The sequence below is a fragment of the Mauremys mutica genome, chromosome 10 (genome assembly GCF_020497125.1).
Source record: "Mauremys mutica isolate MM-2020 ecotype Southern chromosome 10, ASM2049712v1, whole genome shotgun sequence".
Taxonomy (NCBI): Eukaryota; Metazoa; Chordata; order Testudines; family Geoemydidae; genus Mauremys; species Mauremys mutica.
The window spans coordinates 12,548,369-12,620,457 of NC_059081.1; the positions used below are offsets into that span (position 1 = coordinate 12,548,369).

Genomic DNA, 72,089 nt, shown 5'->3' on the forward strand with positions numbered 1-72,089 from the left:
GCTTAACTTCATCATTCAGTGATATTTGCTTTGCATTCCATGCTGCTAGCACTTACAAAATTATAAAACAACAAAATATTTGGAATTAAATTCAGCAGGCTTAGAACACTGAATCACTAAGGGCTTGTCTACATGAGGTGTTACCGTGCAGCAAGACAAAGTGGGACACTACAGTGCACTAGCTTGCTGCATGCTAACATCCAGTGTGGACACTGCTATCGTGCAGTAGAAGTCCTGGAGCATTCTTTGACTTACTATACGTTACAACAGCTCCTGGAACTCTTAGGGTATGGCTATACTGCAAGTAAACGCCTGCAGCTGGCCTGTGTCAGCTGACTTGGGCTTGTGGGCCTCCAATTACCATGCTGTTTAGGCTCAGTTTGGAACCTGGGCTCTGGGACCCTCCTCCCTAGCGGGATCCCAGAGTCTGGACTCCAGCCTGAGCCTGAATGTCTACACTGCAATTAAACAGCCCAGCAACCTAAGCCAGCTGAGATGGGCCAGCTGTGGGTGTTTAACTGCAGTGTAGACATACCCTTTGTGCACCGTAGCATTGTCCACACAGGATATTGCTGCGAGGCAAAGTAGTGGCTTGCTGTGTAATACTGCCCCAGTGTAGACAAACCCTAGATATTCAAAAACACATGCGATGCAAAGGGGTGGGAGAAGTAGATATTAGACTCCTTCTCCAGTGTAGCTGGCCAAGAACCACAAATCTTAGCGGACACAACAAAGTCAGCACGGCCTTTAGTTTGAATTACTGATGACCGGACTCAGTTCACAGGCAGCATTATGGTCCAACAGATACAGCAAAAGACAGGCACTCAGGAGATCTGGGTTCAAATCCGAGCTTTGCTGCACAACCAGAGGTAATGATTAGAGATAGTCAAAACTATTTTTGACAGAAAATTGGATTTTGACTAAATCGAAATTTTCATGAAAAGTGTCAGCTTTCTGTGTAAAATTTTTGACTACGTGTCAAAAAGTCAAAACCCTGAAAACCAAAACCTCTTGTTTTTCTACAAAAAGTTGAAATTTTCCACCAAAAATCCAAACCACACCTCCAGTTTCCCACAAGCTCTAGTAATGATGCCTACCTAGTTGTGAACTTTTTTGAGATCTATGAGAAAAAGCTATATAGTGCAAAACATATTATTTCTCCTCTAGTAAAAGAATAATTAAGCATTTTGTTCACAAAGGGATTTTAAAATAAATTTAAAAAAAACTTTAAAACAGCAAGATAGTGGACTAATAATGCTCACCTTTGGAAGCAGTTTCTGAAGCAGAATGAGACTGTGTAAGCAAAGGGTCTGTTGAAGGCTCTGTGAAATCTGTGGCAGCCAATGAGATATGAATTCCACTGGTCAGTGCTATAGAAGATATAGATGACGACTGGGTTAAATACGAAGAGCTGGACATTTCAGTACCAGAAGTAGAATTTCCTGTTGCATTAGAAGATCTGCTGGTGTTTACTAGATCTTGTAACATCCCCGCTCCTGTTCTGGTAGATGTAGTTGAAATGTACGTACTGGCAATGTGAGAACTGGCAATATTTTTCTCTGAGCCGCTAATTGGCTGATGGCTACTTCCAATGGCTGAAACAGGATAAAGAAATATTAAGATTCCATTCTCATAAGTCAAAACACTTGGACAATTTTTCTTCCGATAATATTCAGATTCACAGTTTGTGTGTAGCGGGGAAAATGAAAAGGTTTCAGTTTGGAGAAAATAAATGATACCATGGAAAGAAATCATTGACTGAAACCTTTATATTGAGGAAACCCTGCAAGTATTGACAGATGTCTGTTCATAGAGTCATTGAAATGTATGGCTGGAATGGACCTCAAAAAGGTCATCTAGTACTTCCCCCTGTGCTGAGGTAGTATTAACTATACCTAGACCATCCCTGGTTGGTGTTCGTCTAACCTGTTCTTAAAAACATCCAATGACGGGGATTCTACAGCCTCCTCTGGGAACCTGTTCCTGTGCTTAATCAGCCTTATAGTTAGAAAGTTTTTCCTAATATCTAACTTAAATGTCCCTTGCTGCAAACCAAGCCAATTATTTCTTATCCTACCCTCAGTGAACATGGAGAACAATTGAACACCATCCTCTTTATAACAACTTTTTACTATTTTTAGACTTATCAGGTCCCCCCACCCCTTTTCTCTTCTCTCGACTAAATATGCCCGATTCTTTTAACCTTTCCTCTGAGGTCATGTTTTCTAACCCTCTTACCATTTTTGTTGCTCTCCACTGGATTCTCTCCAACTTGTTCACATCTTTCTTAAAGTGTGGTGCCCAAAACTGGACATAGTGCTCTCCAGCTGAGGCCTCATCAGTGCTGAGTAGAATGGAACATGTACCTCCCATGTCTTACATACGACACTCCTGTTAATTCATCCCAGAATGACATTTGTCTGTTTTTACTGACTCATATTCAATTTGTGATCCACTCTAACCCCCAGGCCCTTTTCTGCAGTACTGCTGCCTAGCCGGTTATTCCCCGTTTTGTATTTGTGCATTTGAGTTTTAATTCCTAGGGGCAGTACTTTGCACTTGTCTTTATTGAATTTCATCTTGTCAATTTCAGACCAATTCTCCAGTTTATCAAGATAATTCTGAATTCTAATCCTGTCCTCCAAAGTGCTAGCAAGCCCTCCCCGCTTGGTGTCATCTGCAAATTTTATAAGCACACTCTCCACTCCATCATCTATGTCATTTATGAAAATATTGAATTGTATTGGACCCAAGACAGACCCTTAGGGCAATGGTTCCCAAACTTGTTCCACCGCTTGTTCAGGGAAAGCCCCTGGAGGGCCGGGCCGGTTTGTTTACCTGCCGTGTCCGCAGGTTCGGCCGATCGTGGCTCCCAGTGGCCGCGGTTCGTCGCTCCAGGCCAATGAGAACTGCTGGAAGCGGCAGCCAGTACGTCCCTCGGCCCGTGCCGCTTCCAGCAGCTCCCATTGGCCTGGAGCAGCGAACTGCGGCCACTGAGAGCTGTGATTGACCAAACCTGCAGACACGGCAGATAAACAAACCAGCCCAGCCCGCCAGGGGCTTTCCCTGCACAAACGGCGGTACAAGTTTGGGAACCACTGCCTTAGGGGATCCCACTTGATATGTTCTCCCAGTTGGACAATGAACCATTGATAAAATAATGGCTAAAATATATTAAAGGATCAGTTAAGGGGAAAAAAAAAATCAATGAACTAACAGAGATGCATACTGAACTTCACCATTCAAAATGCATTGCTTTTGCATTTTCTCCTTTGTCCCTCCCCTGTCTGTATGTTGTCCATGTAGACCCTGCCCCTGCAAACAGACCCATGAAGGTGGACCTTTTCCCCAGTGAAGTCACTGAGTCATGTGGGGACAGATGAGCTTGCAGGATCAGGGCCTGAGACTGCATGATCCACATCTGTTGGAGAGGGCCTATCACACTGCTAGCACTAAAAGAACAATACAGCAAATCACAAAAAAAATATAAAATAATAGAATACAATTTTTTAAAAAGTCATCATAAATAAATAATAAAAATACATAGCGTGTTTGCAATTAAGTTCAGCAAATCTGGGAGGCTGAGTACAAAGGATCTTTCTTAAATATATGGCCCAAATGAACAAAGTGTGAATTACCAGTAATGAATGCCCTTCTCCACCACAGTTAGTTGTTCAAGAAGTACTACTACTAATTAGGACTGGCTCTTCTATAGCACTTTTCATTAGTAGGTCCCACAACACTTTACAAAGGAACATTTCAGAAACTCCAAGAATAACTGGACCATTACAAAAATATTATTGACTCATGAGATCTAGAGTGGCCTTTAATCGGAACTGCTGACAAAAGGACACAATTCAGAGGAAGCCATTTGTTCCAACAGGTAGCAAACAAGAGAGACTCAAGAGGCCTAGGTTTGAATGCTGGCTCTGTTAGACTTGCTTTGTGGCCTCAGTCAAATCATTTAACCTCTCTCTATCTCTGTTTTCCTATTTGTAAAATTAAATAATGATACTTACCCATCCTTTTGCAACTTTATGAAATTTATGGCTGAAAAGCACTATACAGATTTTAAGGCCAGAGAAGACTACGGTGATTTAGTCTGACCGTCTGATTAACAACAGCCATAGAATGTCACCCACTGATTCCTGTATCAAGCTTAATGACCTGTGACTGAACTAGAGCATGTATCTTTTCAGCAAGACATCCAATCTTGATTTAAAGATTTCACGTGATGGAGAATCCCTAATGTCCCTCAGAAAATTGTTCTAATGCTCAATTACCCTGACTGGTAAAAATTTGCAACTTATTTCCAGTTCGAATTTGTCTGGCTTCGATTTCCAGTGAGTAGGTCTTATTATGCCTTTGCTAAATAAAAGAGGAGTCTACTATCAGACACCTAATTATGCTCAAGTCACCTCTTAACCTTCTCTTTGCTAAGTAGATTGAGTTCTTTAAATCTCTTACTGCAAATCTCTTACTGCAAGGCATATTTTACAGCTAATCAAATAATTCTTGAACCCTCTCTAACTTTGCAGTAAAAATTGCTAAGTGCTTAGTACTATTATTCTTATATTTTCAAAAAATGACATTTGGTAATATTTTATAATATTTTTACTGTGAAATGAAAAGCCTATGGACTGTAAAATTCACCTGGCAGACCACTCTTTAAAGGGGAATATGTAAGTAAAGGCCCTGTTGAAGACTCAGGGAGAGCAGCGATAGTTGATGATCTATTTCTTCCTCCAGTCCATGATATAGAAGCTGAGGAGTGGGATAGATCTGAAGACATGGCAATTTCTGTATGAGAAGTGGTGCTTTTCAGTGAATCAGTCGAAGTGACGCTGTTTGTTAGCAACTGTATTGTCCTCTCCCCACCTCTGCTGAATGTAGGTGAAATGTACATACTATCAGTATGAGAACTAGGAGTCTTTTTTTCCATATCCCAGATGCTAGCTGTCTTGTGGCTGCTTCCAATGGCTGAAATACAATAAACAGAAATGAAAATATTTGTATTGTTGTTGTGCTAACAGCACTTACAGTGGCAGCTCTTAAAGACATGCCAATTTTGGCTTAAACAAGTAGCTAAAATTGCCACAGTATTTGCACTATTACCTAAACTTCCCTATACTTCACACAGAGAATACTGCAAATACTGGTGTGACATTGATTACAGCATTCACACTTAAAAACATGCATAATTCCATTGGATAATTAGACAGGCACATATAGCACACGTGAGAATTTTTCAATCAGTAGAAAAAAAAAATACATAGCCCTGATGCTTTTGCAAAAACACAAGCATGTACACAGCTGTACTCCTGGTCACAGTCCATGGGACATGTGCATGAAGAAAGTGAAGTGTTTTCAGGATAAGGGTCTAAGAAAAAAATCACTGACTGAAAATGTTATACACAGACACTCTTTGCCTATAAATAAGAAAACGATTTTTATTTACCCTATGATCCTGTTACATTGCCAGAGCTGTGTAAAGGGGCCTTAGTGTAAATGAGAATCAGTCCTGGAATGCTGTGAAAGGTGTTAGTCGCCTTAATGTTTGTAATGAAATTCAGCAGAATTGGATAGCTGAGCTCAATAATTTAGAGACATATGTATGGTTAATATAAATTACCAATACTGCACTCCATCTCCATGTCACTGGTCGGTCAAGTATGACAAATGCAGCTTCTAAGAAGCTCACAGAAGAAAACAGATCACCTTTCTTTAAAAACAAAATCACCCCTGAAATTAAGAATGTTCTAGAACATAGTTACCAACAACGGGGCACGATTCCTTTATAAATTATTACTTACATTTGGTGCAGGGTATTGGGTGGGGTTTACCAAGACTACTGCTCTTATGGATGATAAAACTCACCTGGAGGATCACTTTGTGAAGATGAATAGGTGGGTATCTCAGAAGAGTGTACAATCAAAGGCTGCGTTCCAGGCTCAGTGAAATATATATCACTTGAGGAGCTATTTCTTCTGTTCTGCTCTACCGAAGAGGAGTGCTGGGTTAAATCTGCAGAACTGATCATTTCTGTATAAGAGGTGGTGCTTTCTGTTGCAGTTGTAGACATGGCACTGTTTGTTATAGACAGCAACGTCCTCTCTCCACTTCTGGAGAATGTAGTCAGTGTCTCCATATTGTCCGTAGGAGACCTGGAAGTCCTCATTTCAATATCTGAACTTCTAAGTGTCTGATAGCCGCTTCCAATGACTGAAAGGGAGGATAAGGGAAGTGAAAAAATTAAAAATTTTATCTGCATGAACACCAAGTGTGCAGAGTCAGATTCTGATCTCTGTTACACAGGGGGAAATCTGGAGTAATTAAGCTGAAATTCATGGATTTTCTTTGGGTTTACACCAGTGTAAATTAGAGCAGAATCTAGCCCATGATGTCAAATTCAGAAATCAATGAGTTCGTGCAATGTAAGCCACGCTGCATTTGGGTCCTTCTCTTTGTCTGGGGAACAGTTTTGGGGAATTACTCTAAAATTAGTAAAAATGAATTCCTTAAAAAAAATTATTGATGGAATACTTATAATCTGGAATCCCTAAAAGAACTGGTACCTCCAGGACTATTAGTCTTGGAAGCCAACTATTAGTAATGGAAGATCTAGCATGAATTTCAATGGTTTAAAAAACTGGAGTTTAGAAACTTCTATCTGCCTGGATAATAAGCTAAAAAGTCATAGGTTGGTATAATCTAGCCAACAAAAAAGGGAGACATCAAAATATTAGGGCTGATTTAGAAAATGTTGGCCACTGTCTTTTGTAGAATAAGAAACAAAACACTGGTCTCCCTACGCTATCCTCAATTCACTCCACCACAGCTATTATTTTAATGTTGACGTTAAGAGAGGCGGTGGCTTCTCAGTACCTCTAACTGTCAGACTGCGTGTCCCATATTGTGCACCCCAAAAACGAAGCACTCTGGGAACTCTTGTATAGCAGGGCCTTAATCTCTATTTTCCACCTGTGAAACAATCTGGTCATCATAGTGCTGACCTATCTTTGTACATCCCTTTGAGGTCTGTAGATGAAAGTGAGCAATCAGGGGAAAGTGTAATTAGTTATTACCGTGAAGTGAATCCTAGCTATCACAACAGTGCCTCTAATGTTCTCTGACGATAAGTGGAATCATTTTACGAAGATTACTTCTGAATGTGGCTTCAACAGTTAAATCTACATAACGTGTAGTGATCAACTAGATGTGGACAGCAATTTCAATTACATTCTGTTCAAAGTCTGAAAAAGACAGTGATCAAGGGGAAATGGGGAAATAAGTCAGTGAAAACTATTCACTAAGGCTGATGGGAAAATGGGATGTAATTTTTCTTTAAATTTCCCAGCAAATATGTCATCCTTCCCTGATCCTCATCAAAATTTGAAACTTCAATTAAAAATAGTCATATTTTCAAATGTCAAAAATTTCACCCACTCTGTACGAGGTCAAAAAATGAGACAAGATTTTATTGAAAATTCTAACCTGTTTTTCGATCACAGGGTCAATTAAAAAAAAGTCATCTATTGGAAAATATCAAAAACATTCGCCCTGCCCTATTTTACTTTTTGACCAGACTTACTTTTTGAAGTTTTTAACTGAAAACATTTTCAACTTAGTACAAGCATTATATTGCTGGTGTGTCACTTTGAACATGTATTGTTGTATTCAGAGAGACGGTGGCATTCAGAGCTAGATTAGATTTCTTCTAGCACTCAAGGCTGATTCAGGGCTATCATTCAGGCACAGGTTTGAGGCCCAGCACCAAAACCTAACAAGTTGTTCTGGAGAGACTTCGTCCCGAAGTAGAAGAAAACTCCCAAAACAGATTTCAGCCATTGTGGAAAATGGAAATCTCAAGAGAACTGGCTTGTGATCTCACGAGAACTGCAGTGCTGGTGAAATTCTGACTGTGTCCAAACTGGAAAAGAGGTCCCATCTGGGTTTGGATTCCATTCAGATTGGACTCAGACCACTCCTTGCTGGCCAGTTCTGACAGGCTGCAAAAGCTGTGTTCCCAAGCAGCACCAGGTTGGGCGGGGACATCCATAGGGAAGCAAAAAGAGTGCTGAGCATCTTCGCTTTTCACTCCTCCTCTCTGCGCCAGACTCCAGTGGGAGAAAGCTGAGCCAGCTCTGCACCCAGAGACTCCACCGGCCCCAGGAAACCAATGGGAGTTAGGCACCCCGTGGGATTGGCAAAAGCACCTAAGCACCTAGCTGCGTCTTTGGGCCCCTAAATACCTTTACAAATCTACCCCTAAACAAGGACTGAAGTGGCTGTTCATTAGTCAGCTTCTTGGTTCCATTACAGCGCTGGTCCCCAAATGTTTTTGTCCAGACCCCCCTTACCTGGTCTGCACCCCCACCCCCCCGAAGCAGGGCCACAGTCAAGGGCAGGGCTGGTGCTGCAGCTGCGGCCTCTGCCAGGAGCGGGCTCACAGTCGAGCCTGGAGCTGGGGGCTGCAGCCGGGAATTAGAGGCCGGAGCCGGGAGCGGGGCTACAGCTCAGCCAGGACCGGGAGCTGTGGCTGGGCCCCCGGTCAAGGCTGGGAGCCATGGTCGAGGCTGGGAGCAGAGGAGTGGCTGGGGGCGGGCCCACAGCTCAGCCAGGAGCCAGGGGCCGTGGCTGGGCCCACGGTCGAGGTTGGGAGCCATGGTCGAGGCTGGGAGCAGAGGAGTGGCTGGGAGCGGGCCCACAGCTCACCCAGGAGCCGGGAGCCGTGGCTAGGCCCACGGTCAAGGCTGGGAGCCGTGGTCTGGCTGGGAGCAGAGGAGTGGCTGGGGGTGGGCCCACAGCTCAGCCGGGAGCCGTGGCTGGAACAACGGTCGAGGTTGGGAGCCGTGGTCGAGGCCGGGAGCAGAGGTGTGGCTGGGAGCGGGGCTGCAGTCGGGGCCAGAACTGCAGTTGGGGCAGTCATAGCTAGGGTTGCCAACTTTGGTTGGATTAATTCCTGGAGCTATTGTTACATGACAATCTTTAATTCCTGGAGACTTCAGGACAATCCTGGAGGACTGGCAACCCTCGTCAGGGCCTCAACTGGGGCTGTGGCCAGGAGTGGAACCATGGCTGGGGTCAGAGTAGAGCTCAGGGCAGAGCGGGACTGGGTGGCGCTCCCTCCCTGCACCCTGTGGGGGCTGGCCCGCGCCACCCCGGCTCCTGGCCCCGATCGTGGGCCCGCTCCCCCCCAAATGTTCCTCCGCGCCCCTGTAGGCGACATGCCCCACATTTGGGGATGACTGCATTACAATATTAGCGAATACTGCTGACCCCAGTAAGACTGTATGCTATCGTCGTAGTTTTAGCCTAGTACTACTCCATAGCCCACTACCTTCTGACCACAGTGCATAACGATAACTGCAGTGAGCAGTCTGTGGAAGTGAGGTTTAGTTGTGGAAGTCTGGCTTATACACACACACACACACACACACACACAGAGAAAGAGGGAGAGGGTGGGGGCTTGGAAGGATCAGATTTTTATCAGTAAATGTTGGTAAGTGTTGATTTCAATGCATGGACACAAATTGACAAAAAACATTTCCATCTGTAATAATCAAAATTTCAGAGAGGCCAAGAAAGAAAAACGCCGCTTGAAAACTTATTAGAGTTTGATTTAAGTACATTTACTTTGTCTATTTTGACATCTGTTGTAGACAATTTGTGTTTTAACGATTATAAAGCTTTAACTTATTTCTGAGTCTCAGAATCTCCTGTCATTAAATAATTATTGTCTGACCTCCACATCATTTCCTGCAACTGTGAAACCAATAAACATTGAAAAAAAATGCTTATAAATAAACATCAATATTATCCAATAGTAACCATCAAAATTAAAATCAAATTCTGCCAAGCACATATGTAGAGCTGTAGGAAACATGAGGATTTCAGTTCATGTTGATCTCATGAACCCAAAACACGTGAGTTCAGTTCATCTAAGTTTGCAGCCCCTGAGGCTTCAGTGATGTTTTGGGTCCAAATAACCCCCCAAATCTATATAAACACCAAATGTGCCTGCTTCATTGTAAACTAAAACAAAACAAATAGCCTCACTCAGTCTTTGCTGATTACCATAAGCAATTTTCTGAGAGAGCAGCCTGAAGGTCCCAAACCCTCTCTGGCTCCTGTGTGGGAGTGCGGCAAACTACCTAGCCCGTTTCACCATCCTCAGACAGGTAGGTAGCAGTGAGGGAGTAGGTCTGCAGCCTTCTATTAAATGAGGAAAAATCTAGGGGATGAAAACCTGCTTCTCCACCTCCACATCCATCAGTACGGGGATCCACAAAGCTATAGCATATCCTGTGTCATCATCCCACTCCCAATTACTGACTACTGGGCACCTCAGAACAAGGTAACTGACAATGATGGAGAAAGCAGTGGGATCGTCCAGACTCCACCAAAGATCACGCTGCTAAGAAGGAACCCTGCTCGCCTTTTCTGTATTCCCCTGCCGAGCACTTTTCACAAGAGCAGGGGCGTTTATTGCCAGGCCCTGGTTAAATTCCAGGGGGGCTAGTCAACCTCATTTTTTCCTTGTACATATTCTTAATCATCTTCCCAGAAATGTCATGCAGGATTGCAGTGAGCCTGCCACACCAGAGATGGCTGCATTTCCTGACTGATATGATCTCTCTTAAATACAGCAGTTTCAATGTTAACTCGCCAAGAAGAGAGAGAGAGATGGAAAGTATTTGATTTAGACAGTAAGTACCTTGTACCAGGCACTTTGTTTCTAATACAGATTGTAAATCACTTGAGGCAGGGACTGTCTTTTTGTCTTAGCCCAATGGGGGCCTGGTCTATGAATAAGGCTCCTAGATGATACAGTAATATGGAAAAAATAATAATATGTTTGCATAATGCTGAGCACAAACAACAACAATAGTTTGGCAGAGTCGCATCTGTTTTTGCTCTATATAATAAATGTAAAGTAACAGACACTGAGAAAGCCTTTTGAGGCTAAATACGGATAACGCAAGATTTACCTTTCCAGACTATTGACTAGCTTGTCACTGAACCATCAGAAGGGCAAGCTACCGTATATACTGTGATACAGTCAGACAGATTGCACAGAGCAATAGTATAATGCCGGCCAAATTCAGGTGCCTAGAGTGCAGCTCTGCTGTTAAAATTAATTGTGTAAAAAAGCACAGCCTGGGGTTCCATACTTATGGTCTCTCAGTGACTCCTGATCAAACATCATCAGTTTAAAAGTAAAAAGACAGACGTGGTTTTTCTAGCTGCTTGCCCAGCAAACCTGGGATCTGGGTTCTTTCCTGTTTGCAACGTCACCAGTGATAAATGGCCTGCTACACCTGTGAAGCTCCACTGTCTTCAAATTATGCCCTCGCTAACACCTGTGCAATGCCACCACCTTCAGGGAGGGCAGAATCCAATACTATTCTTGGAACTTAAGAGCTCTGTTGACGCTGTGCAAGACAGAACAGAATCCAATTCATTCTCCCAGGATATAATTCAGTTTGTTTTCCTTACACTAGTTTGGCTCTGCAGGGCAAACAGGAATAAAAAGGGAGTCAAAAACTTGTCTTAGTCACCCAAGTTCAGTAGATCTAACTCTGAATACAGCCAGGGAGCAGCTCCACTGAGTCAGAAGGTGCCATTTTCAGAGGAGAATCGCACTTTCAGTTGCCCACCTGGTTTTGAGGGCGCAGTTTACTCAGTTACGTTTGAAAATCTGGCCCACATTGTGCAAGACAGAATGAAAAAATCAAACATGACAAAAATCTCTAATGACCGCTCAGTCCCTAACAAGAAATGTATGATCTGGGCTCAAGACAATTACAATCAGACTGTTGTTGACCCCCTTGCAGAAACTGGTCTTCAAACATGACCCTCAGCTTGTGCAGAATGGCCCAGACCCAAACATCTTGCAAAATGAAATAAACACAGGACCTTCTGGTCTCTTCAGATCCATTACAGATTTAGACTATAAGCAGTCCCATAGCTCAGGTACAGTTTTGTCACTAAAGATTTTGTCACATGCTAAGCTGTTGCCTTTGACTTAAAAAATAAACTCCTTCTACACTGCCACAGCTGTCAAGACAAAAATTTTAATTGTAACATTAAATTGTCGCACCACCTGCAGCATCAGCGTTTTTGTTTCCAGTTAGAACTATAGCACTAGCAATGTTGCTTACCAGACACATCTAATCTTAAGTGCTACTTTTTCTTTGTAAGCTCAAGAAGTATGCTACTTATTCACCGTGCAGTTATAACGTGTCCAGTATAAACAGATCACGTTCCAGCAGATTTTTCAGCCCCGGTGTCTGTTGTTTTCACCCTGGCTCTGTAACCAGCTTGTGAAAGTCTTCAAACATATGCAGACACGTTCAAAGTATTTCTGTATAATATAGCTGGACTTTATTCCCTCCCCCGTGCCAGCAAAGCCCTACTTTGTGTTAGCATCACAACCCCTGTCTCTCCCTGCTTACGTACCCAAAGTTCTCTTCATCCTTGAGGCTCGTATCACATGTAAGCTGTGCCACTGTGGAAGTGGTTGTTAATCTAAAAGCTAATCACAATGTTTTCAACGGACATCAGTCAAGCCGATTGTCACAAAGCACATGGTTACTAATGGTGGGCAAGGTTGTGACCTAAAGGCCTCGAAGGCGGAATAGAGAGAATAGGATTTCCACCTCCCGTTGCATCAGGCCTACCATACTACACTCTGGAGAGCATGGCCGATGCTCCCTGTGGTGGGCTGGAGGTGAGCAGGGATGAAACTTTTGCCTGTGCATCATCCCTAACTTCAGCACAGTTTGCCTTTCCCCCTTCTTTACTATTATTCACGCCCAGTATTGACAGAGGTGGACTAATCTCTTTTATGCAGACTCTCTCTATCATTGCAGGTAATTTGCTTGGCTTCACCTTTGCCATGCCTCATTAGCTGGAGTAGGCAGAGCAGACCCATAGAGCATGTGCAATTGTTACAACTTTTACAAGCCAGCTGGCCAGGCCTGAGAGACACACGGGGAGGGGCAAGTGACTTGCCTAAAGTCAGACCCGTCACAGAACCAAAACTAAAACGCAGGTCTCCCAAGTCCCAGCCCTGCACCTGCTCCCCTGTGCCATGCTGCTTGGTTCACCAGTGAAATGCAGTCACCTCTGGTGTGGAACACTACAGAACAGTTTTAGGACAGGAAATGAAGGAGGCAATACCAATCTGAACTACAGGAGGAATTTAGGTAGGCCAAATGTAACTATCCACACTGGAATTTGGCCAGGATGTTGAGGGATCACACCTCTACCCTTGCATGGGATCTTCCATCAGCTCCTTGGTTTTATATCTGAACTGAAATACAGCACCTCATCCCCTAGGATATTAGTACAATACTGATTCAGACAGACACTGAATCACCAACAGCAGTCCCTTGAGCACCCAAGCATTATTCCTCGAGGTCACCCAGCCCAGTACCACATAGGCCTATCTATCCTTGTTCAGTTTATAGAGGCTATAAAGAGCCCAACCCTGCTCCCAGGGAAGTCAGCAGCAAATCCCAAACTACTTTCAAAAGAAGCAGGCCCTAAAATAGGGGTCTCGTCACTGAAATGCAGGCAGCTTGGGGTAGAAGGCAGCTGCTGTTAACCAGCTGCATGACATACATTTTAGGGCAGGAAGTGAAGAAGAATATTGTATCCCTTTAAAATTGCAGGGGGTAGTGGGATTAAAAGGTAAGCAGAATGGGATCACCTGAGCTGAAATTTGACCACAATGCCAGGGCTAACACCGGTACAAACCATGCAACATAAATTGTTCTAGCCATTTATGTCTTGTTCACTGAACTGAGAACTATTCTCCGCTCTTCTCTAGAAGGGATTTCCTAATTTAACCTCTAGAAGTGAAGAAATTATCCCCTCTAACCAGGGAGCAAAATTAAATCGGAGTTAATCATTAACCAGCAAAAATTAATAAAAGATAATAAACTAGGTCATCCAATTCTACAAAACAACCACCCTTAACTCAGTTTCCATCATGTAGTTCAGTCACTTCCCCCCACATGCCTGACTTTAATCTTCCCTTCATAGCTCATTTGAGAAGAGAAGGTAACATTTAGCAGTGGAAGGACAGGCTCATTGTACGGTGCAGCTGTGTTAAGTTATTGTATGTGAAGAATAAGGTGATGTTTTGCGCCATTCTGGGACGAAGCATACTAAAGTCGATCTCTCATGAGAAAGAGAAGCTGTAATTGTAAAACTCCCATCTGTTCAACTACATAATCTCAGCATCAGACTGAGAGACAGAAAAAAAAAATCTAAACACAGAAAGCTCTTTGCCGGCTACAGGAAAACTTTAGGACTCAGATTAAGCCATAAAGGATCAATAAAGACCAGAACAAGCCATCTACTTGCTGAATCTGTCCAGCCTCACTAGGTGGCACATACTTCTGCTTGTGTCTTTCTCAGCCACCAGGAAAATGGCTCTGTGTCATGTTTTGAAACACTGCTGCGGATGTAATGATTATGGGTGGAGGCCATTTGGGAGCCAAGCGAGTTTGTATGAACAAAAGCTACAGCCCTAAATCTGGACTGTCCAGGGCTCTGTGGGATTTTCAGTTTCCTTCCTTGTCCTTGCCCTGAAACAGCACTGAGAAAAAATGTGAAGCATAAAAAAAAAACTTTTCATGCTTTAAACTGGTCAGTTCAGTATAAACATGTTGATATTATTCCTTCAAAAGGGGCCTTTGTGTGCACTAGCCATCAGAAGAGTTTAAAGGGGGGAAGATTGCAACATACATTTCACCTCTTCATTATTTCTATCGATATTTATAAATGGGCAAGGGACCAAAAAACTTAATCTCTAGGAAATATCCCGCTAACACTAGCCAGAATCAATAGGCAAGGCACCCAGTCTCCCACAACTGTAGATAAATCCCTATATTAAGCTATATTGTATGACCTCTGTATTAAGCTATTTGAGGGCAGCATCAAAAAACATCATCTCCAGATGCCCCCCTTCATGAGAACATCCCTGGTATCCCATCCAATATCAAGCAACTGCATGAGAAAACAGCTGGGGCTTGCACTGGGTCCTGGAGGCCAGCAAACCCAGGTTCTAGCAGGCCACCCTTTTTCTATCCGTGCACAGCTATTTTTTAAAATTTGGCATCTTCAGGGAAACACATTAAATATCACTCAGTGTCCAATATCCCCAATATGGGTTTGTTTCTGTTCAGCATTTGCACTACGCCTCTCTATACATTCTGTCCCCAAGAGAGCTATTGTGTGTCTCCAGCGAGTTATGGGACAAGGAACAGATGCACTGACAACAGACAACGTTCTTCCACTGCACCCATTTCACCCACCCACCCCTCTCTGCCTTCAGAAGCAGAGGAGAAAACAAAACAGTAAATCCAGACTGTTATCTAGCACTGGCTCCACAGCACACTACCCAACCCATCTGTCTTTGCACAGAAGTCTCCCTTGGAAGTGGTAGGAGGGTACAACCGCTCTTTATGGTGTAGATCCCCCAACTTAAACTTGCAGGACACCCCTGTGTGAGCTCACGCTAGCTGGCTCAGCATAAACACTCTGAGCCCCACTCCATCAGCACCACTACATATGGAGTGTCAATGGCACATGCTGGAGCTTGGAAGCGTTACAGAGACGCACGTCCTCTTCAGGATGGCCCAGACTGCCAAAGAACCTGGGGTTTAGAGGCTGAATCTTTCCCTGGCCTCGAGGGCAGTGAAACTCTTCCCACTTCTAAAAAGACCAACCAGGTGGAAACTCAAGCAGTTCCCAGTCTCTTAAGTGGGAAATTTGGCCCGTATCTTGCATAGGCTCCTCCAGAGAAGATAATTATAACTGTCCAAGACTAATAGTAGGACAGTTAGCCAGCAAAGCCCACCCACAGCACCTACCACAATGGACTCCTGGGCTATGACTTGAGCTCCTAGGTGCTACCACAATACCAATCAATCAATAAAAATAAGCACTTATCCTATCGCTGCAATACACAAATGTACTGAGAACACCTTCCATCTTTCCCACCCACGGATATTAGGAAATTGAAAACACACTAGTCAGATAGGCAGTGGAGCCACTTTAATGATGGTACCAGTAATATGACGACGTCAGACACAAACACAGCATGAGGTATCTATGCCAGTCACTCAAGCATTCCGCTCATTGCCTCTGCTCAGGAAAACATAACATGCCAAACAAAAACGGCAAGGGAATCTTTTCTCTGTGGCAATCACCGTCCAGCAATCAAGCTTTACAAGAAAAAAAAACAGCCTAAAGGAGACTGTGATTGAATCACTGAAGCTCACAGCTTGTCCCTTTCGGTGATTCCTTAAAATGTAAGGGTAGGATATAAGATGGCAGGAGAGGTAAGGAGAAACTTGAAAAAGAGGGGGGAGAAAGGGGAGGAAGGGGGTTTGTCCTTTATATTTGTCTGTGATAGATTGAAAAAAAGCCTAAAGGAGTTTTGTTTTCTGGTTTTTCATCTTAGAAATCCTAGGAATGCCAAGTCTGGCCTTCCCTACTGTTGTTGTTGGAGAACTTCTTGGAGGAATCAGAGATGTTTATTGGGGACTTTTCTCAGCCCTTCACTGAAATCACAGGGGTGCCAATTCCTTACTGAAAGGGAGCTTCTCTCTCAGTGGTTTAGTTAAATAAGTGTTAATAAAAAGAAACAAAAAAATCTTCCAAATACTATGAATAATAACAGCAAAAATTCCCTTCCCTTCTCCGTTAATCAGGTTTCACTTTCTGCTACATGATCCTAATAATTCCCCAGCCACCCACAGCATGCAAAAGACCTCAATTTCTAACAATAAATACTAGCAAGATTTCAATTTATTTTCAAAATCTTTCAGGCCTTTCTTTTATAATGAAACACAACAAAGAAGCCGACCACCCAATTTCCTCCCCCTCCTTTTTTTTTTTTAAAAGTTCCCTTGACATTTTCATTAACTGGAAGGCAGCATCAATGCTTCAGGCCCTAAGCAGCTAAGAGAAAAGCCCTTTAGAGAGCTGTTTTGTTGTCATTTTAATTTTTGCTCCCTTCTGAGGGCAGTGCTGCTGGAGTCTGTCAGACGGCTGGAAGAGGAAGTTGACTGGCAAGACTCCACCAAAGTGGAGCTGCTAGGTCATTGGAACAATAAAAAAGCAAGAAAAAACATCCTGGCTGCAAAAAAGAAAAAAAGAGCAAAGCCCATAGCAGTTCCCTGGGTGTGTACAGTACAGGTTGAATGGAGTGAACTAAGCCCTAAAACATCAGGACAATGTCACTGCTGACTTTTAGAAGCATACGAGTTAACTTATAGCACAGACTCTTCTGCAGTGCTAGTAAGCGTAAGGAAAGAGAAATAAAACCCAATGTGTCTGGAACGTTTCTAATCATTAGAAAACTTACACGGGGCTTGATGGAACAATATTTCCAAGGAAGCTAGCCTGCTGCTTGTATGTAAAGATTAATTACTCTTTGAATGTTAAACAGAGTATCACATGGCTTGTTGCTCCATTAGACAGTTCCCAGCAGCCGGCCACACTTATTTAAACGGTAAGGCGTAAGAAAACTCTCCTTCAATAGGAACAGATTTCAGTAATAACACAGGGACTGATCCCAGGAGCTCTGAGTGATCTGCAACTCACAGATTCAGGCTCTTACATTGGAAAAGGTGTGCGGAACTCAAACGTTTCAAACTGAAACTCTAGGATAGTGAACCCTACGGCCAGAAGGGAGCATTAGACCATCACATCTGACCTCCCATATATCACAGATCACTGAACTTCACCCAGTTTCTCCTGCTTTGAGCCCAGTAACTTGTGTTTGACTAAAGCATAGCTTGGATGAGAACCCCAAAACAGTTAGGGGCGTGATTTATTTTACCACCTGGGGGAATAAACTATACCTGGTTCAGCACTTTTTTACTGGGCTAACAGCATCTCCAGCTTTTACTACACCGGTAGAGTTAAAGTGGCACAACTTTTTGTGTAGACAAGACTTTTGTTAAAAATATTCAGCCATATTTAGACTGCAAAAACAACCCAAGCCCTTCAAATAATTAATACTTGACATTTCTGGAACACCTTCCATCCAAGGATCACACAGTGCTTTACAAAATGAATGATTTATCCACATACTTCCCACCTGCCCCCATGCACCCAGTAGAAAAGCCCTGTTTTCCCCATTTTTACAAAAAAAGATGGCACAAAGAGGTCAAATGACTTGACCAAAGCCACAGGGGAAGTAAGTGCCAGAGCCAGGATTAGAACTCACGAACATGGTCTTCACAAGGTCACCCAGGAAGTCACTGACAGAGCTAAGAGCACAACTTCAAGCCCCTGACTTCCAACCACAAAACCATGTTTTCTCTTCTTAACTCAACGTTGTACTCCTTGAGCAGACAAAACACCAATGGGAGTTTTGTTTATGTTAGGAGTATAGGATCAGGCCCTATGTCACGTGCCTCCCATCCCATCACTCCTCCTCCCTCAAAAATGTTATTCCACTTCAAGACCTGCCCTCCAACAGTTCTTTGCTCTTTAAACTCATTCCTACTCAGCACCTTATTCTGGGCCACTCCCAAGCTGATTTGTCTTCAAAACCTGAAAAAGGGCAGCACAGCACTTGCAAATGCTCCCTTGGGAGTGAATTTTTAAACACTTATTTACCACTGTCTCATTGCTTTTTAATCCCATTGTGTAACAGGGATCACATTAACATGACGCACGTCTGCAGTAAAAAGCTTCTTTGGTGATCAGACACTGCTGATTTGCGATGGCTTTTAATCAGCCTCACAAAAGTGTTTATCGCTTTGCATGCAGCAACACAGCAAGCATTATCCCACTGATTGAGCTGTTTGCTGGGAGCTAATAATCCATCTCCAGCAAAGGACACCTCAAGTGATTCCTCTGTGCATCTCTCCACATTGCTTCCAGACAGTAGCTGAGTTCCCATTGCACATCTCGGCTCTCTTTGGGAAGCAGGACTGCAGCAATGCCGCTACCCTGAGTTCCTTCCAGTCACATTCTTCCAACACATGGTCTGGGAATGGTATACTGCTTTGGTTTGAACTGTACTTGATCTGAACACCCTATCATTTGCTTCCCCCTAATGAGCCATCCTGCCATCTGGTGAATGCAAAGCCTAGATGCTGGAACAGCTTTTCCATTGCTAATCAAAGCACAACAAAGCCTTGTTTCAGTTGAACACAAAGATTCAGGATAGGGGAGGTGGATTACAGCATACTAAAGATCCTGTGGGTTCTAACATCTGCAGCATTCATCCCCACAAAAGCCGCAAATCAGTTTGGCTGGAGGACAGCAGTCAGTTTACTGCAAATGAGACTATTGGACTCAAGCAGATCTGTGCTCTGCCAGGGCTCCTTCTACAGCAAAGCTGTTCAGTGCCTGGAATCTCCTTGCTGATCCGTGTGCCATGGAATCTCACTCCCCTCCTTCAAATGCCTCCCACTGGCAGACCATGGCCCTGGCAAAGCACTTAAGCATGTGCTCAACTTTAAGCATGTGAATAACCCCAATGGAATTACTCATGTTCTTAAGTGCTTTGCCGGATCAAGGCCTCAGTCAGGATCTTCCAGTGCCAATCTTTACCCAGGTCTCCATTATGAAGAGTGTCTATAAACGCCCAAGCTACCTTTTTAAAATCCAAAGTCAAACAAAAAATTTTTTACCTCATTACATCTTTCAGTGTTGCAACCCTTGTTCTCCTAGTGTTTATCATCAGCCCCTTGTTGTGTAAAGTCTCATTTAGAATGTAAGCTCTGCAGAAGAGGAATTTCGTTTTCAGGATCTAACACATAAATACAGCTTTGTCTTTTCTTAGAGTCACTACAAAGGGATATGGTCCCATGTCTAGAATCAGATGACTTCGCTCATATGGCTGTTCTCTGTTAGATCTACAAAGTGATACACACAGCAGCCAAGAAAAACAAATCTTACTACATATTATGACACACAGACACATTATACCACATACTCTTATGCATATTTATTAACTGTAAAGAAAATTAATAGTTATTAAGGCCAGAAGGGACCATTATGACCATCTAATGTGACTTCCTGTGTAATACAGGCCAAAGAACCTCACCCAATAATTTCTGCGTCAAGCCCATAACTTCTGTATGAGCTATCACAGATCTTTTAGAAAGACACCCAGCCTTGATTTAAATACTTCAAGTGATGGAGAATCCACCACCTCTCTGGGTAAGTTTTTTGGTTAATACTCTCACAGTTAAAAATGTGCACTTTATTTTTAGTCAATTTTTCTAGCTTCATCTTCTATCATTAGCTCTTATGCATTTTTCTGCCAGATTAAAGAGCAATATACCATCAGAAATCTATTCCCCAGGGTGGTTACTTGTAGACTGTGAGCAAATCATCTCTTTAATTTCTCTTAGATAAGCTACATTGATTGAACTTCTTACATCTCTGACTTTACATTCTTGTCTCTCTTTTCTGAACCTTATCCAAATTTTCAACTTTTTAGAATGTTCAAAATCCCACCTTGGTGCCACAAAAAACTTACTCTGTCCCATGAGAACAGCCAGGATGATTCTGATTTTACATAGCATCCACATTGTTTGTAGGCTGTGTAATAGAAATTAAACTAGCACATCAAAACTCTGCTTCCGCTTGAACTGGGTTCAGCACTTCCTGCTCTATGCACAGAAGTGGGAATTCAGGTCAGAGTGAGAAAGTGTCTGTCAGGTTGGAAGCCGCAACAGTACAATTTTTGTCCATGACACAAACATGCCACTACTGGACAGGAACTGCTGGCTTGGCATGGGGGGAACTGGCTTAGAGTTGCAACGATGCTAAAATAGGGAGATGAATTGTGCAATGGATGCTTGCACAGTGCCTGTCCCACACTATACCCATCTCATTCTCTTATTTTCATGATTCTGCAGCCCTGTGCTGCCTTATGGATGAGAGGTAAAACTCAGGTCAATGGCCATTGTGGTCAAAGTTACTGTGACACTTTCCAAAAGACGGAGGGTTTCAAAGCCAGGGTTCTGGCCAGATTCCAGCCTAGATAACTACATTCTGCTTCTGAAAAGCCACCCACTCTTTGAATTGGGCTTAGTATAGAGCTGAGCAAATGTTAAACTTTAAAAAGGAAAAACCCAGACATTTGGCAGGAATGATAACATAATATAAATAATAGAAAGTGACAGCAAACACTTGCTTAGGAAAATAATATACTGTAAATTCCCATCACAATAACTGATGTTTTTCAATGAGAGGTTGTGTCACCCTATGAGGGAATCAACGCCTCCTCTCCCCATTTTCACCCCAGCTGTCCTGCCTTCGTCTCTCTCTGGATTACGAAGCTCCTTTGCTTCAACGCTACAGGGACCGCACTCTTTCCAGAAGGTCCACCCATAAATGACAGCTCCTCACCTGGAGGGCCACACCAGTCCCACAGGTGCCTAAACTTATTCCCTTTGTCTGTGTCCCGTTGGTCAGCCTCACGGGCAGTGGTGAGCTGGCGCCGGTTCACATCAGTTCGCAAGAACCGATTGTTAAATTTAGAAGCCGGTGTAGAACCGGTTATTAAAGGGGCCAGCGGGTGGGCAAACGACCGTCCTGTCCGGCCCGCCTCAGCTCCCAGCTGGGGAGGCTCCCCCAGCCCCTTCCCCACCCCTCGCAGAGCACCAGCGCGCCAAGCTGCTGGCGCCAGCGCTCTGGGCGGCTCTGCAGCTCCTGCTGCTTTGAGCGGCATGGTAAGGGGGCTGGGCCGGGGCTGGGAGGAGGGGTTGGATAAGGCAGGGGCCAGGCAGGGAGCGGTTGGAGGGGTAGGAGGTTCTGGGGGGGCGGTCAGGGGATGGGGAACAGGGGGTTGGGTAGGCATGGGAATTCCCAGGGTCTGTTGGGGTGGTGGTGGATGGGATCGGGGCAGTCAGGGGACAGGGAGCAGGGTGAGTTGGGTAGGGAGTGGGATCCTGGGGGGCAGTTAGGGGTGGGGGGGTCTCAGGAGGGGGTGGTCAAGGGACAAGGAGCGGGGGGGCGTTGATGGGTTGCAGGTTCTGAGGGGGGCAGTCGGGGGCAGGACGTGGGGGGAGGGGAGACAGGCACGTGGGGCTTGTACTCACTGCGCAGTTCCCTACCAGGTCTTCGGCGATGGGGGGGGGGTCTTCACTCGCTCCGGGTGAAGGACCCGCCACCGAAATGCCGCCGAAAACCCGGACCCCCCACTGCCGAAGTGCCGCCGAGGACCCGGTAGGGAACTAGTTATTAGGATTTTGGGAGCTCATCACTGCTCACAGGTCATATGGTCTATGTCCCTCATGGCTGGCTCCTTGCACACTGCCCTTCAAAGTCCACCCACCTCTCCCCAGCAAGTCCCCTTTTTACCCCGTCCCCAGCGCTGCCTCTTTCACCTCCTTCTCCTCTAATCACCTTCTAGCTGCCTCTGAGCCCCCTCCCAGCTCGAGCTGCCTTCTCATTAGCAGTATCTCTCCCCAGGACAGCATCCAGGTGCTGCATCACAGCTGTCGGCCCTAACATTACTCCTCTTGGTCAAAACTGCAGCAAGTGATAGTGCCAGAGCTACTACACCTGTTCAGCCCGAAATGAAATGCTTTCTTTAGGCTGCATGCTGGGTTTTAACATCTTTTAAACAATACAAAAATAAAATAAAATAAAAATAAATAAAATAATGGTTTTGGCCGAGAAAAGTTTAGTCTGAAAAATTTTGCCTTGCTCTGATTTAATATTCAATCACTCACTGTCCTGTGCACTGTTTAACAACTGCCATATTTCACCCCTGCGGTGGCTACATTGCAGTGGTGGGCTATGATATTCAGCCCTGGAGGATTCTTGCTCACTGGCCAGCCATGGGGCTGGTGGAAACCAATCGCACCCAGAGTGAGACTGATAGCAACTAGCTAAGCCTTACCCCACAAGCCCTGCCTATGAAATGAACTATTCATGAATGTCAAGTATCAGAGGGGTAGCCGTGTTAGTCTGGTTCTGTAGAAGCAGCAAAGAATCCTGTGGCACCTTATAGACTAACAGACGTTTTGCAGCATGAGCTTTCGTGGGTGAATACCCACTTCTTCGGATGCAAGTCACTTCTTGCATCCGAAGAAGTGGGTATTCCCCCACGAAAGCTCATGCTGCAAAACGTCTGTTAGTCTATAAGGTGCCACAGGATTCTTTGCTGCTTATTCATGAATGGCATGCTATTATAGCACCAGCGATGCCTCACTGACCCTCCCATAGCTGAGCTATCCAACTTCCCAGCAGCAGAAGATGGGATTTGGGAGGAGATCGGAGAAAAATGCAAATGAGTAGACAAGCCGCTTAAGGAGAAATTAATCCCTAGGACAGATAAGGCCCCCACCCACCCCCCCTGCTCCTGGAAAAGGATGATGATCTAAACTGCACTTCCTAGATGAAGCTATAACCATCTGCCACAGGAAGTAGTGATGGTAGTGCTGAGGGGGACACTGGAGGGTGTATCCCTTCCAAAGGTTGAGTTAGTTCCTCTCTCCTCCTACCACGCAGGGGAAGAAACACTGACTAATAATCACTTGATGTAATGAGCAGCTTTCAACGTGCGGCTAACACTAGGCCATCTGTGTGATTACCGTGTACACAAATACATACACAGATAATTACACACACCTCCTTTGTGAGCATTAGGGATGGGGACAGGGGATAGGTATTTGTGTCTACAATTTTCACTGGCTTTTTAAATGCCTCAGGGAGGCTCAAGACTGCGTGCCTTCTCCAGGCTCCCTGATCATTTCTCCCTAGGGACTAATTCTGCAGCGAAGAGATACTCAGACGAGATTCGCCCTGATGAACTACGGTTCCCAGCACCTTAGAGTTCAGCTTCACGTCTGCATCATGCCACCAATGCAGACAAGCCTAGGACAATGGAGAATGGCAGGACTGCACTGTAAATCTCATTGCTGTCAGTCAGGGTGGACATAGAGAGAGGGTCAGATCAGAAGGATGGAGAGATCTTTGGCAGGGTTTACACCCACTTTGCATACGTCTGAATGGCTGCATCGGGAACAATGGGAGAATCAGGCCCAGGATCTGCTTGAAATCTGTTCACGCCACAGCCCTGGACGTCCACCCACAGTGCACAGGCAGGCACCAGCTCATAGCGATAGCTCTGGTATTCTCTCGGAATCAAGTGACAGACAAGTTCAGGCTTTAATCCAGCATGTGATCTGAACTCATCCATTGTGGTTTCTTGTGGCGATATGAACGCTGCCCTCGTTACTAATCCTTGGGGCTGAATTCCGAAGATCTTTAATATTAAAAAACAGGACATTCTGGCAGACTATATTCTATTAAATGTATCTAAATACAAGTCAACAGGCGTGCAATTATAACCATTCTAGTTCTTTCATTCCAGTACAGAATTTTCCTACTTCTTTATGTTGATCCTTTCATGTGTCCACATTTGCTTTTTCTGCGTCCCCACGTATGACTGTCTTCATGATTATTCTGAGCTCTGATCATGTTACCACTCTAAGAAACTGATTTTCAAAGAGCCTTTATTTCCTGGGTAGTCTGCCAGTCTAATACTACACCACCAGCCTGCATTTGATAAACGAGCCAATAATATTCTAAAGAGAATTGAAATGTAGTGCTTAGCCCTGTAACCGAATCCGAATCAAACAATGATGAATGTTCAGATGCCTAAAGCTATTCAGGGGCATTTTTATAAGGTCTTTTAAAACTTGTGCCAAAGGTAAGAAGCCTTTTGAAGATGTCTTTGTGAATTACAGCTGCTGAAACACTCCTCTTTGTCCTTCTAGACGCGGATGCAATTATGCCCAGCTCCCAAAAAAGAAGATAAGTGATAAATTACAAGAGCTGTATTATGCCTCACGATCAAGGTCACCCATTTGAATTTATGAGCAAAGCAGGTAATGTGCAGTTTGATGGTTTGTTGATATATCTTTCATGCAAATGCGTTTACAACATAGCCGTTGGAAATGACTTTAATATGACAATGCTGTTTGCCTCATTTAAGCATAATTTCATGTGATTTTGGCAGCCATATTACCTTGACCTGTGAGCTTATCAGATCTCACAATCTAAGCAGGGTCCGACCTGGTCAATGTTTTTGGAGATCTCCAAAAAATCATTCGGATACACCAGAAAGTCGTGTTAGTAGGTGCTTCCCTTCTCTCCAAGGCAGTATTGATGCCCAATATGGGGCTCTTTTGCGTAGCACTGAGATCCTGGGTCCAGATCTGACCTTGTGTGAATTGTCATAGCTCAGCTGAAGACAATGCAGCTCTAACACTGTCCACCCGCTGAGGATTCAGCCCTGAGTCTTTAAAAGATTTTCCACAACAGTAAGTGTGTGAACGCCGGTATCCTTACAAACTGTGCTGTGGCGAACAGTATTCTGTAGAGCCGAATCCCTCTGCCGATTTCAGCTGGAGAAATTCCTTTAACTTTCTCCTCAAACAACTATGCTGGCATGTGGCAAATACAGAATGGCTGCCACTCACCACCCCAGAACTGGCTGCACATCAGTGGCAGGGTGAGCAAAGACTCAGGTTGTTTGGGATCCCTTACATTGAAAGGCATCCCATAAATCTGAGCTGATATGATTTAGTCCATCTTGAATGAGACAGAATTGCTGATAGAGAGAGTCCCACATGCTCACCCGACATGATGACTATAAGAAATGCAGGATATCTATGTAACAAATGTTATGTTTTATGAAACGTTCATGGTTACAGACAACAGGAAAGATGGTACTTGGAACAATTCATACATTATATAATAAAGTGCTTGGATCACTAATGATGTAACCAAGGTTATGGGAACAGTTGTTAAAACTACTGAGAAAATTAAAACAAACCAAAATATGTAAAGAAAGAAACAAGACAGGGAACATCTTTGTTACCATTTATAAAAGGGAAACAGGCACTAATAAATCAGCTTACATAGAGGCCTAGGTGTATGACTCTTGACTGTAATGCCAAAGGCCCTGGCTTCAAAGCCCTCATGGCAGAAGTGAAAATTATCTATAGCCCATGTTGTGCAAGAGGTCAAACAGATGATTGTTTTAATGGCCCCCTCTGCCTTTAAAATCTCTCAAGTCATAGTTCAGTGCAAACAGGAGAAACGTAAAATAACCTAATTGTCAATCATAATAATGAGGGGGGAAATTGACCTTATATCCTAGGAATCTGCATTAAAAACTAAACAATGCACCTGCCTTAAAAGAGTTTTTACTTTACTTAGGGATAGACCATTACACTGTTTTTCTCTTTGCTCCCCAATATTCTGTGATCTCCTTGGCACTTCAGTAGATTAGGTTTGAGAGCAATGTTACAGCAATGCAGGCAACAGCTATGTTAACAGCTCGGAGAAACTGAAGTCTGCAAAGCTTCCTTTCCTCGAGGGAGCTGCATTTTTCTAAGATTATATTATTACTTGGGCTGGCCACTCAGCAACTCAGCATCATTTCCCTTTTGGGTGGGAAAGTTCTCTCCTCATCCTCTGACTCTAATTATGATTTCAGTCTGAAAGGATAAATGTAAACTCTGCATAAGCAAAGTACAACAAGAAAGCAGTGTCCCGTGTAGCAGCAGCAGGATATTATGGCGTGTATGGCCTGTGACGCCTTAAAATACAGACATACATCTGTACACACACCTATTACGTCTACACAAAGAGAGGGAAGCCTGGCTGGCTATTACAGAACAATTTCCCACAAATATGCACTTGAACTGTCAATACGTTCACTTAGACTGGGTTTGTGCCCCTCTTACATCTGCTCCCCATGAATACTCTTGCCAACGAGTTTACTAACATTCATGGAAATAGCGCATTTGAAGTGACAATTGCAAAATGTCCACAAAGAGAGAATTTTGAACATGTAATAAAAATAATACCTAGCTCCTATACAGCACTCTTCATCAGTAGATCTCAAAGCACCTAACCAAGGAGGTTAGTAATTGTGAGTATTCCCACAAGAAACTGTCAATCAGCCAATCAGGAAAGAGAAAACACACCATAGGACCTAGAAGTCAAATCAAATGTAAATAACAGAGCCCCCATTTGGGATATCAAATGCTTACAACAACAAGCTCCTTGCACACAATCTGCAGGCTAAGAATTACTCTCATCTGGTGAGTAGTTCTGAATAAAGACATTGGTTTGGAGAATCCTCAGGTAGCTGGTTAAGTTGCCTTTAAGGCTGCTTTGCTCCACCAAAGAGTAACAATTCAGCCTTAGCAGGTGGCAGGAACCAGTCCCGTGCCTTTTTACAGAAACTCAGTGTGGGCCATGGAGTGAGTGGATTAATACAGTTTGAATTAACAAGGTGCTAGAGTGTGAGTGTGTATGTTTACAATAGGTGTGTGGGGGGGGGGGGGTTGCAGGTAGAAAGATACCTTACTTCAAATGGGAGCAGGGGAAAAGACCTTGTGAGCTTCCAAAATGCCACCTTAACACACACACCCTCCCAAGAAAACACAAATTATTTTGGGGAAGTTCTATAGCCTGCGTTACACAGGAGGTCATACTAGGAGGCCACAATGGGCCCTTCTGGCCTGGGAATCTATATAACATCATTATCCTCACTCTAAGAAAACAAAACAGAAATCCCTGAGCGTTTTAGAACTTTCTGCTGCCCACTCAGATTAAAATACAGCAAGCCTGGGCTTTTCAAAAGGACTTAGCACTGTGTGCTGGGAACAGAGTTAGGTCAGCGCTGTGCCTTTTTGAAAATCCCGGAGTGAGTGCTCATTTGGCAAGTTCCACTTTTATGTCAAAGTTGTGAAAAGGAAAAGTGGAGAAAGCTGAAATGCTCTGGGGCAGAAAGGATGGAGGCTGCTTTGCCATCCGACACTCTGGCTTATACACCCCCGCAAACGGTTTTATTTATACTCATTTTTGAAATCTATATACTTAACTTGGCGAGAATGCATGCAATTCTGGCAGCATGGCCTCTAAGCAGGGCTCTTGCTGGGATTTCAGAGAAGTTGGGGAACAGGAAAATCTGAAAGTTCTTAGAAGGAAAATAATAGAAAGCCCAGGAATAGCTTTTCCAGGGTACAGACACATTATTGCTGCACAGGTGGGTTTTTTTTGTTTGTTTGTTTGCCTTTATAAGAAAGCAGTTTGGGGTTCTTAAATTGTGCTTTTATTGTATTTCACTCACGTTTTTACTACACTGTGAAAGAGCCGCCCCGCAACCCCCGACTGTGAGCGTTTAATAAATAAAATTATTATTGTCAAGTGAAGTACTGTTAAAGCCTCAGTCCTTCAGCTTTTACATGCTCGTATGATCAATGGTCCTGAACACAATTTTCAGGTCTCTCACGCCATTACGACTTCAAGTTTTATTCACAGACTTTAAGGCCAAAAGGGACCTTTACAATCTGACCTTCTGCGTCACACAGGCTGAAGAGCCTACCACTCTGCCAGTAAAATCTGCCAACTAACTCTAGCCTTCCAAGGAAACAGCTAATGCTCACACACAATTGACTGGACATTTTGTTTATACTTTCCAATACATGGTGATTCACAATGGGTCAGAACTAGGGGCCAGCAATAGAGCTGGGCAGGAAATGGTTTTTGCGATTTCATAAATTTTCCCATTCCGCTTTGGGACAACACCAAGACCTTTCAAAGTTTTTTTTGCAAAAACGAAAGAGAGGGAGACCCACCCCAGAATAGCCAATAGTGTGATGCTTAGTCCACTTATCTGGGATGTGGGTCTCCAGAGACTTAAACCTGGGGCTATTGGCTATTCTTGGTAGAGTTTCTCGCTCTTGTTTTAAGCAGAAATCCATCCAGGCCTTGGGAAACCCTTTCCTGATGAATGTTTCATTGAAACCTGTATAGTCTCAACCAAAAAAACAACAACCCCAGTTTAGAAGATTCGGCATTTTCTGGTGAAAAAACGGTCCGTCAAAAAACTCTTGACCTGCTCTATCTACCATTGTTTTCCAGTGGTGTAAAGAAATCTCTTTCCAAGAATGACTTGAAATATCACAGTTCTGAAGAAGCAGTCTGAAAATGTAAGACTTCTGCCCGACAGCAGCAAGCCAGAACCACAACCTCTGAACAAGTCCTTTTCAAGTTGTATGCTGAAACCACAGTCAAACAAAAGTCATTTCACACAGAGCGATTTTCTGCTGCACCTCAGGAAAAACAAGTCAGTTTCAAGATCAAACTTGCACTTGCTTCATTTATGGCAGGCGCACAAGCTCTGTAGCAAAGACTCCAATGAACACACCCCCAAAGGGAACCTTATTGCAGATTAGGGCTTAATACGGTACAGACTGTGCGATCACACACAAAGTGAACTCCCATCTTCTCACAGTACAATTTAATTTGACAAGATACTCAAGTAACTGCCCCACAATACACATCAGGGACAACAGTGGAAGTGTTACAGCAAGAAAATGTGAGGACTAGAAAGTTAAGGCCCTGACTCTGCTGAAGGCTAGGATTCGTCAAACTTGGAGTTTAGGCCCAGTGTGGCCACAGAATTCCACAAATCACTTAATCCTTCTGTGCCTCACTTCCTCGCTGGTTAAGCAGGGATGGTGTGATCAAGATCCATTAATGTTTGTGAGGTGTCCAGTTGTTACAAGAAGGAGTGCAATAGACAAGGAAGGTAGAGGGTGGTACCAGCAAGTGCCAGGGTGCAAACTGCCTGAGATCTTAAGCAGCACTGGAGAGCAGGGGTTTGAGTTCTAGATTTAAACAACTGATCCAGGAGGCTGGGAGAAAGAAACAAACTGTTCCAGACACAGAGTATGTTGGGCAAAAATGCCATCGTCATCCTTATCCGATCAGCACTGTTAACTCTTTTGATACTTACGTAAATCACATTCACAGAGGAACTCATCCAGGGCAGGGTACAATGGCAGGAGTACGTCACATGGGCATTTCTCCTAATCCAGCATCAATTAATGCGCTGTGAGAATAAACCTTCAGCACTGTTTTTCCAGCCACAAGAAAAATTGCAGCTCATTACATTACCTGGTTTAAACTTAAGCGGTGGTTACTGAGTGGCTGGGACGATCGTAGGAAGCCTGCTGGACTGCCAGGCGTCTGTGAGGCCTGTGATGGCTCTAACAGTTTGCAATGCAAGACTGAAACCATCAGAAATAGCTTCTGTAATAGCACCTATAATAAAGTATCTCATCTCACATTCATGCAATGCTTATTGCAATAACCCCGCATATGACAGATTCATTCCATATTAATGTAGGTGTCATACTCACAGTGAGTCTGGATTACAAACATTTGCATTTCATCATTCATTAATCTGCCATTAAAATAAATGGTTACTGATTCCAAACCCACTTAAGTCAATGGAAAGACTTCCATTAACTTCAGGGGACTTTCCATCAGAGCCTTAATGCCTGTAAGGATCTGGGAACAAGTAGCTCTCACTCCCCTTCTCTTTTGTTCCCCTGATGAAGCAAAACTAAATCCATATAATTTGTAGGAGAGATAGCTCAGTGGTTTGAGCAGTGGCCTGCTAAACCCAGGGTTGTGAGCTCAATCCTCAAGGGGGCCATTTATGGATCTGGGGCAAAAATCTGTCTGGGGATTGGGCCTCCCTTCCTCTCCCATCTCTGAAGCATTCTGGGAGAGGCGGCAAGCTTAGGGAGCAGGATTTGGGAGGGGGCTTGTGTCCTCAAGCTGGCTTCAAATCTCCCTCCCACTCAACAGTTAGTATTGATCACGTGATTCCCTCCAGTCCATGAGCCTGATTTCTGTTGCCTGCACCTTATCTAATCATTTACATTCAAGGTGCATCAAGCAGTGTGTCTCTGTACTGTACCTGGAAGACCTGTGCACTAACATGCTCTGCTGTCTTGTCCCCTTCCCTACTCATCCTTACATGAAATGTAACTTAAATGATTTTTTATGCTGCAGATTTGTAGTCATAGAATATCAGGGTTAAACTGTTAAGATACCAATGACAGACATATATTCAATAACTAGAATATGAAAGAAGAGTATAATATGCTGAAAATAGGGATTTTCGGGATGGGTGAGTGGGATAAAATAGGGACATGATTAATTAAAAAACCAAAACCAACTCTTCCTCCCCCTCCTCCCTGGAAATGTATTGGCCTGGAGGAGATTTTTGCAGAGGGTGGGGAGTTGCAATGATTTTGCTCCCAAAATAGCCACACAATTGGCCCCGGGTCTCTGCAGCTGGCTTCGGTGCTGCCCAGCCCTGCCTGCCCTTGCTGGGACGCGGGATGATCTGATCAGCCCCCCCAAAAAACCAACCCTCCCTAGGGCAGCGAGCAAGGGCTGGGAAAAGGGGGAGCCCTCTCCAGGCAGGGCAGCGCCTTTGCTGGAGCCCGAAGGGTGCCAGGGCTCAGGGGCACACAGGGGCGAGCTGGGTGGGGGCCTGAGCGGCAGGGCACCCCCACCCCCTCCCCAGAGCAGCAGCTCTTGTGCCTCACTCACCCGGGCTGCTGGTGTGTCCTCCCGCGGCCGGCTCCGAGGTGCTGCCGGACACTGGCGGCGCCCAGGGCACGGAGCTCTCCCTCTCCCAGGGAGGCAGCCGGGAAGCAGCCGCCGCCGCGGCAGCAGCAGCTGCAGCAGAGACGCCCCGGCTGGAAGAACCCTGCGGCCCCGCGGTGGCTCCGCTGAGCGGGGTCCGAGCAGGGGGGTCGCTGGAGGCGGCGAAGGGGCCCGATCCCGCAGAGGGCTGCAGCAGCAGCAGGAGGAGGCTAAGTTGGCGCAGCAGCAAAGTGCACGTTGCTCGCATGATGCCGCCGGGGGGCTTCGCATGCCCGGCGCAGAGGCCGGCTAGTAACATTAATACTGATTATTAATGAACCCGGGTTAGAGTATGGGGCGGGCGGGCGGGGGGGAGGGAAGGAAGCAGGAAGATCAAGGGGAAGCAGCGGCAGCAGCAGCCCCTGCCTTAAAAGTTCCTCGGGTCCATGGGGCGGCTGAATGGGGGGATTTCATGGTCGAGCCCCCGAGGGTAACACTAGTAAGTGACTAACCGCCTCATGCTAATTACATGGAGCCTGAAAGTAAAAGGACAGGCACAGGCTCCTCCTAGAGGTTGACATCACCAGCCCAAGCCGCTTCCCCGGCTCGGCTGGTGCCCTGGCCAGCCCTCCTCCGCAGCCCCAGCCCGGGGAGAAGGGGTCGGGGGCTTTGCAGACCGGGGAGGGCGGGGACAGGGGCACCTCGGCTTTGCCCTACGGCCTGAGACATGAAACGTGCTGCAGCGATGCCACGCGTGGGACTTCCCCTCCCGCAGTCAAACCAGGCTCCGGGCTGCACGGGAGAGGGACAGCGAGGGGGTTTTGTGAAAGCATCTGATCCCACACGGTTTCTCGTCTGTTATTTACTTATCATGAGAATAACAATATGGTCTATATGGATATTTCCCCCCACACACACACACACACACGTTGTTCCTGCCCCTGGACTCCCACCTTCTCCAGCTCGGTCTGAGATTGCAAACTGGTGCCAGAGGAGGTTCTCTTGAGCCCATTGGCAGCACTCAAACAACAACAAGGTCCTGGTCTCTGCAGGGGTGATTTTATCCCTACACCCTGCTTGCACATAAATACAAATGCATATATAACTAAAACGTTTGTGTGCGAGTTACCATGGAGTAAAGGGTGTGGGACATGGTGTCAAACCCGTAGTCCATCAAGTCTGGTCTCTTGTCCCTTGGCAATGACCAATACTGCTTCAGAAGCAGATGAATATCTGCCCAGTTGTACATCTGTCCAGTTGCACAATGGTAAACAAGAAGGAACAATTTTTCTCCTGACCCTTATGATGTTCATCTGAGTCCATGAAGCATCAGATTTGGTTGCCGTCTTAGGACCCAACATTTAATTCCCATTGAAGCTGCTCAGGAGGTGCCTTTTGCAAGATCAGGCCCCTAGCATACATAATTGCACATTCTTTTATTGGCTGTAAAGTTATCCGGCCCTGTTTTAAATTCCAGGAGAGCATTTGACTCTGCAGCCGCCTGCAGTAGTGAATTCCACAGGCTGGCTGCATGCTGTGTGAAGGATTTCCTTTTATTTTTTTTTAATTACCTACCATTAACTTCATTGAGTGACCCCTTGTTCTTGTAATGTGAGAGCCAATATAAAGGATCAGCAGATTCGTTTTTACTATACTATTTGTAACCCTAAATATCTCACTTACATCCCTCTAAGTTTTCTTTTTCCAAGTCTAAACAAATATAGCCTGGGTAGTTTCTCCTCATATGTAAATCCTGACAGACCTCTAACCTTCTTCTCTGCCTTTCTCTGGAGCTTTCCAATCTCAGATTTAACTTTCTCAAAGTGCAGCCACCAAAACTGAACACAAGGCTCCAAAGCAGGGTGCCCCATTGTTCAGTATATTGTCACTGGAGTAACACAACAAATCCACAACAACCTCGACATTCACAGCCGCCACTGTGGCACACACTATGGCCGCTGCATCTTTCCTAAAGCACAGTCAAGCTAAAGTAGAACCAGGTTAGCTGTATAGGGCCTATGAGTGTGACACACACAGTTGAACAGTTCTGGTTCCATCCAGTAGAGGGCAGCGGTACCCATGGACACTAGCCAGTCCATTACAGTATGGTCGATATTGTTTTCTGTCCTTTTTAAAAATGTACTCTGGCATTACATTTGTTTTTAACTACTACTGCATGCTGGACAAACATCTCTTCATTGAGTCCAACCACTCCCAAATCATTGGGCACAAAGAATCATGCATGATCGGTGCCCATTGGTGCATGATCTTCAACATTCCCCCCCCCCCCGCCCTGCAGTTATGCATTACCTTACCTCCACCATTGTGCTCCGTAATCGCCCCATGTGGACTGTCTCATATGCCTCTGTGCTTTTAACAGACTTACCAAAGCAACTTTGCAATTCACCATTATCAGAAATAACTTCACTGAACTTCTCTGATAAATATATTGAAATTAAACCAGTGCAAAATGCAGAACCCTAAGGCATCCAACTATTAACCTTTTCTCCACTCTGCTCACAACAACTTTTGGTTTCCTCTTGTTAAAACCCAGGAACCGAGTCAATGTAGACAGTTTTTAAAGTATTAAGAAACCGAAGCAAACAAATCACAACTACAAATCTCACATTGTACCTAAAAGACTCTAATTTATGACAAATTTGACATGAGTGAACTAGGCACCAGGCAACTAAATGAAATGATTACGAAGCAGGAGGGTAATTACTAATGCACGAGCTGAAATGGGACGTCAATTTATTTCTCAGCTATTTCTCAACAGTTTTCCCATTCATTGTTTATTGGATAACTTGTTTAAACAATCAATGTGAGGTAAAAGGAGGCTATTCATACTTAGCTAAGGTACCTCATGGGGCTATACTAAGGCTTAGTTAAAATTTTTAAAATACTTTAAGATTTTTTGGATGGACTGTGAAAGTACCCATCCTATTTATACACACTGAATTTTCTGGTTTTGCATGAAATGCTAAACTGCCCCTTTGTTTCCTGCCCCTAATAATTATGATTCTTTGTAAACTGCTTTTAGTTGCTGGAATGAAAGTCTCTATAAAGAACAAACATTAGGTCTCACTACATCCTGTGAGGTAACGTTAGGTCTCACTACATCCTGTGAGGTAGCCAACTCCTATTTTAGAGATGGGGAAAGCAAGGCAGGGAGATGCAGTTTGCTATGCCCATGGTCAGATAGCTGGAGTAGAATATAGCCCAGACATAAAGTGACCACAAAACTTACTCTAGAGCTGAACTTGGCCCTAGGGTCATTACACTGAGTTGACTGCTCTACCACACCAGAGAACACTCCCCCCAGTTCTAATCCAGTTCATTGTTCCCTGCCATAATTGTACTCTCTGAAATTGTAAATCCAACAGGTAGGAGGCACAATATCAAACGCTTGCCTAAAAATCTCAATACATTATTCTGACTGTTTTGCTCAACAGGCGCGTTGAGAACAAGATCAGAAACAGATGAACACAAAATACTCATTCCGGGAAAACAACTGAATTATACTGTGTCAGTACTAAGTATTTCAGTCTTCCACTGTACATATTGCTTAGCTGGACCACCGTTATTTGACACTGAAATAACTTTAAAATCAGACAAATGAGAGCTAAAAAGAAATATTAATTAAAACCACAGCTGAGCTCAAACTTCAAATGAGGATCTGAACCTTTCCAGAATTCTGGAGTCAGGTTGGATAAATCCCTACTCAAAAGTTTCCAGGAACATAGGTATACAAGAGAAGTGATCAAAGCCATATATATATAGAGAGAGAGAGAAATATATATAGAATTTAAGAACATAAGAATGGCCATACTGGGTCAGACCAAAGGTCCATCTAGCTCAGTATCCTGTCTACTGACAGTGGCCAATGCCAGGTGCCCCAGAGGGAATGAACCTAACAGGTAATGGTCAAGTGATCTCTCTCCTGCCATCCCTCTCCACCCTCTGACAAACAGAAGCTAGGGACACCATTCGTTACCCATCCTGGCTAATAGCTATTAATGGACTTAACCTCCCTGAATTTATCCAGTTCTCTTTTAAACACTGTTATGGTCCTAGCCTCCACAAACTCCTCAGGCAAGGAGTTCCACAAGTTGGCTGTGCGCTGTGTGAAGAAGAACTTCCTTTTATTTGTTTTAAACCTGCTGCCCATTAAATTTACACACACTCAAAGTTAAGTGTGCAGCAAAACACCAGGAAATGTTGAATTAAGGGTATCACATTGTCCTTGACCTAGTGGCATCCTAGTTAAGCTTAATATAGATGGAGAAAAACAATAATAGGAGACATAGGTCCCATACCGCTTCATAGGCTGTAACCATAGCACCTCAAGTCCCATGCTGTTGCCTGGGGAGTAATGCTTGGATTTGCCTTTTACAGCCCACAGTGTAATTAGCCGTTGGTGTGCAGAGTTGAGCTGTGGCTAACTGGAACATAAAAGCACATTAACAAGAACAAATACATTTAACAAGTATCTGACATAAAACCGTGGGGAAAACGTGCCCTCTCTCTGCCATATTTACAGTCACCGCTGGTACTGTATTAGCAGGCTCTTGAAATGAAAATACCCATATTCACACTTCCCCAATTTAAAGCTTTTCCACTACAACTGCCCAACTTGTTGGGGGTTTGAGGTTTTGTGTGTGTAAGTTTAAAACTACTATTTCTTTTCTTCATGTTATTTTTTTCCTCTCGCCACTTCACTGTCTTATGTGTGTAATATGCACCCTTCAAAGAAATTCACAACAAAAATGGCAGTGATGCCAACTCTTGCAATTTTATTGTGAGCCTTCCAATATTTTCCATTTTTCCTTACGCCTCAACTCCTGGAGTCATGTGAATACATGAGAATGTCAGCTTTCATTTTTTAAAAAGTAAGTTTCTAGCCCTAATGGCTACAGAGGAAAGATTGAGCTGAGTATAGTTTGAAGGTTCAAAACCAGAAGGCAAATAAAAAGACCTCCCCCCATTTATTTTAATCTCATTATTTTTAAGCCGCACTCATTTTGGGGCCTGACTTGTGATTTTTGAATGCTTGAGGTTGCCAATAGTTAAATCACAATAATCATTTGTTCCTTTCTAGCACGACATAACTAAGGATTTCAAACCACTTTTACAAACATTAACATTGGTCAAGGTAGGAAATGACCACTCAGATCAAGATGAAGTGTTGCATGCTGGGACGTGTATTCTCAGTATTGAGAGAAAAAAGCATGGCTGCTATAAGATCAGTTTAACGAAAGCTAAGGGGGAGAGGGGGGATCAGCATCCTACACCTTGGCTCTGTTGATCTGAACTGGGTGAAAGTTGAGCACCCCTGTATTGGTACTACAGTTCTGCGTCCTTCACTAATACATACAAAGAATGTGCGCTGAAATGCAAAAGTGATATAAAGGCCAGCAGGCTGTTTCCCTCTCTTTTTAGGACCACAGCCTCAATAAAGAATTTAAGTGCAAGCAATAGTACCATGCGTCAGATTTGCCCATGTTTATCCTGACACAAAATATTACTCAATTACCTTCCTGAAACAGGGTGTGATCTAAAAATTCCATCTCTCTCTCTCTCTGTTTGTCTAATATAGTTGAATGAAACATGGTTCTCGTCTGCTGGTTAATTGAATCCCACACCTCACCCTGTTAGCAGAGAAGAAGAGCTTAGTTTGTTTTGCACATTGTATTCACTTTGAATTTTCTAGTCCTAACCTGAAAACTCCCAGTTGAAACTACCACGTTTTGCATAGTTTCGGGATGAAACCATTAAAAGCTCAGAGAGAGTTCCTCTGATGTAGAACTCCTACAGGATTTAGTAAGAATTAAACCTATAGGTTATTTTCTATTGTATTACCTAGGACTTCTCCCTAGGGGGTCATGTGATTTCTATCCAGTATCACAAAACTCCTGCAGTTCACTTGAAATCCAGCCCAGATTTGTCCAAACCTCAGATAATACTTACAAACCTCAGACAAGTTTTGTGTTGATAATACATTTAAAAACTAGGTGAATTTCACTTAGTTTGAGGTTTGTTATAAAAGGTATTAAGATTACAAGTGGGTGAATAATTCATAATTGAGCAAATTATTTACTTCAGCACATTTTTTTTAGTTTAGAAATTGTCCACAAATGGATCACAGTTGACTCAAATATATTTGGTACTGGAACACTTTGGCTGAATGATTGTTTGCAAATAATGCCTAGTCTGTAGCGTTCTTAGAAGCAACTCATTGCAAATATTCAATATTTAAAAATAGGGCTATCAAACCATTAAAAAACATAATTGCAATTAATCACGAGATTAAAAAAATAGTCGTGATTAATCACAGTTTTAATCACACTAAAACAATAATAGAATACCAATTTTAATTTATTATAAATATTTTTGGATGTTTTTCTACATTTGATTGGTTTCAGTTACAACACAGAATACAAAATGTACAGCGCTCACTTCATATTTTTATTTTTGATTACAAATATTTGCACTGTAATAAAGCTTATTAAAACAGTGCAATTTACAAGTCGAAGCACAAAGGGACATACAGATGTTTAGCATATCTGGCACATAAATACCTTGCAACGCTAGCTACATCAGTGCCGTGAGAACGCCTGTTCCAGTGGTGCAAGTGGAATCCATTTCTTACTGGTACCGGGGGCGGGGCAGCAGCTAAGGGGGGACACGTGACCTCCTCTCGTGATCCTCCATGTGACCCCACCCCTGTCCTCTGGTGAGGCTGCTGCTGTACTGACGGAGCCGGAGGAGACGCAGCTTGGTGGAAGGGCAGGGGGCGGGGCTGGGGGGTCTGCTCCTTTCCCCGCTGCAGTTTCCAGAGAGCCCTGAACTACAGGCCTCTCCTGGGAACTGAAGTGGAGAAAGGAGCAGAACAGGGGGCCGTCAGATGGCCCCACACCAGCAGCTCCTCCAGCATGGCTGTACCGCCCCCAGTCCTGTCCTCCGGCAGGGCGGCTGTACAAATGGAGGAGACCCTGCATGGAAGGGCTGGGGATGGTACAACTGCACCAGAGGAGGAGCTGGGCAGCCTCATGTTCTGCTCCTCCTAGGTCTTTCTGGTTCATCGTACCAGCTATAAAGATCTTCTTGGTACAGCGGACCGGATCGCCCTACTTGCCTGTTCTCACTTTCAGGTGACATTGTAAATAAGAAGCAGGCAGCATTATCGCCCATAAATGTAAGCAAACTTGTCTGTCTTAGGGATTGACTGAACAAGAAGTAGGACTGAGTGGACTTTGTTTTTGTTTTTGAGCGCAGTTATGTGAGGGGGGAAATAATTTACATTTGTAAGTTGCACTTTCACAATAAAGAGATTGCACTACAATACTTGTATGAGGTTAATTGAAAAATACTATTTCTTTTGTTTATCTTTTTTACAGTGCAAATATTTGTAATTAAAAAGCATTAACTGAGGACCTCCAAACTATGGAACCATACTCGGAAATGGAGGCTCAATCAAACCCTGGAAAAACAATAGTAAGCGCATTTCATCTTAATAATAGGAGTGCCAAAACCACACTGAAAGTAGCTTTCTGTGGTAAAAATGTGCGACACAATTACACTCCAACATATATTGGAGTGAAACTTGACTACACCTTCATCTTCCATGATCATCTTGAGAAGGATGCTGCAAAGATAAAAACAAGAGCCAACATAATCCAGAAACTAGCAGGTACAACCTGGAGTGCATTGGCATCAGTTTTGTGAATATCTGCAATAACACTTGGACTAGATGACCTCCTGAGGTCTCTTCCAACCCTAATCTTCTATGATTCAGTAACTGAATATTGTGCATCCATATGGAGCAGATGCAGCCACACACGACTTGTAGATTCCCAGCTGAATACAGTGATGCGGTGCATCATAAGAACCCTTAAGTTGACTCCAACACCATGGCTATCTATTCTAACATTGCTCCCCTGCCGATAAGCCAAACTGCTGCAGCATTCCATGAAGCTCAGCGAATCCAAGAAAACCAATGTCTTCCTATCCACCAAGACCTTAATAACACCCCCCGCAACCTCTTAAGTCCAGCAAGCCTTTCTGCGAACGTTCATTTAGCTTCATGCAATCAGGCTACCATCAGAAAGAGGCTTGGAGAGCAGATCGGGCTAAACAAGACTTAAGAAATAAGCACCTTGTGCTGGATCCCACGCAAAAGGTTCCTGTGTTTGACCTTCCACCATCATCTTGGTCAACTCTGAACCAAATCCGAACCAACCATGGTAGATGCAGACATCTAATGCACAAATGGAAAAATCAAGGACTCCCCTGCATGCACGTGTGGTTTCCCATGACAGACCATCGAATACATCACCATCCACTGCCCAATTTATAAATATGAAGGAGGCATCACTGCAATAAATTCTGCTACTCCTGGTGTAGCTATTTGACTCGATCAACTTCAGGTGAAATTGTAGTTGCTGCTCTACACCAGACATACAAAAGAAGATGATGACAGCGCCTGGCATAATAGTGGCCTGCTCCATGACTGGGCTTCCTAGGTACTACAGGTAATAAATCAATAAAGGGTCATGAACATAGTCATATCCAATGAGTCCATGAAGCACCATTAGAATTTTTGAACATTTTTTAGAACAGCATTCACCCAGCTATAGTTTGGATAGTGCTAGTGACTTCTAGCCCTCTCAGAGCTCACCAGAAAGCCTGCACAGCAAAAATATAAAAAGAAGCTCTTGCCATGGCTAATGAGAAACATTTGGATCCAATAAAGTTACAGGTGCATTTCTTTGCATTTTCATTTTTCAAAGTGCTCTCTCTAGTTGTATATACAATACAGAGTCGCTTCCATTTGCAGTGGAAACCATACGCTTTCACACAACCAATGCAAATTCCAAATATTAAAAGTCATATCCCAAAGTTTCTGGAAGAAATCTCCCTCCCCCCAACCGACTCTCTGTTTTCATGACAGCGATCTGGCCTCCCACCCAGAAGCAGCTGTGTGCTCCAGCAATAACAGGAACCCAGCTCCTTGCAGAGAGCCTGCATAGCACTGCAGATAGGCGCTTGTGTGGCAGCAAACACAAGGTTGGAAATGGTCAACAATAAAACTATAAATAATGTGGCAATGTAGGGAGGCTCCCTTATCCTGAAGCGATAGTGGATTCAACAGATAATGCCACAGTCACTCCAGAAACGCAGCTGCTGTTCTAACCAAAAGAAGTCAAGAAAAGTTTTGCTTTGGAGAGTTCTGTGCTTAATGCGTCTCTCGGAGCCTGATCCAAAGTCCATGGAAAGGCTCCCTTTGGATCGGGCACAGGGACTCCAGATTAACCTTGCTTAGTTTGCAAGTGTTTTTCCCCTCCTCCTAACTTAGTCAGCCCCACGAAATCCTCTTGGGATGCAAGAGTCAAGCTGCATCCTTTCCTGTTCCTGGAGCAAAATTCTGCAGCTGAAAATTAGTTCCAAATTCTGCTTTCATGTACATCTGTATCAATCCAGAATAGCCATTTAAATCAGCCCTTAACTAACCCCAGTGATGCACAAGCCAGAGTAGACTCCAGCTCACTCTCTGACTTAGCTATGCTGGTTCGGCAGTGCCAATAGACATGTCAAGTAGTAAAAACTCCTTATTTTTAATAAAGTCATCAGCTAGGACTTGGAATACAGGACAGGCACCAAGGGCTGCATGCACAAGCATCAAGTTAAAAGTATTGAGCAGGGTATAAAAGCCTGGGGAAACAGAGCCTGTGGCTGCACTGCCACTAGTGTACTCCTGCCTAGCATCTGGAGAGAGGTCAAGGATGGGGGAGAAGGTGCCTTATTAGTGCGCTGAGGATCACATTTAAGTCCATGACTCATTCGATATCCCCATTCTCTGCCCACGCTCATCCCTTTTCACTCTGCACACATGTGAGAGAATAGGCACACAAGGTGCTGGATACAATAGGCTTACCCTTACATGCACCTCCGAAGACCTTCCACTTGCGACTGAATTGGATGGTGACTGCCTTGCACGACAAGGGGAGCAGCTCTGTAGCTGCCATATTGCTGTAGTTGTTTCCTAAGCATAAATGCATGTGCACTTTAAAAACTGTGCAGGAGTTGAAGTGAAAGTGACTGGGTTTTGTAATACTAGACGGTTCTTTGCAGAGCAGGTGCTCCACTGTTCAAATGAGATAAGTGTCTGCTCAGGGCTTTGCTGTAGCCTCAGCAACTCCTGGCCTGATTACTTTTGCTCACTCTTCATCCCCTCAGCATCAGGACCAGAGATGGAGGTAATTCCCAGCCCAGCAGAAGGCATGCAAGTGCCAACTCAACACGCTCACAGCAGAACTGAAGGGATAGTCCCAGTGCTTTCAGGTCCAATGCATTCAATGAAGCAATGCACTTCATTGCTTTGGGGGGAGGGGGCAAGATTTTTTGCCTGGCGGCCCAACAAATTCCAATGTTATCCATCCAAGTAGTCCCAATTTTGAGCCATGTAGCTCCGAAGCCAGTAATTAGCAACCACATCCTCATCTCCACTAGACCATTCGGTCATGGAGATTCTTTACTAGCCCTGGATCACACTGTGATTCAGATCTAAAACATTAGGTCCCAAATTTAGACCTCCAAATCTAGGTCCCAGTAACAAGCCACTGCTATTTCGGGAATAGAAGCAAAATGATTAGGCAGCTATTTTCAAAGGTTCTACCAAATCCTGAGTCGCCAGTAACACTTTTCTTTTCTCTGTGCCTCCGACCCAGGTAACCCCCTTTTCTAAGTGAGATCAAAGCACTAATTGTCTCTGTACAGCTAAAGCCATATCTTGACTGAATACAGAGAGGCCCAGAGATTCAAGGAATCTCAGACTCTCACTAACTTTAATTATAATTCTGGGGCCACTACTTGCAATTCAGCTAACCTGATCTTCTTTCCTTGGAGATTTAAATATAATGCTGCACCTTTAAGTTCAGGAAACAAAGCCAATTTCCCAGTCTGAAATTCCAGTGGGTTGGTAAAACACACTGTCTCACTGGTAACAGATTGGCCCAGGTCCCAGTAGCTCATAATATCATGAGCAGCATAATCTGTAGAATCTACAGGATCAACATTTCTTCAATATAATGTATTGTTGGTTGTTCTCTATCTAGTTTCCCATATCACTCCTATTACTATCACCTAAGCTGCAGAACTGAAAATGGCAGCTGTCTCTCTCCTTAGCCTGGTCAGGCAACTAAAACATACACCAAAAGTCAGGATGGACCGCGAGATACCCATGAGGTGAGATATAGTTATGACACTGGACTGGGAGCTATAGACCTTGGTTTTGTTCCTGGCCTAGCCACGAGACTCCCCGTGTGACCTGGCACATTACACAGGGCCAAGCCCACTAACTTCAATGGAGCTATGACAATTTATACCAACTAAGGATCTCACAGACTTTAAGGTCAGAAGGGACCATTCATGATCATCTAGTTTGGCCTCCTGCACATTGCAGGCCACAGACCTCCTAGCCCCTTATTCTCATAGTATCTCAGTTCCCCAGCTATTATACTGCTCCTGCCTGCTATTGCTCTTGACTACTTATATTGCAAGTATTTCAGATCAGGGGTTGTCTTTTGCTACATGGTTGTGTAGCACCTAGCACAATAGGGTCCGAGTCTCAGCTGGGGCCTCTAAATGCTATTGTAACGTAAATAAATAGTAAAACATTTAAATGGCTACTTCACAACACTTTGGGCCTGTTTTGCTAGCAGGATAATTGCATTGGAAAGAGCAGTGTAGAAAACGTACCCAACCACAATCCTCCAAATGGACATTACAGTATTAACAATAAACCAGAATTCTTCCTGAGATCTGTACATTTATTTAAATAATTCTTTCCTAGGTTGAATGACCTTTTACAAATCATGTTTATTTCACAGCGTTCTTCTAAAAATAAAAGCTTGTTATCAATAAATCTGTGGAGTCAAAGCAAAATAGTTACTGATGATAGCTGAAGTATATGAGGGTCCAGGGAGACTTTGAAGCAGAAATGGCAGGACATTTTCTTAGTGATAGTAACTAAAGGGTACTTGTCTGGGAGTAGCGAGCACAGATACCTCTCAGAGCTATTCTGTGAAGTGATCTTAAGGTAAATTATATCTTCATACAATCCACAGAGTCTAGAGTTATTCTGCTCAAGGGAAGTTACTAACCTGGTGATAGGTTGCTGTAGGGTGGGGAATAGTAACGAATTCTCACCCACACTCTTCCGTCCCGAAAAGGGCAAGAAAAAATATTTCACGCTCATGAAGGTTTCTCTAATGTGAGAGGAATCAAGATGTTTTGGGAAGAGGACCACAGGTCACAAGCTAATCTTACAAACATTTGTTTTGTTAACTTGTTGCATTGCTCAATTCACATCAAGAGTTTTTGCTTCTTCCTTCTATTCATTTGGTGCTCATGAAAGAGAGAGACTGAGAACAGTACCTAGAATTGGCCCTGGTGCAGCTCTGCCAGTGCACCTCAATCTTGTCCCAAAACACAGCTGGCTCTTTGAGCATGTTGTCGCTCTAGAACAGTGCTTCTCAAGCTATCTGATGTGGGGGACCAGCAATTTTTTCCCCAATGTGCCAGGGACCGGTGCCATATTATTATCCTATTCGACGCTCTTATGAGGAAACTCGCTGCAGACCGGCAGTCGATGGCTTACGGACTGGCACCGGTCTGTGGACCACCACTTTGAGAAGCACTGCTCTAGAACATATTTCATTATTCAATGGGCCTCGTTCTGCTCAGACTGGTTTTCAATGGGGTAACTGGGACTGAGGTGCTTAAGTCTGGGGTTTAGGTACCTAAGTCCCATTGTGGATCTGGACCAAGGAGACAATGCCACGGAGAGCTGCCATCTTCCATCCCCCTATGTTCTTACTTAGGTAACTCTCTCTGCACGATCAGAGCCATTTTGAACTCTATTCAGCAATAATAAAAAGCTCTTCGTCATGGAGGCAATTATTAAAGTTTAATATTTAACCCTTCCAAGAGCGGGAGCAGCCTATCCCTTTAGCCAGATGATACACGGTTAAAATAGACTTTCACTGTAATGAGATCTCCTGTGTTCAGTGCACACCTAGGGTGTCTTACACATGTTGCTGTCTTGCATCCGAAGAAGGGGTATTCACCCATGAAAGCTCATGCTGCAAAACGTCTGTTAGTCTATAAGGTGCCACAGGATTCTTTGCTACCCCTCTGATACTTGACATGTTGCTGTGACAGCATAGCATTGTGCCCATTTGTAAGAGAGACGGATTACTTCACTGGTGCCCAAGTACAAGAAACCATGTATTTCAGTTCATACTCCATCTAATGCAACAAGTGCCATCCTTCCTGAGGGAAGTTACGCTGCAACAGCAACGTCATGTTATTGCCAGAGCAAAACTATGGACATGCTAATCCTGATGCATTTGTCTAATCATATCAGGGTGAAATTCACTGTTGTGCAGAAGGCTAACAAAACCCTGTGCAGTGCTGAAGTCCGCTTTCAGAGCCCCCAAAATAGTCTTTATGTGGTGCTTATAGACTTGTGCTAGGCCTCTGCACAGGACTGGATTTCCCACATTAAGGCCCAGTATAACTGACAGTATTGTTACAGGGCAAGCAGCACAAAGCCATGTCAGAGAACATTAAGATGGAATGAGAGCTTCTGAGAGAGGTAAAACGTGTTTTGGTGTGTGTTCTGGTTTTTCTGACAGACTGACATTGATAAAACAACATGAATGGTGCACAATCAAAACCTCATTGCACAAAGCTAGAAACTATTGTTTGTATTTCCGGCCATTCCCATTGTTACGTCTGACGGATAACTGAACGAACCGTGGTGTCTGATATTTAAACACTCCACACCAAAACCAGTCATCTGGTTTAAATTAACACATTTCCCAAACAAGATATGGGTAGTAAAGGGACATTTTTTCCCTTAGATATTTTGCTTCTGTTTGCTGTCTCTGATATCAAAGAGGGCATAAAACTGTTAGGACCTAAGAAAGAAAATGTAAAACAAAGACTTTCTAACCATTTCTCATACCGTGCTGTGCTATGTGCTTTTCTGTTATTTAAACGCCTTATTTCAGAAAAATGGGGGGCTGAATGTGCATCCTGTGATGGAATGAGCAGCAGCATATTTAGATACTGCTAAGTTTTAAGTGCTATGAAATTTTGCAATATATGGCCCTTATTATCAGAGAATCATAGAATCTCAGGGTTGGAAGGGACCTCAGGAGGTCATCTAGTCCAACCCCCTGCTCAAAACAGGACCAAACCCAACTAAATCATCCCAGCCAGGGCTTTGTCAAGCCTGACCTTAAAAACCTCTAAGGAAGGAGATTCCACCACCTCCCTAGGTAACCCATTCCAGTTCTTCACCACCCTCCTAGTGAAAAAGTTTTTCCTAATGTCCAACCTAAACCTCCCCCTCCGCAACTTGAGACCATTACTCCTTGTTCTGTCATCTTCTACCACTGAGAACAGTCTAGATCCATCCTCTTTGGAACCCCCTTTCAGGTAGTTGAAAGCAGATATCAAATCCCCCCTCATTCTTCTCTTCTGCAGACTAAACAATCCCAGTTCCCTCAGCCTCTCCTCATAAGTCATGTGCTCCAGCCCCCTAATCATTTTTGTTGCCCTCCGCTGGACTCTCTCCAATTTATCCACATCCTTCTTGTAGTGTGGGGCCCAAAACTGGACACAGTACTCCAAATGAGGCCTCACCAGTGCTGAATAGAGGGGAATGATCATATCCCTCGATCTACTTATACAACCCAAAATGCCATTAGCCTTCTTGGCAACAAGGGCACACTGTTGACTCATATTCAGCTTTTCGTCCACCGTAACCCCTAGGTCCTTTTCTGCAGAACTGCTGCCCAGCCATTCGGTCCCTAGTCTGTAGCAGTGCATGGGATTCTTCCGTCCTAAGTGCAGGACTTTGCACTTGTCCTTGTTGAACCTCATCATATTTCTTTTGGTCCAATCCTCTAATTTGTCCAGGTCCCTCTGTATCCTATCACTACCCTCCAGCTTATCAACCACTCCTCCCAGTTTAGTGTCATACAGTTTAGTGTGATACATGGCTATGTATCATATTGTAAAAGGAAATAATACAGCATGCTCCAGGTTGTTTGAGAGCCCAAATCAGCATGAAGAAAAAGTTGAAGATTGCAGAACTACGTCAAACACAGTTTACAAGGTCATACTATGGTTAATTTGACCTTAACATTTAATCAAAATTGCCCCTTATTGAAGGATTCTGCTAATAGGATTCTGCTTTGAACTGATCTTTTCACAGGCAAGATATCAGGAAAAAAGCACCTGAAGTGTCTTCACGGATAAATCTATACAGGTTCACTATCTCTGAGCATCCTGTACCACCACAAGTCCATTTATAGGTGTAATCCTGCACCCATTTAAGTCAATGGCAAGACTCTCATTGAGATCTGTGGGTTTAAGATTAAGTCCTACATTAGGAAAAATATTAGGCGTTAGTTTAAGAGGTGGATGTACACTGGCTCAGAATCCCACTGTAAAGGAAGCATGGATCAACATCCAAACTTTTTTATCTAGAGTACAGAGCAAAACCAGAACATCAGATCCAACTCTTCTTGATATTTGGGGAAGATCAAATCTAGTTCAGAACAGAGCTCAGGACCATCTCTAAAAAAAAAAAAAACAAAAAAAACCTGACAGAAATACATAAAGAAACGTAACTAAGGAATCCTGAAATGAATGTTTCTAACATGAAACAGCTTGGGGTGGGGTCAACCTTCAGGCTAGGTTAATTTGACAGCGTCCCTTTAACTTTCACAAGGGCGATCATTTAAGGAATGCTGAATTGTGACCAAAACAGAAAATTAAAATGCGGAGCAAACTTTCAGTAGCATCCCAGAATAACTTTATTCATGATTTCATTGGTAAAGCTGGTTTCCTTCCACCTGCAGGAAAGTATCACATGGTAGAAACAGCACTCAAATGGGCTGACCCTGTGAGGTGCTGGTGAATGCCTTCAGCTCCCACCAAGTTCAGTGGGAGTCAAGGGCCTTTCAGCCCCTTCTAGTAGCATTGGTCCCAACGCTAGCAGGATTTCAGAGCTTTTTCTGTAGCAGATGCAGAGATCTGGTTATTATCGCACTGAACAATAAAAAATTGAAAGACTCAAAGATTAAAGGAAATTAATTATCACTCCCCTTTTTTATACATTTTAAATGCCCAGACTTATTTTGCAGTGCTCACTACTAGTTTACTACATACTCCTGAGGCCTAATCCTTCATTTCAGAATGCAGGCAAAGCACCTGCTGAGGTGCTTCCTATCTAGAGGACTAAATACAAGTGATACATTTCTTCTTCCGATTGAAGTAAGCGTGTTGCCACATATATCCTAACAGGTACTTTTTAATCATTTATATAAATCATTATTTTAACTGGGACATGTCGTATTTGGAAACACAGTAGACCTTCAGGAAGAGGGTCCTCAGATTATCGCCTGTGTTTCAAGATTCAACTTCTCCCAATCCTCATTTCTGAAGTGATGTTGAAAATAGCTATTTAGTGCTGATAAAACATAATTTCACAGTATGATGATACAGAAGAGTTCATCGTGATACAGAAGAGCTCATAAATTTAAATGAACGGATTTGATTCCAATTTTGAACATCTGAACGCACTTCATAATCCTCTCGCCTTCATCATTTCGGCCTTTCATCTAAATGCCTTAAAGCACTTTATGAGCACCAATTAATTAAAACTCACATCACCCCTGTGAGGTAGAAAAATATTATTTTACAGGCAGGAAAACTGGGGCATAAAGAGGTAAAGTGACTAGTTTGCACCAAATCAGTAGCATTTGGTGTGTACAGTATTTGAATTCTTTAGATTTCTAATGCTATTGTCCTCAGTTACTGATCACTATACTACAGTCCTTTAATTTGTTTTGCTCAACTGGAGAGGATATGGTTAAAATTGCAAACTTTGTCCTTTGTAAAAAAATAATATAAAAAGACTTAACCCCAAACAGTGGAAGCATTAAAAAAATATAGTCACATTGTTCAAGTATTTTTACCAGGTGCCACAGCAGCGATTAGTGTTAAGCGACTGCTGGAGTGAACAGCCGGATCCGTTTTTGTTTTTGTTTTTTACTGAAACTGATTGACAAATTCTTCTCTTCTGATAACAGAGGAATGGTGGTAGCGGTCTCGAGAGGCAAAATCTGCATTCTCTTCGGTGAGCTGAGTGGTCTCCATGCCAACTGTTGCAAAGGACGGTGTAACAACAATTTGCTCCTCTGGGGATGGCCTTCTCCTGAAAACAGACAAACACACAACCTTCAGATGTCCCATTGTTTCCCAATCTATCAGCAGCTGTGCTTTGAACTATGTAAACAAAACAAATCGAACCTCTAATGCACAAAGATTTAGAAAAAAGGCACTTAAAATTTTTTCTTGGTGGCTATGTGAGTTGCAGAACTCAGAGAACATTTTCCTTTACTAGAAAAGAAATAGTAACCTTGCTTACAAAGATTTTCTTAATAAATATCCCTCCTCTCCTTGGTTGCTGTCCAGTTGCTCCAAAGTTCTTCAGCCACATAAAGTGAGGCAGAATTTGCTTCAACTACAGTTACACTTTGTGGCTGCTAAGAAATAAAAAGGATAGTCATATCTTATGAACCCTTTTCCAAAGTTTACAGGCAATGTGATTGCAGAAAAGTGAGAAGGATCTACTTCTAGTCATCCTGCTGGTAATGGTAAAGGTCAGTCAATGTAACTTTATTCTACAGTAAGATTTTTAGTGAGCTCTCTGTCTCCAGAATATAATCTACTGTATTCACAAGAACTTTTTCAAATTTAGGGGCCTAAATTTAGGCAACTCAGTATTGTCAATCTCAAGCATTCAAAAATCATGAATCAGGATGAAAAAAATCATGAGATTGGCTTAAAAGTCTTGAGATTTTTAATAAATGTTAGGTTCTCTATTGTTGCCTCTGGTTTCTGATTCCTTAGGATGCACACTCTTCATGATTTCAAGCTTTTCTCTGCATCCATGAGGTCTAGAAACTTACTGTTTTATTTTTTTATTTTTTTTTTTAATGAAAGCTGAGATTTTCATGGCTTCTCTTGATTCCAGGAACTGGGGTTTGAGAAACACATCAAAATTCACATGACTCACAATACAATTGTGAAAGCTGGTGACACTATTACATCCACATGTAATATCTGAATAAGTAACCTGATTTTCAGAAGTGCAAAGAGCCCTCAGCTGCCTTTAAAATTCATTCAGCATCTTTCAAGACTGGGCCCTCAGTCTCGTTAAAATGTCCTTTAGCACCTTGCTTTGCAATTTGTAAAAATAAATCTGAAGCCAAACCACCCACGATTTATTTCTGTGTGATATCCTGGATATAAAACAGCTCCAGGGGTGTGCTTTAAAAAAAAGCTGTGCTGGGAATTGACTGCAGGCAGTATTATAAGGCTACACTACCAACAGTCTAAATTAGAGAGATTTCATCTTGTGACAAGAGATAAACAAGATCACCTTCTAACTTGGACTGCTGCCAGCCTTACACTGGATCCTTCCTACCTGTGTCTCGACCGATCAATACTACTGACAAAAGGCAGCAAGGACTCTATAAAGCTGCCAAGCTGCAGTATAAGAACCTCCGGTAATAGTGACACATCTACCCAAAGGTGTGGAACTGGCTCATTACAGGGGGAACATTGCTCTTTTTACGCCCACATGGTGGATTGCTCATCCGCTGCACTGCAGCCCTGTATTGCAGGAGTTGGGTATGGAATGGTCCACAGAGATTTGAAGTGGGAATAAAAAAATACACAGAGGTGACAGGAGAGGAGAATCATTCTCTACCTTTGCAATGTGTGTATATAAAGCAAATAATGAATGTGCATATAGACCTAGGGGGAACTGGATGGACACAGTGTACAGGACACAGATCCTCTTGTTGGGTCTGACTCACTATGCAATGACTAATTCTGACTAGCCTTTTAGCATGAACCCATCCAGCTACCCTGTTCTCATGCCTCACCTCATAACTCTTCTCTTTCACTCACATCATAATACAAACAAACAATGTGAAAAGAGAAAGGGAGAAACCCCTGGACCTAAGAAGACACATAGAAAGCTTAATTCAAGGCCATTCCCCCTCCTTTGCCTGTATTTTGTCTAACTCAGGTTCTGATCCTGCTAACACTAATGAAGGTATGAAACTTTACTCCTGGGAGTAGTCCCAATGGCCACAGGAGTAAAGTTATACACACGATTATGGGTTTGCAGGACTGGCACCTTTGAAAAAAAGTCTTCAAGGCAGGTCCCTTGTCTTCTTTTATATAGGGGAGGCAGATTGTCTAGTGGAAAGGCCCCTGGGCTAGGAGTCAGGATGTCTGGGCTCTATTCCTTGATCTGCCACTAACCAACTGCGGAATCTTGGCAAGTCACTTCACTTCCATCTCCCTCCCACCCTTTGTCTATTTAGACTGTAAACATTTTGGGGCAGGAAGTGTTGATCGCTATGCACAGATACTTAGCACAATGCGGTCCCGATCCTGCCCTCTTGGTAATAAATAAATATCTAAAAAACACCATGTGCACCAATGATGTTATACTAAAATACAACAAGAAACAGTCATCATCATCTATTCTGAATAGCAAGCTGTGTGGAACCTGGAACCCGACCGCTGCTTTCCTCCAGGAATTGACGCTAGCCAGGATCCTCGCTAGCATTCCCATCCAAATTGTGGATTAGAATATTGCCATCTAGCATATACAGGGCTTGTCTACACAGTGGGGTGATTCACCCTCTGGCATTCTGATTTCTAAAGAGTACTCATGTGGTGCACATTAATTGATCTGTGCAGCCTCTGCTGCGGTGCACTAAAGGTTCCCTAGTGCACTTTCACGTAAATAAGAGTAAATAAAGTAAGCACATGCAACTCCGAATATACAAAGGGGGCAAGTCTATTGATTTAAGTAGTAAATAGTTTTACGTAGTCACTTTCTCTAGCCATGTCAGCACTCGAAATACAAGATGATATCAGTTATATCAAGGAACTCCAATGCACCAAAAGAGGTGTGTAACAATTCTGCAACACACAGCCACATTTTTGCACAATTTCAATTGTTTATTGTTAAGCGTGAGCATTACCTATGTCACCACCAAGTGATTAGTACCAACCTGCATGAGCTGACCAAACCTAACCTAATCCAGCTGAGAAACCTGAAGTTAGCTGCTGCCCCTGCAGAGGGAAAACACATGAAAAGTCACCATGCTGCTAATTCTCTCATAATAGCTTTACATGATCTAGACTTGGAATAAAATCTCAAACAAATGTGCACATTGTTATTAGCCCTACTTACACAAAAGGTTACAGGTTTAATAACTGTGAGAATGTGTTTCATTTTTTCCCATACATGAAAGCTTTTTAAAGATTCTCAAGAATGTATCCTGAATAGAGAACCATTGATTATTCCTAGACATAAGCTTTATTAAACTGTAATAATAATATCCCCTATATTTTCAGCAGTAGATCTCAAAGCACTTTACAAAGGAGTGTGTATCACTATCCCCATTTACACATGGGGAAAATAGACACAGAGAAGTGAAGTGACTTGCCTGAGATCACTCAAGCAGAGCTATGTATAGAACCCAGAGCTCCTGAGTGCCAGGCCAGTGTGCTACCCACTAGGCAACATTGCCTCCTCTACTGATATAGGTAGTGACAAAATGTAGTGATAACTTAAGGGGGAGAAAACTCAAAAGCATGTTCAAATTGTATAAAAAACAAAGATTGAAAAGCTAGGACATTTTAAGTTAAGGTAAATCTTTCAAATAATATGTTGGAAAATATGGAAAGACAGAGTTACAGTACTCCTAATAACTTTTATTCTGCCCCAATATTCCATATCGGAGATAAATTGAGACTGAAAAATGGGGAACTGATGTGTAGAGGGTAGATGGGACATTCAACAACTTAACTGCTTATTTCTATGTTTCTTACAATTTGCGTTCATGGGATCTGCAATCTAGCAACCTCAAGTCTAAATTATCAAAAAAGGATATTTTCAAAAGCATGTGAGTGATTTAGGAACTCAAATCCCATTGACTTTCAAGGTTCCATTGATTTTTCTCCTCCAAAATTTTGTGCACCCACCCTCCCACACATGCACACACAGAGGTCAACACATTGATCCCCACCACATATATACCAAGGAGGTAGCTTGCTTTCTGAACTTCCTTTGGTATTTAATTTTGAACCTGTACAGTATAAACCAATCACATGCATAGACCTTTTCAATGCCCTTTTGCTTAAGAGTATCAGATTATGTTCCTCACATATTCCACCAGTTTAATTCAGAATCAAAAGGCCCTCTTGTTTTGCCATTACAAACACTGAGATTTAATGAGATACTTATTGTAATTCCAATTTTCACAGCAGTTTTCTCAGGTAGATTTATATCGACTAATTAGGTTTATTAAAGTGTATTTATAGATTAGCCATTGATGTAATACATTTAATATCTGCAATTCCTACTAATGCTTAACACCAATGCTTTTACTTATAGTAATTTGCTCTAATTTATTTTATAGCATAGCAAAACAGCTTATTAACTTTTAAAGATGTTTAAACTCATCAGAACCAAAAATTAATCTGGGAATGCTAATTGTAGCCAGAGACAAATATATAACGATGTTTAACGAGTGACTTATAAAATTTTACTATAAACGAGCAAGGAAACAAAATCTGCCATTTGTAATGTGTAACTCACATGTTAAATGAAAATGCCTTAATTTCAAATTAACTCCAATTAAAATGCAATAGGTATTTAAGATGATTTAATGCCACGGATTAAAAATACTCACCGGGGGGCAGTCCAGGACTCATTTGGCCAATGTAGAAATATAGAATAATTGCGATGCTCAAATTAATGAGAGTGTAGATCCACTGAATGACAAACATGATTACAAGCGATCCGATTGCCTGTTGAAAACGCAGTGTCCAGGATTACTACACAGAGCACGATTGTATTTCACTGTTATGCTAACAAATATTTCCTGCAAAATCCAGAGGATGTTTTCTGCCATTTTTCTGATCTTGTGCAAGACCTGGCAATACTCTGGACCCTGGGGGAGTATTACCAGCCGTACAGGGGGGTTGCCCAGGGCAGGAGTTTATTCTTCAAGATGAAAACAGGCCAATGCCTTTGATGAAGCCAAATAAAAAGCGGCCTGTACCTATGGAGAATCCAGTATTTTTATTGAGTATGACAGTACTAGAGCTTTCAAGGTGTCATTTGAACTCAGAAACTCCACCTTCACCAGCACTGCCAAACCCTGTACACCAAACCACCCCCATTTTATATCCTACATTCTGTGCCCCCGGTGCCTCCTCTGGAGTTTTAACCAGTAGCTCCGGATAGTCATAGATCTCCTGGCCATACCCTACTGGTCCTCTGGCCTGTATAGGGGTGAGGAGACAGCTGCCACAGAGCATGGCTGGGTGATATACAAGGAGCGAAGATAGACTTCTCTGTGGCTCCCAACTCAAGCAAAATGGAGATGTGCTAGATCCATCAAAGTCAGTAGAATTTCAATGGGCTTCAGATCAGGCCATAAACCTGATTCCTTTGTGACTTTTTGCTTGTTTTTTGCAAATTTGGATGAACATTTTTCTAAGTTTTTCACCCATCATATAGGCAGGTTGAGATTTGCCACCTTTCAACATGCGGCAGTATTTTGCCCAAAAGCCATTACTATTACGATGAGAGAGATCTATGATGCAGCTGCCTTAGTAATAATGATGATTATGTTGTATTTTCTTATTTGCTTCCTATAGCACCGCCTATGTGCAAGGAGCTGTACCAGTATAACAGGAAGCATGGCCCTGCCCCAAAGAGCTCACACAGAAGAAAACAGAAGGATATAATAGACAGGAGAAGGGAAACGAGAAGGGACTCAGCCTAGAAGTAAAGTGGTCAAGGTGACTGCTTAGTCAACCCTTTGTATTATTAAACTCTGTATTACCAATTTAAAAATACAGGGTATAATTTCAAAAGCGTCTAGGTTTCATTTTCAAAAGGAGCCTGAGTCCCATTGTGCCTAAGTGACTAAGGCTCATATCCTGAAAGGGATTAAGGTGCCTAACTCCTATTGATTTCAGTTAGGTGCCTTTGAGGGTATGGGCCTCTTTCAGAAAGGGACATAGGCACTTTTGAAAAACGTATCCCTACAGAGTATCCCCGTTATCCTGAGGCACACCACCCATAGAGTCTCATAGATGTCAGGGTCAACGTGGGTTGTCAGGAGGTGTCTGAATGGGGGTCAGAGTAGTGTCTTTGCATACCAGCTCAGGAAGCATGTTCCATGTCTGAGGGACAGCATGGAGATGCTCGTAGGAGAAACAGTTAAGCAAGTCAAAGCCGGCATTACTGCCAGAGCTGAGCAGGCAGGGGAGCAGGGCAGACAGAGGCAAGGGGTCAACAAGTATAGTTATAGATGTGCACATATATTATTAAGCTTCCATATCAAGTCTTTTAAATCACTGTGTACCTACCCCGGCCCCAGTTATCCACCATGATCTCTTTCCAAGCCAAATCATTCCACAGAAGCCAAGTCTGCTTTAATGACAATGTCAGAATCATCTCTTTACACAAATGTAAGAATTCCCCATGCTTATGTGAGGTGTTAACCACAGTCGTGATAGAGGAGCTCAGTATTTGGGAACCACGCTGTTTGAGGATGGATCTAGACTGTTCTCAGTGGTAGAAGATGACAGAACAAGGAGTAATGGTCTCAAGTTGCAGAGGGGGAGGTTTAGGTTGGACATTAGGAAAAACTTTTTCACTAGGAGGGTGGTGAAGAACTGGAATGGGTTACCTAGGGAGGTGGTGGAATCTCCTTCCTTAGAGGTTTTTAAGGTCAGGCTTGACAAAGCCCTGGCTGGGATGATTTAGTTGGGTTTGGTCCTGCTTTGAGCAGGGGGTTGGACTAGATGACCTCCTGTGGTCCCTTCCAACCCTGAGATTCTATGATTCTATGATACTGATCCAAAATGCAGGTGTCAGCTTGCAACTGCTTAGAAGATTTCATCCACTCAACAAAAGACACCTGACATTCATCCCACCCATGTCATCACAGTTCAGCAGGGACCTTCTCTGGCAGCTAGCATTTGGTGAAGATGAGCTACTGAGCAATGTGGTTTAAATTTTGATTGCCAAAGCCAAGCTAAAGATAGTGGGTAATTTAATAGGTGCGGTGTATGTTGTTTAACTATACTCACTATACATATACATGAAATCACGTATGTGGAGACAATATCCACGTGATAAAGTGCAAAGCCACGTGATAAATTCATTTATCATGTACCTCTGGCCACCTTTCCTGCCATCTGCTCCAATCCATCTCCCTAAGACTTATTTTCATGTTCAACTGCTTCAGACACTTGTGATTTTTTTAAGAGAAATGTTTCCCCTCCTTTCCCAAAGGTGGGATTTCCCTCCAAAATTACTCTTGCCCTAGGTCTGGGGAAAGCAAAATTCTATGCAGTAACGGTTCTTTGAAACATAAAAATGGCATGGCTTCTAAGCTGACATCTGACTACACTGCATGGCTAGAAAGGGGAGCTTCACACCAATGATAAGGGGGAGATTCCCAATGGAACTAGTCATGTTCTTTCTGGTCTGATGGCCTTTTTAGGTCATTGTCAGATATTTTGATGATGTGCAGTGAGCCCTGTCCAGTGGGATTCATGCTAAGTAAGGAACGTGGGCTTTACAGGTGGAAGGATAAAAGATAGTCCCAATCAAAATGCAAACATTCCTAAAATAGTTTTCTGATATATAGGTGGCACATACAGAATGCATGTGGTATTCAGATTCTAGCAGCACCAGTCTGGATTAGACACTTCACTTGTAAGTGGCAAAACCCTGAGTAAACTGTGCTGATCACCCAACATTAGTGCTTCTAAAACCTTTATACCACAACACATAGGAATTGCCAGACAGGATCAGACCTGAAGCCCAGTATCCTGTCTCTGACAGTGACCAGCACCGGATGCTTCAAAGGAAGGGTAGAAACCTCACCATAGGCAGATGTGGGGTAATGTGCCCCTCATGAAGGTTTCACCCTGATCTGTAATAACTAGAGATTAACTTAAATTCTGAAGCTCTTCCCACAATTTTTCCACACTACGTATTACTATGATTACTACCGTATATCACTTTCAGTAGGACTGAACTTTACGGGTAGTGAAGCATCCAGAAGTACCCCTAGACAGGAAGGCAAGTGGACGCATGTGACATAGGCAGCACACAGATTCCTCAGCCTGTTGCCAGAAATTTGAGAGAATCAATGGACCCCCAATTGGCTAATTGTGGAATCTCATTTTAAGAAAATAGCAAAGACGGCATTCTTCTACCATCTACAAAAAGGACCCATAGAAATGTGCACACCCAGCCACTGTGATCAACCAAGTCTTACCAACTGATTCCTGTAACTTTACAACTGCTGGTCTCTCAAAGACCACTTTGAGAAAAGTGCAGTTGCCTCAAAATGCTGCAGTGAGGTTAATCATTGGTGCAAGATATCACAGCCACGTTCATCTCATTCGCAAATCACAGCCTGGGCTTCCAATGACATTTCAAGCTGATTTTACACTGTCTTGTTCATTGTCTTGTTTTGCTTATTTTGCCAACGGCCTACATTTTGTCTTGCTCCTTAGACCCCAGTTTCTAACTAATATGGGCCACATTCTACTCTGGGTTACACCACCTAAATCCAGAGTAACTCTGGATTTACATCAGCAAGACTGAGAGCAGAATGCATCCCTTTCTTCCTAAATATGGATTGGAAGCAGGAAGTCAGATCCTAGGTTTGGATTCTAAAATTATGGAGTTCCCACACTATTTAAATAAGATCAACCACTTCTGTCCCATGTTGACTTTTAGTGAGATCCTGCTCACGCATGAAAGGGAATAAGATGGCATAGGCCCACTATTTGCATTTTGTGGTAGGTGATGAAAGCATCCTTTGCAGAGTCACTAAGCCCGTTCCCACTGGCCCAGATGAGCAGTGATTGGGCGGAGCGAGAATGGCTCTGCGCCCCCTCTCCCAATGCACAGGGCAGCACAAGTGCACCAGGTAGCATGAAGATGCAGGGTACTTGCCCACAATGCACTGGGGAGGTTGTGGATTGGGAGGCAGACTGCGACACTGAGTCATAACCTCTTTCCTGGGCTATACCTGCGGCAGCCAAACAATGCACTGCCACACACACAGGGCTCATGGCAAAGTCACAGCTAAGCCCTAAAGCTTTTCATTCAGCCCTGTGTATCTGAGCTCTCCGATTAACCAACCAACATAATGATTTGGGATATTGGAAAGGAAAACCACCTCGCCAATATATTTAACTGCATCGATTGTGATTTATTTATTTATTTTTACTTTTCTACCATCCTAAAGCGATGCTCAAAGTAAAAGAAAGTGACTTACACCAACAAGGGAAACCCAGTGATTGCAGAATCTGGCGTAGAAGGAAACCGGCATTCTCTGAATTTCTAGTTCTTGATTTTGTTGCTTTACATTTGTATCTATAAAAAGAAAAAGAAAACAGATGCGTTACAAAACCAACACAGGTGATGAAGTAGACTACATCCTAGGAAGCAGCCAGGTTACCCCTTGATTAGGGTCTTTGTCCTCTATCTACATCAAGTTACATGAAAACAAGATCTAATTTCAGGCTTCCAACTTGCATGACAAGGCTGAGCCAGGTTTAGCACCGGTTGTGGAGCGGCAGTGTTGTCTAGCATTTAGTGCAGGAGACAGGGAGTCTGGGGTTCTATTCCCAGATCTGCTACTGATTCTTTGTATGACCTGGGGCAAGTCATTCCCTCTTTGTGCCTCACTTTCCTCATATTGAGGATATAATAGTAAAACCTCGCAGGGTTTTGTGAAGCTTAATTAATCAATGCTTGTAGAACACTAAGGGTTCGTCTACCCGAACAATTAGCTTGCGGCAAGCAGGGGTGTGACTGTACCCTGCACTAGCCTGCCCATACTAAATGTCCGCATGAAACCTGCTGATGCACATTAACAGTTCATTAGTGAGCACTGATCTAGTGTTCTTTGAAATAGGACTATATCAAAGCACATGAACAAACTATTAATGAATGTCAGCAGGGCCCACACATACAGTTAGTCCCTAACAGCCTTGTGTGGGCTAGATTCACACTCAGCTTGCTGTGAACTAAATGTCTGCACAGGCAAGCCCTAAGATTCTCAGATGAAAAACTCTACAAATTCAAAGCAATAAGTATCCAGATCTACACTATAAATTAATTCAGATTCTTAGATGCAGTGATGATGTGATGAATTACTCATGGTCACCTTGCACGCCATGGGGACAATTTCATTTGAAGAACAGGGCTCTGTGCTCACAAGCCTCCTCCCCCCAATATCAGGATGAAAACAAATGCCATAGTATGCTCAGAAATCTTTTAATGTACAGCATTAAGAATGCATTTGCAGAATAAGCAGCAGCATGCTATAGACAGTGAACATTCCCACATAATTTTGCCTGTTATCCAGCAATTAATCTTCCATGGGCAAATTAGATTGGAACCTCTCCTGTGACTCATTATGATGAACTCTACCCTCACCTATAAAAAAAAAGATATTATTGCTATGAATCACAGAATGACAGCATCATATAAAATTAGTCTCTAGCCTGCCTACAGAAAAGTGCCAGCAGGACAGAGATTATGAAGCATTCCCCCATGAAAACACAAATGTCTATCTCTGCTCTTGTGATCTTTACCTTCCACTTTCTGATTGGGAGGATTCTGCAGCTCATTAAAAAGTTGTTCTCCATATTCCATTAGCTCATGGTCACGTTTTTGCTCAGTGTCCACAGCTGATGATAAACACAGATTTCTTTCACTCTGATGACTCTGTTCAGCAAAACTCTGCAGACTTTCATCACTAGGCTCTGATGTTTTGGTGCAACAGTAAGGGGCAGGGGTGATATTATGATCAAGATCCAAGAGAAAGCTGTCTTGTAATGTTTGCTTGGCTGGCTTCTTTATCTTTCTCTGTTTGACCTTTTGGTTTAAATTCTTGTCTTCCTCTTTACGAGTCCCTGGATCTTTATTGAGAGGCTTAAAAAGCTGGTCCATGTCTTTTGTGAATTCTAACAAGGTGCCATCTGATCTGCTTTGAATTATTCCATCTGATCCATAACGGGAAGTTTTCTCAAAGGTTAAAGGCTGGGCAGAGTTGACAACCCTAGATTCCTCCCTCTGTGTCCTTTTGGGTTTCTGCTGTAGGATATAACTCATAGAGACTGAGAAATAAGAGTAGTCCACAGCAATGTACGTCAGCATGAAGTTTATGGTGACTATAGGAGCAAGGACGTTCACTTGGCCAACGAAGACGAAAGCCATGGTGATGAGACTCGTTAAGCAAATCGCAGCCACTGGGGTCTTGTTACGCCCTTTCTATTTTGTAAACCAAACAAACATATTTAAATATATATTTGCATACCCCACCAACCCAAAAGTGAAGACTACCCTCTCTGTTCACACTGATAGAGGACCATCAACATGTAGGCAATATTTTGATGGACATCTCACTGGTCATGAAATAAGGGAATATATACATATATGAACAGAAGCATCAGAGTCTAGTGGCTTAAGTGAGGGACCAGGAGCCAGGAACTAACTAGCACAAATCTGACTTCTGCCACTGACTTGCCGTGTGGCTTTGGAAAGGTCACTTAACTTCACTCAGCATATCAGTTTTCCCATCCGTTAAGTAGAGTAATAAAACAATGCTAAAACTCACAGAGCATTGGGAGGATTATTATATTGTTTAGACGGGCCTTAGAGAGGAAAATTGCTAATGATCATTATTCATGCATTTCTAATTTCAGGTCCATGCAAGAACATACATTGTTGCCAAACAAAAGGCTTGATGTATAATGGTAAGAATGGTGTCCCTGGCCTCTGTTCGTCAGAGGATGGAGATGGATGGCAGGAGAGAGATCACTTGATCATTGCCTGTTAGGTTCACTCCCTCTGGGGCACCTGGCATTGGCCACTGTCGGTAGACAGATACTGGGCTAGATGGACCTTTGGTCTGACCCAGTACGGCCTTTCTTATGTTCTTATGTATACAGATACTGGAAAGGAGCTCTGAAAACAGTTTCAATTGGCAGCTAAGCCAAGCAAGCCTTGTGGGGCCGTGAGGCAGAGGAGAGGTGCCATTTTACATTAGAAGCTGCTGGCCTGGCCCTCAAATGAGGCTAAACTGCAGCCATGGTATTACCGGATTCCGCATTTAGCATTACTCCTCTTTTTCTAAAGAAGCCCCAACTGCCCTTAGGCCAAGAGGAAAGGAGCATTCAAGAGGTTAAGCAGTCAAGGATGTTAAAGGGTGTGTGTCAGGAAGAGCAACAAACGATGCCAGGCGAGGGTCAGGAAGGCAGACTGCCACGAGAAGTATTGTTTATTCTTTTACTTTGGGGCAGGGTGGAGGTAGCGGGAGGATGGAAAGGAGGCACAGACTGAAGTGCGTCAAGCTGAAATAAAGGACTGGGAGTTGGCAGCTCCTGAACTTTAACTCCAGGTCTAACCCGCCCTTTGGTTGCCTTGGACGCATCACTCAATGTTTCTGTACTTCTGAGATGCTTGTGCAAAGCCACGCAAGGCTCACGGGACACCAATGAGGGCACAATCTGACTGCAAAACTTCTCTTACAGGTGATGCTCTGAGAGATATAAAGAACCTTGCTCCACTCTCAGGCTTTGTCTTCACTGGCAAATTCGTGCTTAAACATGATTTTCAACAGCTGAGTTAGCTGACTGGCCAGCACAGACCAGGACAAGCCATGGGCAAATCCTACTGGGATTCAGTGTTTACCTATGACTAGCAGAGACAACGCTGAACACATCTTATCCTTGTCCACACTGACCAGTCAGTGTGACACATGGTCAGAATCACTTCACCACTCTCAGTTAGAGATCAAATTACGGTATATTCAATACTAGCTCTGCAGTGAAGACAAGCCCTTCAAGCTTAGGGTGAGTTTGTGGGGCTGGCAGTTAAAACAAAGATGTCGCTTTTTATGTGTAAATGTGATCTGGAAATCAGTGAGACACACTCACAAAGCAACTTTACTAAGCAGAACCACACTAATTAACTTGGAGGCTCTGATGTAAACCTACAGCACCTAATATAAGGGTATGTCTTCACTACCGGCCAGACCAGCGGGCAGTGATCAATCCAGCGGGGATCGATTTATTGTGTCTAGTCTAGACGCGATAAATCGATCCCCGAGCACTCTCCCATCAACTCTCGTACTCCAGCTCAGCGAGAGGCGCAGGCAGAGTCAATGGGGGAGCAGCAGCAGTCAACTCACCACAGTGAAGACACCACAGTAAGTCAATCTAAGTACGTCGACTTCAGCTACATTATTCATGTAGCTGAAGTTGCATAACTTAGATCGACACCCCCCCCGCCAGTGTAGACCAGGGCTAAGACAAAATCCTAAAGTGCAAGATAGGACTCTGCATAAGAAGCAGCAATATTTTTACAGGATCATGGCCTAGATTTATTAGGTTGTGGAATAGTATCCCTAAGGAAGTGGTGGAAGACCATTACTTGGGACATTTAAAACTGGATTGGATGAGACAATATCAAGAATAATCCTGCACTGAGGGATGAATTAGATGATTTAATAGGACTATTCTGGCTCTAATTTACTATCAAATTATGAACTGAATTTTTTTTTTTTAATTAAAGTACAGAGATTTTTGGAGGCATTTAAACATTCACCTACTGTATTGGAAACACAACACTCTGTATGGGAAGGTGGCTAGTTATCTGACCATGCAGACTAATGTCACTGCCCACTGCATTATGCTGATGCACAAATGAAAGCAGCAGCATAAATGGTGAAAAGGAAATTAGATTTCTAAGCCTCTTGTGGCTTTAGCAATCCAAGGGAACATTTTCAAATAGCAGCTAGGTGCCTAACTCCCAATAGGAGACAGCTGCCCAAACGACATTTGTGCCTTGGACAATCTCCCTCCTAAGAGGTTATTAGTACCACAAGCAAAACATGTAAATCATGACTGTCTCTTTCATACAATCTTTCAGCTCTGATTGGATAAACAAGAAATAAATTACAATAAATGCTTTTCAAATATAAAATACTAAGACTTTCACCTGCTTCCATATAAACCATAGTACTGACCATACAAAGGTACCGCCAATAGTGTCTAGAACGTACAGTCCTGTTATACCAACAGTAACACAAATATGCCACCTTGAAATATTTTTCATCCTATATTTTCCTCTACTGTATGTGCTTTAATAAATGCACAGTTCAAACGGAAACTATTTCCATTTCCTCCACACTCATTTATTAATAGAAAAGGGTAATACATCCTGCACCTTACACATTTTCCCAACAATATGAGGAATGTGTCTCACGCATAACAAGTTTCAGAGTGGTAGCCATGTTAGTCTGTATCAGCAAAGAGAACGAGGAGTACTTGTGACACCTTAGAAACTAACAAATTTATTTGGGCATAAGCTTTTGTGGGCTAAAACCCACTTAATCAGATGCATGGAGTGGAAAATACAGTAGGAAGATATCTATAGAGAGAGAGAACATGAAAAGATGGGGGTTGCCATACCACTCTAATGAGACAAATCAATTATAGTGGGCTATTATCAGCAGGAGGAAAAAATCAAGCATAACAGTGTTCTCAGTGTTAAGGATACTATTGAGACAGGGAACAGATGGTCAGTCTTAGGATGTCTCTGGCCTAAGGTTAACAACACTGAAAACAACGTTCAGCTCCTTCATATTAACTAGGATTACGATGACTACAAATATCAGAGGGGTAGCCGTGTTAGTCTGGATCTGTAAAAGCAGCAAAGAATCCTGTGGCACCTTATAGACTAACAGATGTATTGGAGCATGAGCTTTCGTGGGTGAATCCGACGAAGTGGGTATTCACCCATGAAAGCTCATGCTCCAATACATCTGTTAGTCGATGACTACAAACATGTTTAAACCATTGTATAAACAAACCAGTGCAGAATGCATTGTTACGGGCAATCCACTTTATTAACCGGCCCGTGAACCAAATCAACAGTCAATTCTCAAGGTAGCAGATACGGGCAGGGAGGAAGGAGATTTTCCTTTAATTCCTAACCTCTTTTCAAAGCACTTCCTGTTCTGGTACCTTGCCAGCACAAAGGAGTTCATATTAGGAAATGTTATGAAAAAACAGAAGCTAACTATGCCATGTTAGCATCAGCTTTGCCGCCATTGCGTCAAAGTCAACGAATGACACCACAATAGTTGAGGGCAGAATTTGGCTCTTTCCACAGAAGCCACTTAACTACTTTCAGTGCTTTGATTTTTGTTTTTAATTATTATTACTTTTATTTTAAAGAACCACAGGAATAACCAAGAAACAGTGCACACAAATTGGATACACTTAAAAACTTATTTTGAAGTAATTTTTCCTCACTTTATTTACAAGGCCTTGCACATGTGAAAAATTGCTCTCTTGAGATTTTTCCAAACTGGTTTGCTATTACAAGGTTGCTTTGAGAGAGGCAGTTTTTTCCCTTCATCTAGAAAAAAAGAGAGTCAGAAAAGAAGGATTTGGTTTGAATGTATGGTCCAATCCTGCAACCCTTATTCATGTGAGCCCAGTTGAAGTAAACAGGACTACCCAGGTCTATAAGGCTATGTACATGAGTAATGGCAGCAGAAACAAGCCTTAGTCAGTGTTCAAACCAAAGCTTAGCTTAAAAGTGCATTTAAGATTTGTAATCCCCCAAACTGACCTTCTTTAAAATGTATCCGTCTATCCTTTTATTATTCATAAGTTTTACGGAGTCCAAAATGAGTTAGGCACCTCACGATATAAATAAGAAGTGATCTGATGCTTACATACTAAGGCCATGAATCTGCCACTAGCAGAACTGGGCCTAATTTCAAACATGATGAAATCACGGGAGACGAAAAGATAGCAGGGAAGAGTTAAGGAGGAAGGAGAGTGTATACAGGCTTTGATTCAGCAAAGCACATAAGCGTATGCTTAACCCCATGACTTGATTGGGACTCAAGAACGTGTGCGACATTTACATGGCAGCTTGCGGTAGTAAAGGTGGTGGTGGCAGGTTAATATATTAAGACATAAATTAGCCACTCATTTTTTTTATTAACTGGCTAATTTATTGTGGGCATCATAAAAGAAGTGGGTCCTATGGAGGGACTTGAATAAAGAGAGGATAGAGGCCTTGCAGACCAGCTCACGAAGGGTTTTCCATGAATAGGGTTCTGTCTGGAAGAAACCAAAGAGACTGAAGTGAGAGAAGTGGACTGGGGTACTGAGGAAGACACCAATGGTGGAACCGAGACAGGGGTAGGGGGGCGACATACAATCAAAGACAAAGGCAGAAGGGGCAGTTATATGGGTCCTTGAAGGCAAGGACGAGAAGCTTGAACTTCCAGCCATGAAGGAGGGGGAGTCAATGGAGGGTGTTTAAAGAGCAGGTGAGATGAACAGAGCAACAGGCAGGGAAGAGGGGGCAAAATGAGTGCTGGTGAGAGCAGAGATTAGAGGAGGAGTTTACAGTAAACAAATAGGGAGATGAGGAGGACATGGACTCAGACAGAGGGACTTTTCCCATAACTCTGTGTTTCTTTACAAAAACAGCTGAATGCTGTTTCCACCTGCTGATCTCCAGTGGGGAAAAACCATGACCCCCTCCTCTCCTGGTATTTAATTACTGTACATCAACCATGACAATCTATTGACAGCAGAGTCATTGTTTCCATACATCATTAACATTTGTTTGTTATAGAGCCCACAGCTAATTCTACATCATCACTGATTACTAACCCCATGTCCAAGAAAGGCAAGGGTCGGTATCACTTTTTCCTGGGCAATGCACTGAAGGATTCGGGGTGCTCCATACAAACCTCCCATGCAGGAAGCTAAGGAGGAAATGTACAATCCTAATAAAAACAAGAAACCCACCAAGGACACCTGGAAAATGCAAAGAGAAAACAAATATCAGATATTTTTTTAAAAAAAATTGTCTTTAAACACAGATTTTTCCAAATTAAAATCAATTAATTGCCTTTGTAAATACTAAAGACTTTGGCAAAAATTTAACAGAACGAGCTGTGTGAAAATAGCAAGTTAACCTGCTCTGTACTGTGAGTGTGAACTAGTAATACAATAAAATTATCCCACGAAAGCAGTTCAGTGTTGAACATTCTGTACCAACTGGAAACCACTCGATAAGCTCACGTCCAGAAATATGTGCCACTTGGAGAAAACGCTTTGAGGAAGCAGACCTCTGATTCCATTTAAGCAACTGGAAGTGAGTTTGAAGGGAGTTTATTTCAGGAGAGCACGCTTATATACAGAGAACATCATACAGGAAGAGCTATCCAAGGCTCTAAACCATCCAAAACAGGAAGACAAACCCCTGTGTCCCATAAGGGAATACCAATAGTAGAGGAGTAGCAGGGGAGGGGAAGAAATCCACAGTATAATCAAATCAAAGCTGCCATTTAAATAAATGGGATTTCAAAAACATGTTCCAAAGGATATAATGCGACGACCTTATTTTCCTGTCTTAAATGTGTAAGGAATTTCCTTAAGTTAAATGAACGTAAAACTTAAAAATTCTTAAAGCAATAGTGCTAAGTAGACTGCTTTATTCATATTTTGTATTTAACACCTTTGGTTTTATTGTATCCCAAACCAATTTTTAAATTTTACAAAACTTTTTATAGACATCAATTAAGGGCAAGCATCTTTTATTACTAATATTTTGTATGATGGAAGGTGCCAATACACACACAAAGTAAGAGTCCCTGACCCAAAGAGTTTACAATCTACGTAAACAAGACAGCAGAGCATGGGAGAAAGGGGTAATATCCCCATTTTACAGATGGGGAACTGAGGCACAGAGAGATAAAGTGCCTTATCCCAATTCATAGGTAAAGTCTGTGGCAAAACAAGGAACTGAACCCAAATCTCCCGTCCAGTGCTTTAACCACAACACCATCCTTCCTCTGTTCTTCACTACTGGGCTGGAGCAAGGCTGCCGTTTGACAGCACACCGCAACATTATACCCTTCAGAACAGGAAGTGAAAAATATTGTAGCCAACTGAAATTTCAAAGGGACTATGGGTCAACAGAATGTAGATGCACAAATTGAAATCGGATCTGGTAATCTCCTCATCTGAAAGAAGGTGCCTCCGGCTACACAGTTGCCTGTAAGACTATGGTGGAACATGGATTGTTTCAGTAGCTTTTAACACGGAAGAATAACACCTACTGAACCACCATCATAACTTCTTGCAGTGTCCTGTGTTTACCTTGCTTCCATCCAAGATGTGAACGGGCCCCCAAAATTCTAGCCAATTGTATAATTTAATGACATGATATTTCCCTTAACAGCCACATTAATTGTGCAGGTATTGATCCTTGGAAGAAAGAACAAGTTATAGTTATACAGAAACACAGACAAAAAGAGAACAGATTCATTTGAGGTTAGCACAAGGGACAGGGAACTGGAAGATCTGAATTCTAGTTTCTCTAAGGAAGAAAATATAGAGGCCATTGCCAGTATTTTCAATATACGTTAAGGGTTTATTATACTCTCAAGATGAACAGCAAAGCAAAGAAAATTGCATTTGTCTTTTCCTGCTTCTCTGTGATGTATAAAGATGGCTTTCAAATTTCTTTCCAAAATACTTTCCCGCATTTTTTTAATACATGAAACATCAGGAATATCAATGAGTACCTCTCTTCCTTGTCTTTGTTAGAGGACCTTGGCAAAATCTTTGGAGGACCTTAACAGAGAGGTTACACAAGACAATGGAGCTACAGTTCTCTCCTCAAAACTGGATAGGAATAGGATGCTGAGTCTTAGACATCTAAAGTAACAGTGAGGACAAGAGAGAACCCTTCCTTATATGTTGAAGAACAGGCTTAGTATCTGCTGAAAGGCTGATGTTGCTCTGGCTATGTCTAGTTCTTATACTGAACCCATCCCTATGGTATTTGAACTCTAGAGACATTCCATCATGTAAAGAAGAGTAAAATGTCCTTTGGGTGGAAGCAGGAGTGGCGCCAGGGTTTTTGGCGCCCTAGGCAGAATTCGGAGGGCGGCATTTTGTGCGCTCCCCACGGGGCACGAGGGAGCTTCCGGTTCCACTCCCATTGCGCCGCCGAAGAAGGACCCTCCGCTGAAATGCCGTAGGCGACAACGGCAGTCATTGAGCTACTCAATTGCCTGCCGCTGTTTTCTGCGGCACATCGGCAGAAGGTCCTTCTTCGGCGGCACGACGGAAGTGGAACCGGAAGCTCCCGTGCGCCCCGTGGGGAGTGCACAAAATGCCGCCCCCCGAATCCTGGTGCCCTAGGCGACCGCCTAGGGTCGCCTAATGGAAGCGCCGGCCCTGGGTGGGAGCTCCAAAGAGAAGCAAGGGCAGAAATTTATGAGATTCCTTTGTGGAATTCCAAAGCCATCCCATGGTCCATGGAGAAATGCCAAACAGTTTGTGGCCTGTGATAAGTGACTAGGACTAACTGGAGGAGTTAGAGACCGAACTGATCAGACAAGCTTGCAGCTAATGGAGAAAGGCGAGGGGGTCACTGCTATGAGTTAAAGGATAGAGGCAAAACTTTTTTTAAAATCTAAAGAATGTATTTGCTGACCACATGGATCATCCTGAGATGTGGACTGCTCTGAATGCTAAAATCTGCAGGATGCCCGATTATCACAATTATGCAAGGCCTGGGTTTGCCCTGTTGAGGAGTTGCTTCTGGATGCACAGGTGAATGCAGGGAAATGCTGGTGCAGTGAGAGATTTTGGCCAGTATAAAGGCAGTTAGTTTTCTGTAGAAATGGAAATGAATGTGGGCTGCTTATTAAGTATGAGACTCCCTGCCTCCCAGACTGATTGAGCAACTCCTGCTGCTGCACTGGCACATGAATCTGCAGAGCTGTCTACAGGGCCAGCTCCAGGGTTTGTGCCGCCCCAAGCAGCAAAAAGAGAGAGAGAGAAAAAAGCCGCTATCGCGATCTGCAGTTCTACCGCTGCCACTTCAATCTTCGACGGCAATTCGGCAGTGGATCCTTTGCTCTGAGAGGGAGTGAGGGACCCGCCACTGAATTGCCACCGAAGACTCGGACGTGCCGCTCCTCACCGTTGGCCGCCCCAACCAGCTGCTTGCTGGGCTGGTGCCTGGAGCTGGCCCTGACTGTCTAGAAGGTTATCACGTTTCCTGAGCACCCCCCGGGCAGCCAGACTTGTCTCACAAGACTTGCCACAGGCTGTCGTTTCTGGTCAGTGTCCTGGCTTCTACTTTTGCCACTTCATGGAACAGGAAAAAAAAATTCCACAGCAAACGTGTCAGCATTTCTAGCATGTGGATCCACCTTATGCCCATACGAGTTCACATGCAGCCCTCTGCACAAATAAATCCACCACAACAATTGCTGGCAGAACAGGATATATTATCAGCAGTGCTTCAGCTATGGAAGCTTGATAAACAGGGCTCTTGCCATATTCTAGGAGATTGTGTCTGCATAAGAACCAGTCATGCAAGACAAAGAACTCCAAAAATCTGAATAACTGTCTCTTTCCCTCCACCCAGTATTTTGGATAGGGGCTATTTTCTCCCTATGCCTCCCCATCTTGCACCTGCCATCTTTCCTGCTGTGCAATGGATTTGTGCATAATATATTGCTACTGCTCCTTAACGAGCTAGAGAGATTAACTGTCATGTCGTCTCCTTCCTCTCCTGGCCTACTCAGAATACCCGGCCACTCCACTCCTTCATATCCCTCAGCTGAAGGAGCGACATGCTCCATTTTCCACATACTTACTTTAATCAAAATGGTGGAAAACAGGCAGCCCACCTTCTCGCACTGAAATAAGGGGCATTTCAGAGTAACCCTTATGATCTGTAGAGCCCCAAGCTGCTGAAGGGCGGAAAGAAACACTGGGCTGTGAACTGACACAAGGAAAGGGCCTGAATTGTATGAGGGCACCGTGGTAGCTGAAGTAGCTCGCAGCCTGTATTTCCCGGGATGTGGTGGCTGTGGAGAGAAGTCATGCTGCAGGCTGCTCAGGCCTACCATGGTGTCCCAAACAGAAGCATGTCTTGCAATTGCTTACGGCTGGTTTTTGAAGAGGGGAGCGGGGATAGACAGTTCGTTTTGAAAGACAGATGCAGGACTAAGGTCTATAACATTCGCTAGAGAGTCTCCACTGCACCAAGAATCATGGCCTGGGGCCCTCACATAACACAGAGCAGGATGTCCTCAACCAGTGGGACACGGCCCAGAAGTGTATCATGAAGGGGCGACTGCTGGGTTTCACCCCACTGGGTGGGAGAGAAAAGAATCATTGGCAAATTCCAGACACTTGGACGTGGCTAAGTCCATAAATGGCTATTAGCCAGGATGGGTAAGAATGGTGTCCCTAGCCTCTGTTCGTCAGAGGATGGAGATGGATGGCAGGAGAGAGATCACTTGATCATTGCCTGTTAGGTTCACTCCCTCTGGGGCACCTGGCATTGGCCACTGTCGGTAGACAGATACTGAGCTAGATGGACCTTTGGTCTGACCCAGTACGGCCGTTCTTATGTGGGAGCTGCTAGGGCAGGGGAGTGAAGGAGCAAATCAACCCCACCAGCTGCTGCTGCCCACCCAATCCTGCTGCAACTCCTCAGCCATGCTCCAATTTGTACAGCACTCAGCCATAGGTAGTATGCTGAAGGCAGCAGCGCAGAAATAAAGGTGGCACGGTATGGTATTGCCACCCTTACTTCTGCGCTGCTGCTGGCAAGGCACTGCAATAGCCGCTGTTCTCCAGCCGCCCAGCTCTGAAGGCAGTGCAGAAGTAAGGGTGGGAATATCACAACCCCCCTAAAATAACCTTGCGATCCCCCTGCAACTCCCTTTTGAGAAACTTCCCAATTTGAGAAACGCTGGTCTCCCCCGTGAAATCTGTATAGTATAGGGTAAAAGCACACCCGGAAAAAAACAAAACAAAACAAAACAAAAAAAACAGATTTCAGGAGGAGACCATATTTCATGGTCCGTGATGCGTTTTTCAGGGCCATGAATTTGGTAGGGCCCTAGCCATAGGGAAACGGCATTTCAAGAGGCAGCACAGCCAGTTCCACAGCCTTTTCAACTGGTGCTGCCCCCAGAGCCAAACAACATGAGGGCTGGGGAAGTGAGAAGCTCCACACCCAGCAATGGCTTCCCCATCCGGGCTTCAGCAACAATCTGGTAAGCCCCTACCGAGACCTAAAAGTAGCCATCTTTTTTTGCCAAGAGCCCAATCCCACAATACTTTGCAGGACTGGGTGGGTGGCAGTAAGGAACCAGGGATTTTTTTTTGAGGTTTCCAGAGGTAAAAAGTTGAAAGCCACTGGCACACAGTTAGTTGAGCTGAGTGATTACTTCCAAAATGGTGGCACAGAACAGCAGGCCATGTCTGAGTCTACCCGTGTAGCTTGGGATGTACCAGCAGGTAGCAGGCATTCCAGTCCATTTCCCCATAATATTTGTCTCCGAAGTTGTGAACCTAGAGTCTCTCTGTTTCTCTAAGGTATTAATATGGCCCCCATTCCCTTAGCACCTCACAACCTGTAATGTATTTATCCTGTGAGGAAGGGAAGCGCTATTATCTCTCATTTTGCATATGGGGAACTGGGGAACAAAGACTCTTAAGGCTCAGATTTCTAAAGGTATTTTGGCATTGCTGCACTCAGTACTGCAGTGCCTAACTAATTCAGGATCCTACATACCATTTTCAAAAGAGATTTAAGTACTTAGGAGCCAAAATCCTCTTGTCAGTGGATGCGATTTAGTCTCCTAAATCACTTTTGAAAATGAAATGTAGGCTCCTGCGTCAGTTAGTCATTGCAATGAAGAGGGTGGCAATGCCAAAATATATCTAGAAACCTGGGCCCAAACAACTTGCCCAAAGTCACACAGGAAGTGTGTGGCCGAGCAGAGAACTGAACCCAGGTCCCCTGAGCAGCACCATAACCACTGGATCATCCTTCCTGACACAGGTAAAAACAAACATGCACCTCATCCTGTTCACTTAAGAGGTTATTCCCAGCTGGGGTGTGCTTGACTCGTAGTGGGTAATAAATTTACATTTTCTAAGAAAGCTCAAGATATATTGACCTTTCTTCTTATTTATGAAAGCAGCCTGCATTGTAAAGGAGGTTGGATGAAAAGATATAAAATTCATTCTGCTTGGAGACAGCATGTAAAATTCATGCTGTGTTTTGAAAACCCTCAAACCAACCCATCTTCCTCCTCCAAGCTACCTCCTCCCGACCCACCCACCCCCAAACACACACCCTAACGAACTAATTTGGCTCCAGGAAAACAAAGTGTGTTATGAATGGATGGATGAAAAATATGAGAAACAAATCAACAAACAGAAATTTACATTAGAGAACAGAACAGCCCCTTTTGATTTCTGAATGCAATCAATACAAAAACACAATACTATTGGTCCTATTTAAAAAAAAATAC

The 72,089-nt window shown here is 43.4% G+C and overlaps 2 protein-coding genes across 6 annotated transcripts in view; both read right to left on the bottom strand.

Annotated features, from left to right (window-relative positions):
- Positions 1-1,248: 1,248 nt before the first annotated feature.
- LOC123378715 (protein HEG homolog 1-like) lies at positions 1,249-31,738 on the bottom strand. Its single transcript, XM_045032825.1, has 4 exons — positions 31,435-31,738; positions 5,878-6,222; positions 4,654-4,980; positions 1,249-1,595 (listed from the first exon to the last, which is right to left on the bottom strand). The coding sequence occupies exons 1-4, from the start codon at positions 31,736-31,738 to the stop codon at positions 1,249-1,251; spliced, it is 1,323 nt and encodes a 440-aa protein (XP_044888760.1).
- Positions 31,739-47,310: 15,572 nt separating this feature from the next.
- Positions 47,311-72,089, bottom strand: part of SLC12A8 (solute carrier family 12 member 8) — an 83,075-nt gene continuing 58,296 nt past the window's right edge. For 3 of the 5 annotated variants that reach the window (XM_045031756.1, XM_045031755.1, XM_045031754.1), the window contains exons 9-14: positions 65,398-65,544; positions 59,287-59,965; positions 57,963-58,060; positions 53,337-53,454; positions 51,651-51,711; positions 47,312-48,766 (exon numbers count right to left, since the gene is read on the bottom strand). In XM_045031756.1, the coding sequence (XP_044887691.1) occupies positions 48,601-48,766; positions 51,651-51,711; positions 53,337-53,454; positions 57,963-58,060; positions 59,287-59,965; positions 65,398-65,544 (1,269 nt within the window). In that variant the 3' untranslated portion in view covers positions 47,312-48,600. Of the gene's footprint in view, positions 48,767-51,650; positions 51,712-53,336; positions 53,455-57,962; positions 58,061-58,833; positions 59,129-59,286; positions 59,966-65,397; positions 65,545-72,089 lie in introns of those variants that run through there. The other 2 variants (XM_045031757.1, XM_045031758.1) reach the window with 2 other exon arrangements.

What these genes read in the sequence shown, in the direction of transcription:
- LOC123378715 (XM_045032825.1), bottom strand. Translation starts at nt 31,738, where the DNA reads ATGCGAGCAACGTGCACTTTGCTGCTGCGCCAACTTAGCCTCCTCCTG. An exon ending in TTCACAAAGTGATCCTCCAG is followed by an intron (nt 4,981 to 5,877) that starts GTGAGTTTTATC and finishes ATTGTATTTCAG; the next exon opens with CCATTGGAAGCAGCCACAAG. An exon ending in TTTAAAGAGTGGTCTGCCAG is followed by an intron (nt 1,596 to 4,653) that starts GTGAATTTTACA and finishes ATCCTGTTTCAG; the next exon opens with CCATTGGAAGTAGCCATCAG.